This window comes from Pleurodeles waltl, chromosome 4_1 (genome assembly GCF_031143425.1).
Source record: "Pleurodeles waltl isolate 20211129_DDA chromosome 4_1, aPleWal1.hap1.20221129, whole genome shotgun sequence".
Taxonomy (NCBI): Eukaryota; Metazoa; Chordata; class Amphibia; order Caudata; family Salamandridae; genus Pleurodeles; species Pleurodeles waltl.
Genome location: NC_090442.1, coordinates 820400439 through 820472527, shown reverse-complemented (window position 1 = coordinate 820472527; position 72089 = coordinate 820400439).

Here is a 72089-nt window from a genome sequence, read left to right as displayed (position 1 = left end):
TGAATGCCTTTTGCTTTTCACCATGAGGCTGCCACCCTTCTGAAAGATCTATGCAGTATCCCCAAGGAAATTCACACATTTGCTAATTTATATACTTTAGAAATAGCCATCATCACTCAACGACTAATGGTAAATGTGGACGGTGCGGGATCACTATTTTCCAATCCAAATGTAACAAATAGGAAATATTAAGAATGGAAGGATTGGGTAGAAACTTAATCAATTAATAAGGCTCACTTCACTTCTAATGTGTGGCAGTTATCATCTTTTAGATAAGAGGTGTTTTGAAAAGATGAAGGAGAATTATTTCTTGATCTGCAGGAAAAACACACCTCAGGACCGAATCCCAGACAAGGCATTAAAGCTACCCTGTCTGGAAATGTTCAGAATCCTGATGCATGGTTTGTCAATAACATAACCAATGCACCAACTCTTTTAGAAATTGAGCTCATGTTATTACCAGTAAAAATGCAACCTTGGCGGAGAAAAATGGAAAAGTCACAGAGTCATAAGGCTCTAAATGGTGGGCATTTAGGCTTCAGAAGACCAATAGATGATCAAAGACAGGAACTGGAAAGTGTATAATTGGACTACACTGATGGAAATGTTGAAGGAGTCTTCCCACAAGCATTTCTACTTCTCCTAAACCAAATTTCCATCAAGTCTAACAGCTCTACTGCGCCATGAGGGTAGATACTAACAGCTCTTTTAAACACTTTCCCTCAGAAGCTGCTGAATCTTAAAAGAATAACAATACAGGACATTGAAGCCCCAGGAGGCACACCACTTAAAAAAACACATCCAACAACTGTTCGTTAGAGACTAAACTTAAGTTCTGTGGCTTTGCTGAGTATATTCTGATACCTCTTTTGAAAAACCCCAAAACTGTAGAGTTAACCACTCAATAGTCAAGTTATTAGACACAGGAGATCAGCACATGGAAGATCTGACCAGAAGGGTGGAAGCAGCAGAATCGAAGGTGAAGGGGAGGATCCATTGTCAACATGATTATCAGAGAAAATAAAAGTCTTTCTTTCCAAAAAATGACAATTAGAATTACTTGTGGCTTCTCTTGCTGAATATTCTTGGGCACCCTCAGGAGGAGAGGAATCAAAGGAAATATATATTTTTAACACTGGGTGAATATGGTATCAATCTCCCATGCCATTGGACATGTCGATCTGGTGGAACACTGGGGAATGAAAGAATCCAACCTGGATCTGAATATGTCGACCAATGGAACTCTCAGTTGGAAATTTTAGGCTACAGGGGTGAAAGTCCAGAGAGGAGGGGGACCCTATTCTTACCCTGTCTGCTGATGATTTCTCTGTTCTTGCTACTTAGCATACATGCAGAGTCATCAGCATTGATTCTGACTACAACCCGAGAGAGTGAGCTAACTTTACCAAGTTCAGACAGCATGACATCATTGCCAATTTATGTTTGCACAAGTTACTTGATTGTTTGCCCACAATAGCACTGTATCAGCTGGTAGTGAATAAGCTGATAGCTTGGAAGACTGCATATATGTCTCTGTTCTCAGAAGAATGATTTGTTTCCAACTTTGACCATGACCCTGTACCATAGACTGGTCCAGAGAGGATTGCACCCAATTTCAATTGTATCTGTGGTTACACGTTGAGAAGAGAAGGGTCCAGTGACATCCCCTTCATCAGGTTTGAGTCTCTCAGCCTCTCAGCCACCATGCTCATTCCCTTCAGGACTTCTCAAATCTCCAGATTCATGCAGAAGGGATCCAGAGAGATAGCAAAGGTTTGGGATGGAAACAGCTAATGCTGACATGAATTCCTGAAACTGGAGACATTCTCTAAGGCAAGTAGATTCAATAAAGGAGTCTGAAAAGTGGTCATCTGACATTTTCACAAGAAACATCCTCCTCCAAGTTATCAGGAATCTGGCCACTATGAATGGTCTGGCCAGTGCTGAACTGGGATTTCTTCCAATTCAGTGAGAATCTAAATTCCTGAAGGCTCTGGCATACTGCAGATATACCCCTTGTTAGAAATGGGGTTTTTGGTTGGCAGTCAGGTTACCCTCTGTCCAAGCAAGAACCCTCACTCTAGTCAGGGTAAGTCACACACAATCCAAATTATCCTGTGCCCACCCTCTGGTAGCTTGGCACGAGCAGTCAGGCTTAACTTAGAAGGCAATGTGTAAAGGGTTTGTGCAATAAATCATACAATAACACAATATAGCACTACAAAAATACGCCACACAGTGTTTAGAAAAATATATAATATTTATCTGGGTATTTGAAGGTCAAAACGATCAAAGATGCAATATGAATGTGCAAAGATATCACTGAAAAGTGATGTAAGTGTCTTAAGTCTTTAGAAAGTAAACAAAGTCTCTTTCAAGCACATAGTACCTGGTTTGGAGTGGAAAATCTCCGCAGAGGGCCCCAGAAGAGGAGATACGTGGAAAAATGGTGTGTGCATCGGTTACGCCCCTTCACACACAGACTTGCGTCGTTATTTTTCACGCGTCGTTCTATGGGAGGAAAAATGGTGTGTGTGTCAGTTGCGCACCTTCACACATGGACTTGCGTCGTTATTTTTCACTCGGGGAAGACATGCATCGGTTTCCGGCACGCAGACCGTCTCCTTCTATGGGTCGCGGGATTACCAGATGTCCCAGGGTCTGTGCATGGATTCTTCGGCTTGTTTTCTGGCTGCGCGTCGTTCCGGGAGGCTGTGCGTGGAATTTTCTTTCTCACGGCAGGCGTCGTGTAGATTTCGCCTCTGGAAGTCGGGCGGCGTTGTCCATGCAAGGCCATGCGTCGAAGTTCCGGTCGCCCCGTAGGCGTTGCGTTGAGCCGCGTCGGCGTGCGACGATTTTCTCGCTGCGGAGCAAGCTGTGTGTCAAAAGTTTTGGCGCAAGAAGAGTCCAAATGAAAAAGAGAAGTCTTTTTGGTCCTGAGACTTCAGGGAACAGGAGGCAAGCTCAATCCAAGCCCTTGGAGAGCACTTTTACAGCCAGACAAGAGTTCAGCAAAACAGCAGGCCAACAGCAAGGCAGCAGTCCTTTGTAGAAAGCAGACAGGTGAGTCCCTTGAGCAGCCAGGCAGTTCTTCTTGGCAGGATATAGTTTCTGGTTCAGGTTTCTTCTCCAGCAAGTGTCTGATGAGGTAGGGCAGAGGCCCTGTTTTATACTAAATTGTGCCTTTGAAGTGGAGGTGACTTCAAAGAGTGGCTAAGAAATGCACCAGGTCCCCTTTCAGTTCAATCCTGTCTGCCAGGGTCCAAGTAGGGGGTGTGGCAGTCCTTTGTGTGAGGGCAGGCCCTCCACCCTCCCAGCCCAGGAAGACCCATTCAAAATGCAGATGTATGCAAGTGAGGCTGAGTACCCTGTGTTTGGGGTGTGTCTGAGTGAATGCACAAGGAGCTGTCAACTAAACCTAGCCAGATGTGGATTGTAAGGCACAGAAAGATTTGAGTGCAAAGAAATGCTCACTTTCTAAAAGCGGCATTTCTAGAATATTAATATTAAATCCTGCTCCTTTCAGATCAGCAGCTGCCACTTCAACAATGTATGAGGGCAGCCCCAATGTTAGCCTATGAAGGGAGTAGGCCTCACAGTAGTGTAAAAACGGATTTAGGAGTTTTACACTACCAGGACATATAAACGACACAGGCACATGTCCTGCCTTTTACCCACACAGCACCCTGCTCTAGGGGTTACCTAGGGCACACATTAGGGGTGACTTATATGTAGAAAAAGGGGAGTTTTAGGCTTGGCAAGTTCTTTTAAATGCCAAGTCGAAGTGGCAGTGAAACTGCACACACAGGCCTTGCAATGGCAGGCCTGAGACAAGGTTAAGGGGCTACTGAAGTGGGTGGCACAACCAGTGCTGCAGGCCTACTAGTAGCATTTAATCTACAGGCCCTAGGCACATATAGTGCAGTCTACTAGGGTCTTACAAGTAAATTAAATAGCGAATCATGGATAAACCAATCAACAGTACAATTTACGCAGAGAGCATATGCACTTTAGCACTGGTTAGCAGTGGTAAAGTGCACAGAGTTCAAAAGCCAACAACAACAGGTCAGAACAAATAGGAGGAAGGAGGCAAAATGTTTGGGGATGACCCTGTCAAAAAGCCAGGTCCAACATGACCCCCCACCAGCCTAAAGCCAGGGGAGAACAATCACTATCCTGATGTACTTCCCTGTTTGAGGCGATAGAACAAGGACCCAGGCCCACAACAGCAGGGACATGCTCCAGTTCTTCGCCTTCCTGACTTCAATTGGATCCCTCTGTCCACACTCTCAGGGCCCACTAAGCCAACCCATGGGGAACCTTTCTCCTTACCTGCGGATACCATCTGTGCAGCACCTAACCTTACTTTGCTCATAGATGGATGCCAGGAGCAGGATAGTACCACCAGGACCAACACAGTGGTGTTGCCCACTCTACCCCCGGGTGTGACACTTGTCTCCTCCCCAGGGATAACTCTGTCCACCCGGACAGCAAGCCACAGTTGTTACTGACAGCTGTCAGGGAGGAGAGCCAGGCCCCAGGCCTCTCAAAGCTCTCCAACTACTGTGGCTGTGGAGAGTGGGGGGCGGTAGCCTCAGGTGCTGGGCACCCTTTTACCACTCTCCCGTCTACCAGGTCAGGGATGACAGCCTGAACCTGGTCCTCCCCTCTGAGGCTCTGTACCCTACCTCCTGGAGCGGTAACCCCAGAGTCCAACATGGCCAGGGTGCTTATAGAAGCCGACCTGTACCATTCCTCTACCAGTGCAGGGCTGTTAACCTGCAACTGGCCCTCCAACCTGGGGTCTGTACCTTCAGGTTGGACTAGGGCCTGGGGTGAGGCTTCCCTCACCCTGCCTTCCCTTCTGGGGTCCAGCACCCTCCAATTAGGAGTGGCCTCCTCAGAAGACAACATGGTAGGGGCACTGTTATCAGTAGCCCCTCCCTCCAGATCTGAAGGGAAACCCTGAACCTGGTCTTCCAGCCCAGGGTCTGTACCTTCAGACTGGATCACTGCCTGGCAAACCAGGGCTTTCTGGGGGGCACTCCTACCCCCCACCAGGTCAGAGTTTAACCCCTGAACCTGGTCATCCAAACCAGAGTCACCACCCTGAGGTTGAACCATTGCCTGGCATGCCAGGAATTCCTGGGGGGCACATTCACCCCCCACAAGGGACACACCATCCCCAAGGGCCACACAAGAGTCTGGTTGGAGCAGGTCTCCTGACCTCTGCCCATCTGGCAGAGTCTGGATCTCCCCCAAACCAGAAACAGTTTCACCTGGGTCATTCCTGGGGGGCTCTGCTCTCAGAGCTGACCCCTGACTCTCCAGGACCTCCACTGGGGTCCACAACCCCCTCTCAACCCTCTGTATGGACTTCTGCACCCCCTCACTAGGAGTGCTACTGCCAGACACCAGAACTGGTGGGATTCTGGCTACAGTCACCCCACCAAGTTCTTCTGACACTGCAGGGCCTCCCTCAACAGGTGGCCCTACAATACAGGATAGGCTTCCCTCCTGGCGTTCCCTCATGGAACCCTCTAGGACCTGGGACCTACCTGGGACACTACAATCCTCTCCCACCTCACTTGGTTGGGAAACACCTAGACCACTCCCTTCAGGATCACCCCCAAATGCCTCTTCAGACTCTCTGGTATTCAGCCAGAAGTCTGCCTCCATTGTAAGCTCCCTGGGGTCAGAGAACTCACACTCCACCTGGTGTTGTCGTAGCTCTGGCAGATAAGGACCAGACATATGCTCTCCCGCAATTACATCACTCTGCCCTTTACATGTATTAACCACAGTACCCTTCACCCAACCATCCAGTGACTCAGCCTTGAAAAAGCACTCTACATCACCCTCCTGAGACTGGTGAGACAGTATCTGACTGTCCCTGACACTCAACCCATACTCTTCTGGGATGTCTCCACACTCTATATCCAGGACATCCACCAGGGGGGAACCCTTTTCCCCGTCACTCTCTTCTAGAGCCAGTAAAGTGTCCCTCCCCCCAGTAGAAATATGACTCCCTGTGCCAGTTCCCCCAATCCTTCTCAGGGACCCTATGCATAACGGGAACTACCTCATACTCTTGAACCGCCTGGGGTGTGTCAACTCCCTTCTTCAAGTTGGGCACCACATCTCTGGGCTTGTGCCCTTCTTCAGCAGTACTTGATGCAAGATTTTTGCTGCCACCATCTGAACTGGACTCAGCCCTTCCGGCTTCCAGTTTCAGCTCTTCACAGCTCAGTTCCTGAGCTGCAATCCTTTCCTTTTCCATGGCTAAGGCTCTTGCTGCCTCAGCCCTTTCAATAAAGTCATCTAGCTCCTCTCTCCACCGCTCTGCCTCTAGGAGCTGTTCATTTTTCACTGGTTCTCTTTCCTCATCTGAGTTGTCTTCCTCCTCATCTGAGCAGTCCTCCTCCTCATCTGAGGAATCCTTAGTCATTTGTTTTTTTGCTGCTTCTTCTTCTGCCCACCTTTCTTCCCCTCAGGTTATGTAGGTATCTAGCAGTTCCATCTTAGTGTATCTCCTTGATAGAGGAAGTCCACATTTTCTGCAAAGCCTGCCTTAGGTCAGCCTTAGTGAGGGATTCAGTAGGCACAAAGAATGACACACGGTAGATATCCATTCTCAATCTGATAAGGTATCACAGACAAAAACCAAAATCCAAAGTCCAAAATATCAATAATATATCCAGGAGGACATCAGAGAACCAAAAGCAAAAAGATGAAAAATCAAGTTGACCTTCAACTGTGGTTAGGTAGTGAAATACTTAGCTACTGTATGTCACTGCACAAATACAAGTCCTATCCTCACCGCTGATCACCAATGTTAGAAATTGGGTTTTTGTCTGGCAGTCAGGTTACCCTCTGTCCAAGCAAGAACCCTTACTCTAGTCAGGGTAAGTCACACACAATCCAAATTATCCTGTGCCCACCCTCTGGTAGCTTGGCACGAGCAGACAGGCTTAACTTAGAAGGCAATGTGTAAAGCGGTTGTGCAATAAACCATACAATAACACAATATAGCACTACAAAAATACACCACACAGTGTTTAGAAAAATATATAATATTTATCTGGGTATTTGCAGGTCAAAATGATCAAAGATGCAATATGAATTTGTACAGATATCACTGAAAAGTGATATAAGTGTCTTAAGTCTTTAGAAAGTAAACAAAGTCTCTTTCAAGCACAAAGTACCTGGTTTGGAGTGGAAAATCTATGCAGAGGGCCGCAGAAGAGGAGATGCGTGGAAAAATGGTGTGTGCGTTGGTTACGCCCCATCACACGTGGACTTGCGTCATTATTTTTCACTCGGGGAGACGTGCGTCATTCTACGGAAGTTAAAATGGTGTGTGCGTCAGTTGCGCTCCTTCACACACGGACTTACGTCGTTATTTTTCACTCTGGGAAGACGTGCGTCGTTTTCCGGCACGCGGACCGTCTCCTTCTATGGGTCGCGGGATTACCAGATGTCCCAGGGTCTGTGTGTGGATTCTTCGGCTTGTTTTCCAGATGTGCGTGGAATTTTCTTTATCAAGGCAGGCGTCGTGTCGATTTCCCCTCTGGAAGTCGGGCGGCGTTGTCCATGCGAGGCCGTGCATCGAAGTTCCGGTCGCCCCATAGGCATCGCGTCGAGCAGCGTCGGCGTGCAGCGATTTTCTCACCGCGGAGCAAGCTGTGCGTCAAAATATTCAGCGCATGAAGAGTCCAAATGAAAAAGAGAAGTCTTTTTGGTCCTGAGGCTACAGGGAACAAGAGGCAAGCTCAATCCAAGCCCTTGGAGAGCACTTTTACAGCCAGACAAGAGTTCAGCAAGGCAGCAGGCCAACAGCAAGACAGCAGTCCTTTGTAGAATGCAGACAGGTGAGTCCTTTGAGCAGCCAGGCAGTTCTTCTTGGCAGGATGTAGTTTCTGGTTCAGGTTTCTTCTCCAGCAAGTGTCTGATGAGGTAGGGCAGAGGCCCTGTTTTATACTAAATTGTGCCTTTGAAGTGGGGGTGACTTCAAAGAGTGGCTAAGAAATGCACCAGGTCCCCTTTCAGTTCAATCCTGTCTGCCAGGGGGTGTGGCAGTCCTTTGTGTGAGGGCAGGCCCTCCACCCTCCCAGGAAGACCCATTCAAAATGCAGATGTATGCAAGTGAGGCTGATTACCCTGTGTTTGGGGTGTGTCTGAGTGAATGCAAAAGGAGCTGTCAACTAAACCTAGCCAGACGTGGATTGTAAGTAACAGAAAGATTTAAGTGCAAGAAATGCTCACTTTCTAAAAGTGGCATTTCTACAATAGTAATATTAAATCCGACTCCACCAGTCAGCAGGATTTTGCATTAGCATTCTGGCCATACTAAATATGACCTTCCTGCTCCTTTCAGATCAGCAGCTGCCACTTCAACAATGTATGAGGGCAGCCCCAATGTTAGCCTGTGAAGGGAGTAGGCCTCATAGTAGTGTAAACACGAATTTAGGAGTTTTACACTACCAGGATATATAAACGACACAGGTACATGTCCTGCCTTTTACCCACACAGCACCCTGCTCTAGGGGTTACCTAGGGCACACATTAGGGGTGACTTATATGTAGAAAAAGGGGAGTTTAAGGCTTGGCAAGTATTTTTAAATGCCAAGTTGAAGTGGTAGTGAAACTGCACACACAGGCCTTGCAATGGCAGGCCTGAGACAAGGTTAAGGGGCTACTGAAGTGGGTGGCACAACCAGTGATGCAGGCCCACTAGTAGCATTTAATCTACAGGCCCTAGGCACATATAGTGCACTCTACTAGGGTCTTACAAGTAAATTAAATAGCCAATTATGGATAAACCAATCAACAGTACAATTTACACAGAGAGCATATGCACTTTAGCACTGGTTAGCAGTGGTAAAGTGCCCAGAGTTCAAAAGCCAACAACAACAGGTCAGAAAAAATAGGAGGAAGGAGGCAAAATGTTTGGGGATGACCCTCTCAAAAAGCCAGGTCCAACACCCCTATATACCTAATAAAAATGCAGAACAGCCATTACCTAATCCTCCTCATGAAGGAACAACTGAATTCCTTATACCGAACAGAGAGCTACTACCTTTTGGTGTACTTTTAAAGAAGGACAACCTGAAAGGAAGGACATTCAATTGGTAATAATGATAGCCCATTGCAAATAAGGTAAAACTCTAGTTTGACTGATGAATTACTATACTTTTAGAGTTGGTATAAAATCCTCTGGACTGATAAGAGGGATGATTGCTTGCATGGATTTCATTTTTAACCTTACAGCTGCAATGAACTTGTTAGTCCTTTTTGGACCCATACTGGTCAACATCTGAAGAGATGGCTTAATTATAAAAACAAAAAAAAACACCCAGCTTATTCCTTCTCCCTGATATTGATGGGGTACTTTAACAATTCTTCCTTTTACTAAGTGAATTGACACACCCTTGAACCGAGCTCTGCTTTTCTCAATTTTTGAGGGAACGTTCATTGATTGGAATAAGGGTTCTAGAGGAACAGACAGGAATTTGATCTGATACCTGATTCTATCATCTGCACCGCCAAATGACCCTGATTATGTATTCTCCAGTAAGGTGAAGGCTTGGCATAGTCAAACTTTAGGAGGCTCGAGGTCAATGTTAGAAAAAGGCAGTTTGGTTCAACTGGCAAAGAGAACTCCTCTGGCCACAGGCTAGCCCATGAAAGGTTTATCCACTAAAGTCCCTTTGAAGACTCGAATGTTGCTGCTGCTGCTGCTGCCAAGGATGTAGGAAAGATTGATTACAGGAGGCAACACATCTGAAATACTGTAACAGCTTATTATCTGAAGCAGATTTCCAGAGGAACATGCTAAATTGTGAGCCAATAATTTGATGCCATAAAAACATGGCTTCTAAGCAATGAGCTTTTTCGGCATGGTCATTCCAGATGTTGCCCTATTTGCGTTTGGTTTGCTTTAGAACTCTTTGCTAATCAGTAGAGCGCAAGGGCTTCCCTTTAAACATGGTTACATTGGTTTATTCATAACTGGCATAATTATATTGCCTGTAATCTGTGCATATGGTATATAAAATGCACCAAGGACCTGGAAGTTAAATACCACTTGTGGACTGTAAATCGTATTGTGCTATCCACTAGGGCGGCAGTGCAAACATGACCTTTGGCCCACCCCATGTAGCCTGACTGGTGAAGTGTAAAACCTGTAGTGTGTTCCGTTAATATAACTCTTTTTGGGAGGTAAAAACCTCAAATATTAATATTAGTGAGTCACCCCTCTGTAGGTCGTATAGCCCACAAGGTAGGATGGCAAAGTCCTTAAAGCTGTTTCACTGTGGCAGGCCTAGCTGTCCTATATATCTGGAATACAACTTAAAACACTAATACTATATCTCAGGCATAGGACCAGCTATACAAATAATTAAACCACTATTTGTAATAGTTATTAATAACCAATTCAGTGGTGGAGTTGAATTTGCAATACAAACTGAGCAAAAGTAATATTTACAAAGTTACCCTTTATCTGTCTGGACTATCAGGAGGCTAATTAGCATAACCTTCTCCTAGCTCTCAGACTGTGCCCAACCTTGAATAGGTGTGACTGAGGTGTCAAATGTCTATCAGAAGCAAATAATAAACTGATCTGAATGTGCAGAGATGACTCCTTTGAACTATTATGGGTGGGGACTGTGGGGATCCTATGACACCACACTGTCCAATCCTGTTTGACAGGCCTGTTAAGCCACATATAACATTTGGTACACACTTGAAAGCAAGAGAAGAAGAGACCAAGACAATTCTTGCAGATTGACTCTCTGGTTGTTGAAAGATTCTGCTTTTGTCCTACAAGACATCCCCCTCTGGGTTTGTTGTGGGTACAGTACCTGCTTCAAACTGGATTTAGTTTTACATGTGGGAGGAGACTGGTAATTTACCCATGAAACTCCTACACACATCAATGAAAGCATCTCTATTCTGAAATAAGACAGTATGGCGCTAGCAAATATATAAGCCACCTCATTTTTTTAACAAAAAGAACACAATAAGCATAGCAATATCACATCTGTAATCCATGTAATAGATGTTTTTCAGTTCGAAAGAATATTCTTTTAAAATAATCCTCACAAATGTAACATGGTTCCATAATATCAGATGTTTAAATGTTTAAACAATCCATCCTTGTCACTAAATTACTGTTACTGATGGTAAGAGTAAAAAGGTGTCCGTGAAATGCATTTTGGGCCCATCTAGTCCTTCGTTAGGGGAACTGTACTGTGAATAGAGAAATACGTCACAGCCTTAACCTCATAGCATCAAGCAACTTCGCAATTCATGCACCAAAGTTCGAAAACCAAACTGCAACACATTTGGATTGTTAAAACAGTTCATAACTAACCAAACGCAAGCCTAGTGAAAATGAAATTATTAAAATTGATACTGAAAATCGGTCATCCTGAGTCACATTGATAAAGTGTGCATGTAGCAATGAGCCAAACCGTCATACCTGAAAAGCTTTTAACAATGAATGTCATACATATGCAGCACAGATAGCTGTGTTGAAAGCAAAATTGGAAGCAGCAAAAATTATTTAAATTGCCCTTAGCCCTCTTATTCACTGTGTTTTGTGTCAGGTAATTTATCTTGACAAAGTGAGGAAAATCACTATCAAATACATCCAAATGACAGCGCCAGTACAAAAATCTAGGCAATCCTGCCTTATCAATGTCCCTCAATTCAAATTCTTGAACGGATCTAGTGGCTTTGTGAAGTGGAATGAATCCGAAAGAGCCAGACCTACTTTACTAATTACATTAATTAACTTATTCACAGTCTCTGGTTTTTCAATGCCCAGTTTTATGCCTATGTGTAGGACTCCTCCTGAAACTGGGCCTCTAGAACCTTCTTTGTTCTGTGGGTTTCTGGTTCAGTCTAGTCTCCATTCTCCTTCCTGTTGCAAAGCAGAAGCAAGATTTCACCCACAATGTCCTGTAATTCACTAGGAGTAAGAGCTAGCATTCTTTGTGAATGATCAAGAGATGAAGGTAGGGAAGGAGGTTGAGAATGCCTCTAGTGCACTTTCTTGACTCATTTGATGAAAGACCCACAGAGCTTATTCTAGTCATTGAAACTTAAGCAGGGCCAGCTGCAGCTGTGATCTGCTTTTTTGCCTTTTTTAGGTTCCATTCACTCAATTCTCTCTTGTTGTTTTAGAGAATCGTTAAACAAGATCATGATAGAATATTGCATAGCTCCTTCTTGTTATCTTGCTTTACTGGCAAAGAGGAGCTGAGGATAGTGCTTAGCAGTGACATTTCTTTATTGGATAGTTTGCATTCCGGCATAGTAAGTACATCAAGAGTATATTTTCATTCCAGGGTGGTATACTGTTGGAAAATAGGAGTGAGGTCCACTATAATGATGGAGTCATCTTCTTAGATGGGGATTTCCCTTTGGTTGGGAAAGAGATATATTGTGGAAATCTTAAACATTTACTAGAATCAGTGAGGGAAATAGGGAGTGAGATTTCCCTGCTAGATAGAGGTAGGGTTGCACTCCATAGTAAGGATGAAATGAGAATATGGAGATTGTTAGTTGACACCCTTATTAGCAATTGTCCGGCCCAACAGTTAACACATGTGCTTAATAGTAGCTAATAATATCTTAAAAGTGGCTTTCTGGAATGTTGCAGTTCTGTTGAATAATCCTGATAAAATTGATTTCTTAAATAGTCTGAAAGCTGATGTGTTTTGCTTCTATGAAAGATTTTGAATTAGATATGCACTTTGACCTTAGTTGTAGTGTTTCACCCTCCAGGAGGGATTATGCAGTGGGTATCACACACTCACCTAGTCCCATCTGCAGAGATGTCACTGGGGGTGATGATTGGCCTCCTATCCCTCTCAGAATGATGCAAGATACAGCGACAGAACTACTAGATCCTGCACCATCCTGAGTGTAGGGGGGCTGGGTCAAAATAAGAAAAGAAAGACTTGTGGTACAGGGTCTGCTCAGCAAGGGTACAACACTGCTTAACAAGATGCATCTTTCCTGAGACCTTCTATGTTTGTGAAGTTGGACATTTACTGGACCAGAACCTCTGGATTCATGAAGACACAATACACTGGGAGCAACAAGAAGAGGCAATTATCCTCAATGTACTAGCAAGCCTCTACATACATTAGCATTCCATTACCTTCAATAACAAACACTTACAGATTTCTTCAAAATCACTGCATGGGAGCAGGGAGACGAAGATCTTGGATAATAAATCTCTCAGGCTCATGAGGAAGACCTTCAAATACTGATGGGAGCCTCTGGCACTCCCAGGTTAAACTCGAAACATGGATTGGAGTTACTGCCACTCCCTAGGCTATACTCAGAACATGGGTTGGGTTTAATGGTACTCCCAAGATTACTCTCGGAATATAGGTTGAAGTTACTGGCACTCCCACATGTCTTACGTGGAAGCATCCAATATTCCAATGAACCTGGGGAAAATTATGTTACTTATGGATATGAGGCCTTGCAGGTGGCAGGTACAAACAGTAATTGGAAACAATTAACAAATATAATGGAACCCCAAGTGCAGCTCAGTGGGTCACAGTGGAAACATAAATTATCCTAAAAAGACACATGATAATAAGGAGGTAAAAAACAGACTAAACTTGCTTAGCAAGAGAACAGGAGGGTCAATGGTTCAGGCTCCCTGGGAACGGAATCATGGAGTGCTTGAGACAGAAAGGTGCCACAGGGGAAGGATGACTTAGAGTGCCCAGGACAGGGAGGCGCTACAAAGGAAGGATGACATAAGCCCACAAGCAAAACCCCACCGCACTTAGCACATAGGGCACAAAATGGAGTTGTGACAGTTCCACCCCACAAGGAACAATCTCTCCGGCGCTGTTTGTCAAGGTGGTGGGCATAAAATGAACAAATAAGGTGTTAGAAATGGGGTTTCTGGTAGGCTAGGGTATGCACCTAAACAAGACAGAACCCACCCACTTTAGTCAGGGCGAGGGAGTTACACACCCAAGATAACCCCTGCTCCCCATTTTCGTAGCTTAGCACGAGCAGTCCGGCCTATCCCAGAGACAATGTGTGAAGCAATTGCACAACACACACAACACAGGTGACACAATAAGTCCACCACAAAGGAAACACAACTACAAGTTATATAAAATAAACTGCATTGCATAAAACATCATTAGACCAAAAACAACATGTGACAGTAATACCCTGCTACACAGCAGTTGTCAGGAAATCACACAGGTTACTAGTACTCTTGAAAAGACAGCAGTAGTCATATAAAACACATAGGTTACTGGTTATTGTGTAACACAAGCAGTAGTCAGGTTGTCATCATTATTACCATAAATGCACCAGTCAGAGAGAACATGTTGGCAGCAGGGCCAAGACACTATCATGCATATACATGCAATGAAACATTCCCTTCTGGCATGTGTCAGGCAGCAATATCATCATCAGCAGGGACAGTCAAATGAACATTACTAAATTAGGCACAACACATAAATAATGTCTTGTAAAAAAAAGGTCAGAGCATGTCTGCGCTTCCTTTTGAGAGTATGAGGCAGACAGTAACACACCCGTCCCGATCCTGGAACTCCTGTGCTCCTATTATAGAAAATGCAGTAATTCCTGAAAAGCACAAGGGGATTCGGAAGGAAGGGGACATCGGTCGAGGTCTCCTTCCCTTCCAGTGGGCCACTTCAATTACTCCACCAGACTGGCAAACTGCCACAGGTGGGGGCACAAGCGCTTCCCTCTCAGGCGGGGACACCCCTCTGGGCTCCTTGCATTGGGTAAAACTCTGGACAGATGCCTGCTTCCACACAGGAATGGCTGTCACCAGTGGCGGCTACCTCATTAACCGTGTCCATCAGAGGAGCACGTCCCTGCACCAGGGGCCCTTCAATATCTCCCAGCCCGCTTCTCCGCTCCGGCAGTCAGGTCGGACTGGCCTCGCGGGCAATGGGGCCCAGCTCTCTTTGTTCCGGGCCACAAATAGTGGATGTGCCTTGCCTCGGAAAATACAGTATGCTCCAGGCGGTATCTTCTCCTCTGGGGCAGATGTATTTTCCTGGCATTCTTGGGCCTGGTGGTGATGTGGTTACAGTGGGGGGCACCTAGCCCCAAGTAGGCAAGGGGCTCTCCGCTCACACACTATCTAGCTCAAAACAGTGCTTCTCACACGCTGTGTCAGATTTCCCCAAAAGTGATCACCTCGCACTGGGATAGAGCAGGGAGCCTCACACAGCGCTTGCCACACACTGGGCTCTCCAGAGGCACTCAGGGGGGACACAAAGACAGGTTGCCGCAGACAGGGAGACCAGCACCCCCTATTCAAGTGGGGGCAATCACCACCAACTGTCCTAGGTCTAAGCCTCCGGTGGCAGCTGATGAGTAGGGCAACAAGCGGAATAACAACCTGATGTGTCCTTTTTGCCACCTTGCATGAGCCAGGCAGCAGGGCAACAAACAGAAGGGCAGTCCAGATGAGTTCTTTGTGCAGTCCAGTAGCCTCTCTGGCAGAGGTTTAGTCCCAGTTCCCAAAATGTTCTAAAAATGTGGGGGAAGACCCCATGTGCTTATACTCATTTTGCACAGTCTCCAGAAAAGGGGGAGAAGGGGTTAAAACCAGTACTAACTGGTTCCAGGAATGTCCCCTTTCTTCTCCAGCACAGGCTCCAGACATCAGTGGGGGATACACAAACCCTTTTGTGAGGCCAGGGCACATTTATAAATGCAGCTGTGTCACACCTCTTTCTCTCCCAGCCTAGGAAGACCATTCAATATGCAGATGCACCTCTGTGACACCTCCACCCTCCCTTTATACAGGCTGTCTGAAAGGTATGCACGAGCCCAGCTATTACTCTGCCCCAGACGTGGATTGAAGTCAAGCTGCAAAAGACCAGAGTCATAACCATAGAGAAATGCTCACTTTCTAAAAAGGGCCTTTCTGTAAGGGTAATAAAAAATCCACCTACACCAGTAAGTAGAATTTCTCACTACCATTGCAACCATACCAAACATGCCTACGTTGCCCCTTATAAATTAGACAATACCACTTAGACATATGTTAGGGCATTTCCAATGCAATCCGATGAGAAAGGCAGCACCCACAGTAGTGAGGAACCAAAAAGGCTTTTTGTCACTACCAGGGCAGGCCACCCAAACAGGCACATGTCCTGCCTTTACCTACACAGCACCTTGCTCATAAGGCTAGCTAGGGCCTACCTTAGGGGTGACATAAGTAATAAAAGGGGAGTTTCAGGCCTGGCAAGTAAATGCCAGGTCCCTGTGGCAATAAACTGCGCACACAGGCAGTGCAGTAGCAGGCCTGAGGCGGCTTTAAGAGGCTACTTCTGTGGGTGGCACAAGCTGCGCTGCTGACCCACTAGTTACATTTAATTTACAGGCCCTGGGTGTAGGGATACTACTGCACAAGGGATTTATAGGTAAATTGAATGTACCAATCAGATGTAATCCAAATATAGTGGGTTTAGAAGGGAGAGCACATGTACATTGACACTGATCAGCAGTGGCAAAATGCCCAGACTCCTAATGTCAACATAAAGTGTCAGAAAAAATAGGAGGAGGAAGGCAAAAGGTTTGGGGATGACCCTGTAAAAAGGGCCAGGTCCAACACCTGACAAGGGGCATGAACATTGATAGGTGGTTCCCATGAGTTTTCCTTAGGACCAAACCCTTTCCATGCAACAAGGTAAAACAAACAACCCTGAACACACCATGAATCTAGAATTCTTTGGACTTCAAACTCTAGGTGGCCATCAAGGGTTACAGGTGTAGAAGGTATGATATGGTTTGAGGCTGTAAACATGGAACACATGGTGCACAGGCAAATCATCTAGCAGTCGGATGTGGACTTCTATATAGTTGATTACCTTTTCAATCGGAAAGGGACCAATAAATCAAAGTTGCAATTTGTGAGGACCATGTAGTCTTCTCTTGACAAGCCAAACCTGATCTCTGCTTTTGTACTCTGGTGGTTGTCAATGATGTTTATTAGCATTTCTCTCCATGCTCACTTTAACCTGCTGTAAGTCTTGTAACAACTCTTGTTGGTAGGCAGAGAGGTGATGTATAAAGTTTTATATTATGTTTATATTTTAGAAGTTCATTACAAGGTTTTTGGGTAACATACATGGATGTATGCCAGTGGCACAGCAGAAGGGGGAGACCCCAGTGGTTGAATGTGGTGTGTTATTGTAGGCAAACTCAGCAAATAGTATAAAAGACTCCTAACAATCATGAGTAGAGGACACAAGACAGTGCAGTGAATTCTGCAAAACCTGATTTACCAACTCCATCTGTCTATCAGCATGTGGGGGACAGGCAGACAGAAGTCAAGCTTCAGTGTCTATTGATGTGCAAAGACTGTGCAAAAATGGTGAAATAAACTGTGGGCCCCCATCAGACATAATGACCAAAGAGATCATGTGCAATCACATGATGTGTTGAACAAACAGCATGGTCAGAGTTTTGGCAGTAGGTATTTCTTTAAAGGCAATAAAATGTATCATCTTGGAGGAATGATCAATTACTATGTCATGAAAACGTGTTGGGCAAGGATGCGCACAATCACGCCCATCCTTAGACAATGTGACCCACCCAAACCAGATTTGACAATTTATTAAGATCTCTTGGATTCTTGGAATATCTGCTAATATAATGTCATGACAACAAACTAAAGCTTCTAGTCTTAGTTCATTTGGGGGGGGGGAGAAAAGGTGGTACCATGATAAGGGGCTGATTGTGAACATGATCATCTTTTTCAGTTACCCAATAGTTGACTTCTTCCGCACTCACTCTCTGCCTACCTCTACCCAAAGAGGATTTTAGATCGCAAAGTCTTTCAATGTGTTCTGAGTGGACTGCGTTCTGGAGAGTTGGTTCTTGAGTGTCATGCCTAATGTGACTCTGCTCCACTGGCAACATCCTCTTTAAAATTGGGGAAACTGGGGGCACGTATCCTGTCATACTCTTCGGTTTTATAGGAACCTTTCCCATAGCTATCTGCGAGGCACTCGCCTCCACAAGATAGGGCTGCGTGGGGGGTAAATATATAAATTATGGGGTCTTTTTTTTTTATCCGTGGGCACACCCTCGGGCAACAAGAGAAATTCCGGCAATTAAGCAGATTGGACATGAACAGTGCTTTTACCCAATTTGGCAAAACAGAAAGTTCTGTCTCAGACCCAAAAGGAGCATATGCTTGAATAAAGGAAAGTGTAGCACCCACTGTGAAGACTATGCGGTAACCAAATTGCTTATGAAGAGGTAGTTGTGTAAGTTGTTGTTCCTTAAAGGTATCTTGAAGTTTCATATTACACCCTGGGTCGAATGTAAGAGCCGCACAGGCCAAGAGAAACAGACCTCTCAGAGCATTATCATAAAAATGAGTTTGACAATGATAGGATTTAAAAGTTCCAAGATAGAGAGACCAGTCAATGGTAGGATTGTGCAGTTGGAGCCAAGGAATTTCTAAAATGGCACCAAAAGTAGGCATGTCAAAGGCCAAGGTTTCAGTGTGCTATTTCTTACATACTAAAAATAGCAGAGTAGTTTGATATGTAATCAACCCAGAAGAAAACTCTGGGCTATCTATGGTTCTACACTGCTCTGGTTCACTCATAGTAACCCGTGGGACGTGTAACATACTGGCCCATATCATTTAAGGTTGTGGAACTTTATGTGAGTTAGTAGCCAGTTAAGGGGGTTCGGTTCAAAAATCGTGAATGACTAACTGACCTCTATGTCACCTGGGCACTCAAGTCATTTTGGCACCTTGCCTGAATTCAAGGTGCTAACCTTCTGATTTCCCTTCAGTTTGGCAGTACACTCTTGTGTAGAATGCTCTGCCAAACTGCAAAATAGGCACAGTTTTAATTTCTTTCTATGTTCCATTATCCTATGGTCAAAACTGACAACTGAGTCAATGAACTCAGAACAGTCTGAGGGTACGTTTACAAGGTGTGTCAGGGAAATGTTTAAATCACCTCTCAACCCTTCATAAAGGGGTGGCATTCTTGTTTCCACTGGCCACTGGAGTTCCAAAACTAGTTTACTAATTTAGTAACTTAGTATCAATGATCTGAAAAAAGGTATGCATATCCAAGAGACAATGTGTTGCCTCTTTCATAGATCATTTAAAGCCGGGTCATCACTTTCAAGGGGTAGAATAGTCCAATTAAATTTGGCACCCCTGAGACAGAACATGATTAAGGTCAATTTCAGAAAAATGTAGGAACAAATCCTGGGGTTACAAAGAAACTGCAACTGACATTGACAATGATTCCAAAGTGCATCAACCCTGTGACAATCCCCAAAAAATAGTTTAGGCTGGTCCAATGGTATTAGAAGTGGGGTATTGACTGTGAAATGAACAGGATTAAAATTTTTGTTAGCAAAAGCGGTTACTTGATTTCTCAAATTGCCAGAGTGATCTACAGGTCCACTAAAGCCCTGGCTAGATCTAAAACATTTGGGATGTCCTTGGAAAGGCTCTGGGCCAGGTCTTGAACATATATCTGATCATCCATGTCGTCCGAGCATGGAAGCATGCAGGGCTTGGCTTTCTGTCCTGCACACACCTGGTCCCAACTGCAAAGGCAACTCTGGAGCCAATGCTGGACTGTCTATTCCTCTCAGGACAATGCAAGAACCAGGTACAGAACTCCTAGATCCTGTACTTCCTGGGGGGAAAAGGGGTTTAGGGCAAAATAAGAAAAGAGAGACTTGCGGTTCAGGATCTTCTAAGCAACAGTACAACACTGCTTAACAGGATGCTTCGCATCTGAGACCTGCTGTGTTTATGAAGCTGGGCATTTATGGGACCAGAACATCTAGTTATGTGAAGACACAATACACTGGGAACAATAATAAGCGACAATTATCTTCAATGTATTAGCAAGCCTCTACATACATTAGCAATGCATTTATTTCAGTAACAAACACATCTTTCTTCAAAATCCCAGCATGAGAGCAGGATAGCCAAGTTCTTGGATACACATCAATGAAGAACTTGAAATGCTGACTGGAGTATCTGAAACTCCCAGGGTAAACTAAAAACACAGATTGTAGTTACTGGCACTTCCAAAGTTACACTCGGAACAAAGTTTAAGGGTAGTGACATTTGTGGGAGGCTGGCCTGGTGTGTGGTGGGTACCTAAGGTACTTACACCTTATACCAGGCCCTGGTATCCCTTCTTAGTGTAGTGTAGTCAGGGTCTAGAAGATAGGCTCTCTAGAGGTAGCTGTGGATGAGCAGCCAAGGATTATCTAGGAGACTTGCAATACCACTGTAGTCACACACAGTACTTACACATATGAATGAAAACACTCAGTGTTACCAAAATAAAGGTAGTTTATTTTGGTGACACAAATACCAAAAATATCATAGAGGCTATACTCCCTTAAAAGGAAGTAATACACAAGTTATGTACACTGGTATGCAGAAATAGGCATAGAAATAGTTTTTAAAACAGTGCAATTACTGAAAATCACAATAGAGAATAAAGGCCTTAAGGGGAGCACAAACAATATACTAAAAAAGAAGAATGCGAGAGTCGATCCCCCACCTAGGTAAGTAGAGTGTGTAGACGGGAGCTTGGTGTACTACGAAAGCCCAAAGGTAAGTACCACAACACCTCCCAGCGATGATGAAAGCAGGAGTAAATCTCTGTAAATTCCCCAGAACACCCACTTGGAAGGAAATAAGAATAATGCAAAGCCCAGAAGAGACTGCAAGACATCAACAGTGGATTCCTGGACAAGAGGACCTGTGGAAGAATGGGACCAAGTCCAGCAAGCACAGCAGAGTCCAGGAAGGGCAGAAGCCCGTACCTACCAGACTGAAGGTGCAAGAGGTGAGTTGACGATGATGAAGGAGAGTCAGCACTGCACCCAAGAAGAAAGAGTCAAGTTCCTGGAGGATGCAAGTAATGTCCTATGCTGGAAGGAGGATTGCAGTCAGGTTTGTGTCTTCAGATTCCATCAACAAGCCTTGCACACGCAAAACTTGCAGTTGGCAGAAAGAGGAGCATCCGGGGACCAGGAAGGACCAGGTAGACTCTACCCAGGAGGGGGAGCCGGAGAGGGATCTCAGAGACACCATAGAGGAACAGGCAGCACCCACAGGAGTCCCACAGGACGGGGACACAAAAGTCGGAGAAGGAGCCCATGCAGCACTATGAAAAAGGGTCCCACACCGCCAGAGAACCACTCAGGGAGCTGTGCGTCACAGGATAAAGTGCTGGATGCTGGAACTTCAAGATGCATGAAGATACATTGGAAAAGATGCCAACAAGCCTTGCCAGATGCAAATGATGTGATGTATAGGGGTACTGTCCTACGTGGGCAGGCAAGGGCTTACCTTCACCCAAGTTGGACAGCTGAAAGAGAGGACCATCAGTACCAATTCAGTCTACCTCCTGTGTTGCAGGATCCATGCAGCTCAGCAGGAGAGGGGATCCACGCGGCCAGTCGTTGTTGCAGTTGGTGCCTGCAGATGCAGGGGAGTGACTCCTTCACTCCAAGGGAGATTCCTTCTTCTTTCTTGTGAAGGCTGAAGACAGGTTGTCCTCAGAGGATGCACGACTGGGTAAATGTTGCAGTTGCTGGAAGGAACTGTGGATACAATGTTGCAAGCAGAGTCTTGCTTCTTTGTTGCAGCTTGTCGGCTCCTGGAGCATCCAGATGAAGGTTCTTCGGTCAGAAGTCGAAGTGGAGGTTTCAGAGAAATCCTGTTGGAGTCTTGCAAGCCGGATCTGAGGAACTACCCAAGAGAGAGGCCCTAAATAGCCCTGAAAGGGGGATTTGTCACCCAGCTGGGTGACCACCTATCAGGAGGGGACTCTGACATCACCTGCCTGCACTGGGCACTCAGATGCTCCCAGAGTTCCCTGCCAACCTTGAATCCAAGATAGCAAAACCCAGGGACCCTCTGGAGGAGCTCTGAGCACCACACCTGGACGATGGACAGGGGAGTGTCCAGTTTCCTGCCAGACCATGGACTGGGGTCCCTGAACCATTGTGGACTAGTTTATGCAAGAAGGGCACCAAATGTGCCCTTCAAAGCATTGCCAGTGGCTTCGGGAGGCTATCCTTCCCAAACATGTAACACCTATTTTGTAAGGAAGAGGGTGTAATACCCCTCTTCCAAAGGAAAGCCTTTGTTTTCGATCTACTCAAGCAACAGGAGGGCAGAAACCTGTCTGTGAGGTGACAGCAGCTTGGGCTGCCTGGAAAACTTCAGTGCATGCAATCATACAACCAATTCTTGCAAAAGAATTGGGGTATGATTCCAACATGTTTGGTACCAAACATGCCTATGTTCGGAGTTACCATTATGTAGCTTGACATAGGTATTGACCTATTTACAGTATACGCGTAAAATGGCATCCCCACACTCACAAAGTCTGGGAACATGGGCCTGAAGTTCGCGGGTGCACCTCTGCTAATGCAGGGGTGCTCTCACACACAGGTACTTTGCACCCAGCCCTCTGGCCTAGAAGGCCTGCCATGGGGTGACTTCTGATTGATCTAGTGCAGTGGCAGTAAAAGGGTGCTTGCACCTTTTCACATAGGCTGCAGTGGCAGCCCTGCAGAACCCTTTGCTTGGGCTCCCTATGGGTGGCAAAATATAGGCTGCAGCCCATAGGGATCCCCTGGAACCCCAATGCCCTGGGTACCTAGGTACCATATACTAGGGACTTACAGTGGGGCACCAGTGTGACAACTGTGGGATGAAATACAGAGTTTTGGGGAAGAGAGCATATTCACTGGAGTCCTAGTTAGCAGGATCCTAGTGAACACAGTTAAAACACACTTACATCAGGCAGAAAAAGGGGGTAACCATACCAAGAAAGAGGATACTTTCCTACAACTCTCCAAAAGTTATACTCAGAACATGGGTTGAAGTTACTGGCACTCCCAAGGTTACCCTTGAGCATAGGTTTGAGTTACTGGCACTCCCAAGGTTACAGTCTGAACTAAGATTGGAGTTACTCTGAACAGAACAATGTTGTCAATGGTTCAGGTTTACTGAGAGGGGAATCATTGAGTGTTTGAGAAAGGAAGGTGCCACAAGGGAAGGATGACTTGTAGTGCTTGTGATTGGGAGGCACCACAAGGGAAGGGTGACATGAACCAAGTGAGAAAAACTTTCAGCACACAGGGATGGAGTTGTGACAGCGGGAGGTATAGCCATTCTTTTAAGTAATAATTTCAGCTGGAAGTAGTTTCTCAGAGGCCTCTAAAGTTTTCAAGCTGTAAAAATAACTCTGATGCAGGACAAGATCCTGGGAGATTCAATTTTATTATTAAATGCATACAGTCCACACAATCCTTCTTATAATAGGTTACTTTCTGTTTTCTTTTATATATTCTTTTTTTTTATTTTTATAAATAATATTATAGATCAGGAGGTTGTAAGCAGGTTATATTAGTTGATGCCCTGAACTGTAAAGTATCTAATTGTTAGAAATGGGGTCTCTAGTTGGCAGTGGCTTTCACCCTGTCCAACTAGGGACCCTCACTCTAGTCATGGTAAGAGAGTCACACAGGTAAGATGACCCCCGCTCAACCACTTGGTAGCTTGGCACGAGCAGTCCAGCTTATCTCAGAGTCAATGTATAAAGTATTTGTACAAACACACACAATAACACAGTGAAAACACTACAAAGGATTCCACGTTAGAAAAATAGCCAGTATTTACCTGAGTAAAACAAGACCAAAATGACAAAAAATCCAACATACATAGATACACATTTTCAAAGATTAAGGGGGTCATTCCAACCCTGACGTTCAGTGATAAAGCGGCGGCCAACCCGCCAACAGGCGGGACACACAAGCAGCGCGGCGGTCACCGCCAACAGGCAGGCGGCAGACAATGTACCGCCCACAGTATCACAACTCACCAATCTGCCAACTTTTCCGGGGCGGGAGCCCCGCCGATAAAAACACGGCGGAAACAGAATACGAACGGGAAAACGCTCACCTCTATACACTCCACGAGGAATCTGGACAGCATGGAACCCGAATTAAACATCCTACCAGCTCTTGTCTACCTGCTCATCTACCACGAGTAGGAACTCCGGCGCAGAAGACAACGGTGAGTACTGCACCTATGACACAGGGGAGGGGGGAGGACGAAAGGTTACGGGCACACACATACACCCCCCCCCCAACTATCAACATACCAATGCAGAGCAACAACTGAGTGACACCCCCCAAAACACCCCTGAAAAATGCACAGACATAATAAAAATGTTAATTTAAATTTATGTATAAATTAGGTTCATTGAAGTCATGGAAAATTATCGTCATGAAATATCAAAGCAAAAATAATGAACAGTGCGAAAGCTATATACATAGTCAATAAGTCCTGCTCAGTGTGTCAAATATCCACAGTCCGTGGGCCAATGTCTACCAAACACATGGGCACAGCCCACACAGGAGACCTGAGTCCGTTGGAGAGAACACTGCTGGGGCATCAGATGACAAAAATACAGGCACCTCAGGGGGAAGGGAAGGGGGGGCACCTCAGCCACAGGAGTCCACGACGCCAGATCCACGAAGGGGCCACCATGCCCACTGTGCCATCCTGGGGAGTGCAAAGCCACAGTCTCTCAAATCTCTACAGTGGGTGGATTGCCCACTGTGCCATCCTGGGGAGTGCAAAGCCACAGTCTCTCAAGTCTCTACAGTGGGTGGATTGCCCACTGTGCCATCCTGGGGAGTGCAAAACCACAGTCTCTCAAGTCTCTACAGTGGGTGGATTGCCCACTGTTCCATCCTGGGGAGTGCAAAGCCACAGTCCATCAAGTGGATTACAGACTCCACTGGTCATGGAGGAGGCAGGGTGCCCAGAGTGCAGCGTGAACACTAGCTCGACACAGAACCGGCACTGTCAATGGTCCAGCGGAGCTTGACAGGAAGGACCCAGCGGAGCGGTGCTTGAGACGGCGGGGCCCAGCGGAGCGGTGCTTGACAGGAAGGGCCCAGCGGAGCGGTGCTTGACACGGCGGGGCCCAGCGGAGCGGTGCTTGACAGGAAGGGCCCAGTGGAGCGGTGCTTGACACGGCGGGGCCCAGCGGAGCGGTGCTTGAGACGGCGGGGCCCAGCGGAGCGGTGCTTGAGACGGCGGGGCCCAGCGGAGCGCTGCTTGACACGGCGGGGCCCAGCGGAGCGGTGCTTGACAGGAAGGGCCCAGCGGAGCGGTGCTTGACACGGCGGGGCCCAGCGGAACGGTGCTTGAGACGGCGGGGCCCAGCGGAGCGGTGCTTGACAGGAAGGGCCCAGCGGAGCGGTGCTTGACACGGCAGGGCCCAGCGGAGCGGTGCTTGACAGGAAGGGCCCAGCAGAGCGGTGCTTGAGACAGCGGTGCCCAGCGGAGCGGTGCTTGACAGGAAGGGCCCAGCGGAGCGCTGCTTGACACGGCGGGGCCCAGCGGAGCGGTGCTTGACAGGAAGGGCCCAGCGGAGCGGTGCTTGACACGGCGGGGCCCAGCGGAGCGGTGCTTGACAGGAAGGGCCCAGCGGAGCGGTGCTTGACACGGCGGGGCCCAGCGGAGCGGTGCTTGACAGGAAGGGCCCAGCGGAGCGGTGCTTGACACGGCGGGGCCCAGCTGAGCGGTGCTTGACACGGCGGGGCCAAGCGGAGCAGTGCTTGACAGGAAGGGCCCAGCGGAGCGGTGCTTGACACGGCGGGCCCAGCGGAGCGGTGCTTGACAGGAAGGGCCCAGCGGAGCGGTGCTTGACACGGCGGGGCCCAGCGGAGCGGTGCTTGACACGGCGGGACCCTGTTCAGCGGTGCCTGTCTTCATGGCGGGGCCCTGTTCAGCGGTGCCTGTCTTCACGGCGGGGCCCTGTTCAGCGGTGCCTGTCTTCACGGCGGGGCCCTGTTCAGCGGTGCCTTTCTTCACGGCGGGGCCCTGTTCAGCGGTGCCTTTCTTCACGGCGGGGCCCTGTTCAGCGGTGCCTTTCTTCACGGCGGGGCCCTGTTCAGCGGTGCCTTTCTTCACGGCCTGGCCCTGTTCAGCGGTGCCTGTCTTCACGGCGGGGCCCTGTTCAGCGGTGTCTGTCTTCTCTATCAAGGGAGCCAGACCTGGCCAGGACTGCCTGCTTAGTCGCCCTCCGACCGTGCAGTTGCTGGACCCTCCTGTGACGGAGTCCTGGGCCCGTGGGTGTCCTCCATCACACCCGGGATGGGGCTTGTGGGGCCCTCCTGGTCCGCGCCCCTGCTGGCTGACTTCTCCGCCCTGCTGCCCTTGCCCTCCTTCGATGAGGCTCTCTGGCCCTTGCCTCCCCTTGATGTTGTGGAAGGTGACGGGCCACGACTTTGCTCCTTGGGGGCAGCCGTGTCAGCCTTCTCACGGCGGGCCGTGGTCTTACGGGTTCTCTTTCTAGGGGGGGGGCTGGCTGTCCCCTTGCTGCTGGCCGATGTATCGGTGCTGGGAAAGGGTGGACTCCAAAACCCGTGCACAATGGTCAGACTTGATGCTGGGCTGGTGGTGGCTGAGGAGCTCTTCGGACTCTTACCGGATGGAGGGGGTGGTTCAGGTGGTGCAAAGAGGTCAAGTTTGGAGAGGAAAAGTTTTTTAGGAGCAATGGGAAGGGTAGGTGCAGTGGGTATGGGAGTGGAGGGAGAGGATGTGGTTGTAGGAGAGTCATGTGTGCTGTCTATAGGTGCAGGTGCTTGTGACGTAGGCTGTCGTGTGGTGGTTGGCTGTTGTGTGGGTGGCTGCCTGCGTTTGTGTGTTTTGGAAAAGGGTGTGACAGACACAGTGGGAGAGGACACAGGGGACGTGTAAATGGCAGTGGGGGTGGTGACTGCACGTGTGCGGACTGTACTGGAGGGTGTGCTGGTGATGGAAGTACTGGCTGATGGTGGTGTGCATGCAGGTGTGAGTGGAGACGTCACAGGGAGGGAGGAGGGAGACGAGGAGGAGGGGGACACAGAGGTGGTAGTGACTGTTGCCATGTCTGCATCTGGATGTTGTTTGTGTGAATGCTTGTGGGATCTGTGGTGCTTATTTCTGGATGAGCTGCCCTTGGGTGTTGAGGTGTGTGCAGGCTGGTCTGATGGTGTGGATGGGATAGGCTGAGGAACAGGAGACTGGGAGACGGTGGAGGCAGTTAGAAGAGGGAGGCTGGAAACATGGACAATGGCTGCCGTCAGTGCTGAGGCCAGAGCATTGAACGATCGTTGATGGGCAGCCTGACCCGAATGAATGCCCTCCAGGTATGCATTGCTCTGATGCACCTCCCTCTCTACCCCCTGGATGGCATTCTAAAGGGTAGACTGCCTAACAATGATGGTCTGGAGGAGGTCAATGACCTCCTCACTGAGAGCAGCAGGGGCAACTGGGGCAGGGCCTGAGGTGCCTGGGGCGAAGGAGATGCCCTCCTTCTTGGGCGAGCGGGCACGGAGCGAAGGCTGAGGGGCTGCTGGGAGGGCAGAGCTGGTGCGCTGGGTGGCGGCTGTACCTGTTGTGGCGGGGGGCACGGATGTTGCCACCACCGCTAGGGAGCTCCCTGCCGAGGACGTGTCAGTGTCGCTGGTGTCACCACGGGTCCCCGTTGTGGAGCTCCCCTCGCCCTCCGTATCCCTGGTGACCTCGGTGTCTGTAGCATGGCCCACCGGGGCCTTGTGAGTTGCAGCTCCCTCGTGCTCCGATGCCAATTCTCCTCCACCTGATGATGCTAATGCACACATGCACAAGAAGATAAAGAAAAAGGGTGGGGGGAGAAATAAAGACAGGTTGAGTGCATGCATTGCCAACACCGTTGTCGGAGAGGACAGACACAGGAGCCTACTGCACTACGCCGCGCAATCGGGGTACAATACTCAGTACTTGTGACTAGGCCTACAGGTCTATGGACAACAAATGCACACATGGGTGATGCTGGACCATGGATTGCTGTACTTGGCACCCTACAGAGGTGGGGGGCGGGGGCACAGGGCCATGCCTAAAGGAGGGGACTACACTACAGAAAGCGCCCTGGCCTAATGTCACCCACAGCCCTCTTCCCCCACCCAGACACCTCCACTGCGCGTAAATATAGCAGAATGTGCTGGTACTCACCCCCTTGTGTCTGCTGTGATGTCCTCACGCGCCCATCCAAATCGGGGTAGGCCACCGCCAGGATCCGGGACATCAGGGGGTCAATGTACGACTGGCACCCCTCCTACGTTGGGAGGCCATCCCCAGCAGTGACTCAGCAGTCTTCCTGGTCCCGCGGCGGATGTCCTCCCACCTCTTTCAGCAGTGGGTGCCCCGTCTGTTGTGGACCCCCAGGGCCCGGACTTCCTTGGCGATGGCACGCCAAATGTCGACTTTCTGATGGGCGCTGACCTATTTGACATGTAAAGGGTGGGAAAGGAAAAATCAACATTTTTCTGCATGTTAGATGTGATTGCCCCCCCCTCCCCAACCTTGCCATGTGGCACATGCTCTCATCTGTCGTGCCTTGCACTCCTCATTCGCTCCCCACCCCACCATCTTACATCCCCCATACACAACCCAGGCATAGCCCATTCAACGTGGACCCAGTGTACTTACCTGTTGGTCTGGAGGACCATAGAGTAGCGCATACTGGGGCAGGACCCCATCCACAAGTTTCTCCAACTCTTCTGAAGTGAAGGCAGGGGCCCTTTCCCCAGTCGCAGCAGCCATTGTCTCTTCCAGACCGAGGTCACAGCAGCACTTGCAGTATAGGTCCTCTCCTGTGGATGATCAGGTCTGGAGTGATTAAGCAGATAGAAAATGACGGTCGCGACCGCCGGCGCACATCGTCATTGGCTCCTGAGACCCATAGGGTTCAATGTTAACCAATGCGCCTTCGTCCTGCGGTCTTCCACCGCCTACCGCCACGGTGTGCCACGGCAGCGCGTTGACCTCACATCCCACTGTCACACTTCTCAGGTCAGGCAGCCGTCATTACAAGGGCCCACATGGCTTAATTACTACTGCGTCACACAGGCCTAGGCCTTGCATTGCCACTCATACAAGCCTTTCAATGCATAGCAATTCGTGTACTGTGCAAGCTGTGTGAACATACCTGTGGGTTGCTTGACTCTGTACTCCATGTTGTCCTTCCTAGGCACCGTCCGCTGGGACTTGCAAGGAGAAGGATGAATCCTCCTGTGTACCGACCGCTGGTGGACCTGTCGACAATGGAAGAACGACATATTATTCTTCGATACCGACTTGACCGAGCCACTATACATGAACTGTGTGCCCATCTGGAGCCAGACCTGATGTCCCCCATCCGCCAACCCACAGGAATTCCCCCTCTGGTGCAGGTTCTGTCAGTACTCCATTTTTTGGCAAGTGGGTCTTTTCAGACAACAGTGGCCATGTCATCAGGGATGTCTCAGCCTATGTTTGCAAAGGTTTTGTCCGGAGTGTTGTCTGCCCTGATGAAATACATGCGGAGCTACATTGTTTTCCCTGAGGAGGGTGATTTGGCCACTGTGAAGGGTGATTTCTATGCCCTTGGACATATCCCCAACATCATTGGTGCCATTGATGGGACCCATGTGGCTTTAGTACCCCCAAAAGACAATGAGCAGGTGTACAGAAATAGAAAAAATTACCATTCTATGAATGTCCAGGTGGTCTGTTTGGCTGACCAGTACATCTCCCATCTAAATGCCAAGTTCCCTGGGTCAGTGCATGACGCATATGTCATGCGAAATAGCAGCATCCCTTATTTGATGGAACAGCTACAGAGACACCGTGTGTGGCTAATAGGTGACTCTGGTTACCCTAACCTGCCTTGGCTATTGACCCCAGTGAGGAATCCCAGGACAAGGGCAGAGGAACGGTACAATGAGGCCCATGGGCGAACTAGGAGGATTATAGAACGGACCTTCGGGCTCCTGAAGGCCAGGTTTAGGTGCCTGCATATGACAGGTGGATCCCTAATGTACTCACCAAAGAAGGTGTGTCATATCATCGTGGCCTGCTGCATGCTTCACAATCTTGCATTGCGACGCCAGGTGCCTTTCCTGCAGGAGGATGGTCCAGATGGTGGTGTTGTAGCAGCTGTAGAGCCTGTGGAGAGTGAAGAGGAGGAAGACGACGGGGACGACAAGGACAACAGGGATACAGTTATACAACAGTATTTTCAGTAGCACACAGGTAAGAATCACCCACGCCATTTTACATTTACTTACAGTCCCTGCTTCTCTACTGTCTGTGTTTCCCCCCAGTTCCTTTTAACTGATTTTTGACTTTCCCTTCCCTTTTCAGAGCTGTATGACCCACAGCGTGACTTCTGCCCATGGACTAATGCTTATTGACATTGGTATGTTGTCATCACAATGTAACTGAACATTATTGCACCGTTATGTGTAATACATTTGTTAAGAATACAAGCAGACTCCTGATTTTTGTAGTGCAATTGGTGATTTATTTTAAGTGCTGCATATAGGTCCATGATAGTTAAACGGTGATGGGTGGGGGTGGAGTAATGTCCATGGCAGAGTCCAGTTCTCAGTCTCACAGGTGCATTGTCCAAATGCCTGTGGAAGGATGGAGCAGGGGCTGTTTAAGGTTTGACAGGGTGACAATGTGGGACAGTGGGATGACATCAGGGGGTATCTCATGCTGGCGGTGGTCTTGGCATCCTAGTCTGTCTTCTTGTGTGATCTCAGGTTCCGCTTGCGGGGTGGTTGATCTTCAGCAGGAGGTGGGGTTCTGGTGGCCTGTCGTTGTGTGGGGGCCTCCTGTCCACTAGCGCCGGCGGAAGTGGTAGGCTGTCCGTGGTCCGGGCTAGTGACAGGGGCCCTTTGGGGTGCCACATGGTCCCGCAATGTGGTGACTATCTGGTTGAGGGCCAGGACGATGGTCCCCATTGCGGTACCGATGTTCCTGAGTTCGTCTCTGAACCCCATGTACCGTTCCTCCTGCTGTGCCTGGATTTCCTGGAACCTGGCCAGTACTGTCGCCATCGTCTCCTGGGAGTGGTGGTCTGCTCCCATGATGGTGGTGAGGGCCTCTTGGAGAGTGGGTTCCCTGGGCCGGTCCCCCTCTCTCGCACCGCAGCCCTCCCAGTTCCCCTATTTCCCCGGGCCTCTGTCCCCTGGACGGTGTGCCCACTACTACTGCCCCCAGGTCCCTGTTGTTGTTGGGGTTGTGGGTCAGCCTGGGTGCCCTGTAGTGGCGGACACACCGCTGATTGACGCGTCCTGGAGACAGAGGCATGGGCCCGCTGCGTGGGAGCTATGCTGGTATTCCCAGAGGGGGTTGGGTCTGCTGTGGCCTGTGTCTGGGGAACCGACTGTCCAGAGGTCCCCGATGGTCCGGGCTGGTCATCAGGTTCTAGGTCGACAGAGCTGCTGTCATCACTGGGGGCCTGTTCTGGGGGTGGGATGGACAAATCTGGACCCTCCTGGCCGGTGTGTTGGCGTTCGGGCCCTGCAGGGGTAAAAGAGTATGGTTATTGCGTCTGTGTGTGCCATGGCGTGCGATTTGTGGGTGCCCTTGTCCCCCAGTGCTGGCATTCCCTTGTGGGAGGAGTTATGAGGGTGGTTTGTGGGGGGGGATGGGTATGTGCAGTGGTCATGCTTAGGTGATGGGTGTCCATGGTTTGTGTTGGCATTCAGGGATTGTTGTTGTGTTGGGTGGGTTGTGCTGGTGAGACATTGGCAGGGAGGATGTGTGCTGGGGGGTTGGGGGTGAGGGTGGGGGTGTGGGTAGGCATGCTGGTGGGTGGGTGGGGGTGAAGTAGTTGAGATTAGACTTACCAGAGTCCATTCCTCCGCCTACTCCAGCGAGGCCCTCAGGATGCAGGATGTTCAAGACCTCTTGCTCCCATGCTGTGAATTCGGGTGGAGTGGGTGGGGGTCCGCCGCCAGTCTTCTGCACAGCGATGTTGTGTCTTGACACCATCGACCGCACCTTCCCCCGTAGGTCGTTCCAGCGCTTTCGGATGTCTTCTCGATTTCTGGGATGCTGTCCCACAGCGTTGACCCTGTCGATGATCCTTGCCATAGCTCCGCCTTCCTGGCTATTGTGGTGTGCTGCACCTGTGTGCCGAAGAGCTGGGGCTCTACCCTAATTATTTCCTCCACCATGACCCTGAGTTCTTGGTCCGAGAACCTGGGGTGTCTTTGGGGTGCCATGGGGTGGTGTGGATGAGGTGTGGGGTGGTGTTTGTGGTGATGTGAGTGGTGGTGTGTGGTGATGTGTGCGTAGATGTGGTGTGGGTGATGATGTTGGGTTCCTGTGTGTGTTGTGGTTTGCGTTCCCTGTGCTCTCTCTCTGTGTATTGCGCCTTGTCTCTGAATTTCGATTTGGGGGGGTTTGTGGGTGATGTGGGTGTGTGTTTTATATGGTGATGGGTGTGTGGGAGTGTTGTGTGTATGTGTATCAGGTGTTTGTATTTTGAATTGTCCAATGTGGCTGTGTTTTGTATGGGTGTGTGTATTTTGAGCGCGGCGGTGTGTACCGCCAATGGAATACCGCGGTTGAAAGACCGCCGCGTGGATTCGTGGGTCGTAATGGCATGGGCGTGTTTGTGTTGGCGTGACGGTGGAGGTTTGGTCATCTCCAGTTTATCGCTGACCGCTGATGAGGCGGCCTTCCGTGGATGTCGGGTTTCCGGCGGTTTGGCAGTTGTGGGTCAGAATGACCATGGCGGTTTGCCGCTGCGGTAGAATGGCGGTCTTCTGACCGGAGGTAAGAGCCTTTTTCCACCGAGGTCAGAATGACCCCCTAAATGTAGTATAGTGCTTAGAAACACAATAGCTATAACAGCTTTATGGAGTCGCTTCCAACAGTCCGGTCCTAACAGAGAGGGAGCGCAAGATGGCTTCGGAGTCATAGATACCTCAGTTACAGCACCTTAGAAAACTATGAGGAGACAAAGACTTGGCTCGGTGACGGGGAGGTGAGGTGTCGCTAGAGTTGGTGCAGCATCAGTTCCTTACTGCCATGGGGAGTTGAGGAATGAGTTCCTTACGATTGCAGGAGGGGTGATGTGGCACTGGGTGAGAGACATTGGTCCCTTCCAACAAGGCAGGGTCTATGAATCCAGTGGGTCAAAATGTAAGACATCAACTTTGCAGTGTGGCAATTAGGTGGGGCTGCACAGTGGTGGTGTGCCGCGCTGGAGCTGCACCGGACACGAAGAGGAGCGGCGCGTATTCTCCTTCGGGGGAACAGCGGCAGCGGCAGCACTTGCGAGGCCGCTTGGGTGAAGCAGGAGAGGCTAGGAGCTCCGATTCGGAGCGTGTCTGGAGCGGAAGGGGGGACGGAGGCCAGGGCAGCTTGAAGAATGGTAAGACAGAGCGGGGGGAACTGTGACACCCCCTCTCCCCCCTCAGGTACTACGAGTGTGGAAGGGGATGGTCAGCTGTTGGCTGACAAAGCTAATTTTGTAGTGGAAGGTAAGGGGGGCTCAGGCAGGGAGAAGAATGTAGCAAGAATATTCAAGGGAAGAAGGAGTTGCTTGAGGAAAGAAGGGTAAATAAGCTTAAAGGGAGAAGTAAGCTTACTCCTTCCCAGAGATCGTATTTTAAGGTTAGGCCGGAGGTTGTTAAGCTTACGCCCGGTCAGGCCAAAGCGGTGATGGAGGCTTCTGACTTACAGATTATTGACTCCTCTGGGGAGGGCAGGGGGTTGGTCGATAACAATACGGTGTTGCCCTCCCAAGCTAATGGAGGGAACAAGGAGGGATATGTGTGGGGGAAGATAATTCCCCCTGCGCAGCCTGGTAAGTAACAGCTTAATTCCCTTCAAGTTCGGAGTTTAACTCAGGCGGTCTCACAGTTACAAGACCGTTTGCTACAGTTGGTAGTGGAAGCTCCTCTAGTTTCTGCAACCCCCCCACCCCCCTTCTCGCTTGAGGCTTTGATCCTTTCTATCTCTGAGGACATAAAGAGAGGCATTGCAAATTCAGAAACAAATCAAGGGGAGATGAGAGACGTTTGCGGAGTGTTGGAGAGAAAGATCGATGGCCTGATGGAGAGAACCCAGGCCCTCGAAGAGGCTGTGGGCGGTATAAAGGAGGAACTGAGCCGACATAAGGATGAGATTTATGCATTGAAAGGAAATGAGCAGGTGCTACAAAATAGGATAGAGCAATTGGAGAATTATTCAAGAAGAAATAACTTAAGGCTCTTGAAAGTTCCAGAAGGCGTGGAAGGTAATGATCTGAAAGCCTTTGTGGTCTCCCTTATTAAATCTGCAGTGGGCCTGGAGGAGAGCAATGAGGAAATTGGGAAAGACATTCAGAGAGTCCATCGGGACCCTTTTAGGATGCGGATGAACAGTAGTAAACCTCAGAGAATTTTGATACATTTGTTGACGTATGAAATGAAAGAAAAGATTCTGTCTAGGGCGCTAAAATAAAAATCTCTAACAGTAAATGATGTTGTATTTGAGATTAGGTCTGATCTGTCTAGATCTACCATGGATAGGCAGTGGGAATTGGGAAATCGCCTGGAGGTATTCAAGAGTTTAGGGGTTTCGGCTCTGTTGAAATTCCCAGCCTTTCTCCGGGTTATGTACAATAACAAAATGTACGATATCAGGGACATAACTGAAGCGGATGAATTATTGGCAGTAGTTAAGAGTGGGCAGACCATAAATTAGTGGAGTCTGATGTGTTTTAAGCTAAATTCACCCAGGAATGCAGGGGCGTTCTAAAAACGGGACCAACAATGGTCTCTATATGGGGTGGGTTCTCCACGGGTAGGGTAGGTAGGGGGTGGGAGGTGGGGGGATGGATAGTATGGGGGAGGGAGGGGAAAAAGCATAAAAAAGAGCCTTGTTCACCCCGGTTATTTTTTCTGCAACATTTGATAGATAGCTAGTAGGGGGAGAGGCCAGGGGGCAAGGGGTACAGCAAATTCTCTCTTGGAATGTTAATGGTCTGAGAACAAGAGGAAGAAGGGATAGAATATTGCAGTATTTGCGTGATTCAACTGCACAAATTTTGGTTTTGCAAGAAACCCACTTAGCAAAAGCTGAGTTTATGAGCCTAATGAAAAAGCTGAGGTGGGTTCAAGCGTTTGTATGCACAGAGCACAACTATCATACAAAGGGTGTGCCGATTTTGTTTAAACGGCTTCAACAGGTAAATTTAGTAATATTGGAGGTAAGATCAGATACAGCAGGGCGTTGGGTTGTAGTTAAAGTACAACTTAATGGTCGAATCTTGGTTTTAGTGCTGTACTACGGCCCCAATTGCGACGACACTGAACCTTTAAGACAGCTTTTCTCTCAGCTTCTCAAATTCTCGGACCCGGTTATTATGATGGGTGATTTTAATGTTGTGCTAGACAATGAGCTAGATAGGGATAACTGTAAGTTGTTAGGTACTCCCAAATCGCAACAATATTTAAGGAGGATGATGAAAGAATTTGGGTTGACAGAGAGTGGGAACCAACAGGGATTTTTCCTTTTTTAGTAAGAAATATAGAGATGCCTCCAGAATGGATTATTTTTTGCTAGATATACGTTTGAGAGAGGTTGTGGAGAAGGTAGTATATCTGCCCTCTCACTTATCTGACCATTCTGCGGTCGTCTTAGACATGACTTTCCTACAGAGGACAATCAGTAATAGATGGACCATTGATCGCTTTTTATTGTTGGATCAAGAAGTAGTAATGCAATTACGCAAGGAATCAGAGTTTTTCTTTAGTGTAAATGTAGGGTCTGCTCCATTGTCGGTGGTATGGGACACTTTCAAGGCTGTTATAAAGGGGGAGATAACGAATATTTCACATTATAAGCATAAGTTGTTCAGAAATTAAATTAACTTGTTAGAACAAGAAATGTAGAGGTATAAGGCTGAGTCGATGGAATCAGGTGAGACAGAGGTTTTGAGGGCTAGTTTTGATGGGATGAGAAAACAGTTGTAGAATGTATTACAAGGCAGAATTTTAAAGAGAAGGGAGGCAAGTAAATTGGCTCATTTTGAGTATGGGGAAAACGCTGGGAAGCTTTTAGCTTGGAAATGCAAAGCAGATCGAGTGAGGAATTATATTAAGGAGATTGAAGTGGAGCATTCAGGGGAAAAAGTAAGGGAAAATAACGCTATTGAATCTGCTTTTCAAATTTTTGTTGCACAGTTGTACATGGAGGAGTTGGAGTTAGGAGAGGATACGGTGACGGATTGGCTGGGGTCTGATATATCTCCATGTATATCACTGCAGGAAAAGGAAGTATTGAATGCCCCAATAACTTCAGAAGAAATTAGGGGAGTCCTGAATAGAATGGACAGTAAGAATGGGACAGCCCAGGCCCAGATGGTATTCCAGTGGAAGTATACAAGGCATTAGGGGATTCGATTATCCCAGCTCTGACAGAATTGTTCAGGGGGATTTTCGAGAATGGTTGTAGCATACCTCTTTCGTGGAATGAGGCTATTATTTCAGTGATTTTGAAACCGGATAAAAACATGGCAAATTGTGCTTCATATAGGCCTATATTGCTGTTGAATAGTGATTATAAATTATTAGCTAAAATTGTAGTGGACAGATTGAGTAAGGTAGTCAACAATTTGGTTCACCCAGATCAGAAAGGCTTTTCTAAAGGTAGATATTTGCATGAGTTGACTTTTGAATTGATCGGGCGATAGATTTGGTTACATTCTGTGGGTCACCTCTGGCAAATATTATTTTAGATGCAATGAAAGCATTCAATCAGGTAAACTGGAACTATTTAAAATCAATTTTAAGGCGGGCCAACTTAGGGGCTATGTTCTGTGGGGTTATTGATCAGATATATACTGCTCCTATAGCTAAGGTTCTGGTAAATGGGAATCTTACAGGGCCTATTACAATCTCTAGAGGTACTAGGCAGGGCTGTCCATTGTCTCCTGTTTTGTTTAACCTGTATACTGAACCATTTGCCAGAAAGATTAGGCAAAATAGACTCATCCCCCCTTTTTGCTGTAATGGTTGGGAAAAAAAAATATATCCTTATATGCAGATGATCTTCTGATATATACTAATAATAATTTATCATTGGCTTTCGATACAGTCATAGAATTGGCTGAACAATTTGGAAGCATATCCGGATATCGGGTTAACGTGGGAAAAACCAAAACTATGCTATGGAACATGGAGGTAGGTTTGAGACGGGGCAAGCAGGAAGTACGGTACTTAGGTATTCTAGTGACTCACGACCTTAAGGATTTAGTTGAAAGGAATTTACTAAAACTGTTAGCAGAGTGCAAAGGTATATTGCAGAAATGGGCACATCTCCCTTTGACGATGCTTGGGAGAGTTAACTTGATTAAAATGTTTATTTTGCCTAAATGGAATTTTGTGTTCTCATTTATCCCTCTTATAATGCATAAAGGGTATCTGGATAAAATGCAGCAGGCGATAAATAGCTTTATCTGGAGTTCAAAGGGGTCAAGGATATCTTGGAAGAAATTATGTAGAAGAAGGGAAAAGGAAGGGTTGGTGTTGCCAGATTTGGCATATTATGCTTGGGCCTTTTTAAGAATTCAAGGATGTTGTTCTCATGTCCAGATGCTTCAGCAGTGGGTGTGAAGTACAAGGCGATGGTTTCAACTGTTAAAGGGGCTTCAAGGAATTTCCTTTTTAAATTTGGCGATCCTAAGTTCTTCAAAAAGATCAAACTGAAAGTTCTGCAAGGACTGGCGAAGAGTTAGTATCAGCTGAGACGATGAGTCGGAATCTCCTATTATAGCTACCATGCGCCTATTTTGGACTCCCTGGGTACCCCAGAGTGCTTTAAAGACGTCTTAGCGCTACCACTAAAAAAGGCAGGGGTAGAAATCTGGGGTGACCTATCTCGGGATGGAATTTTGCTCTCATGGGAGGAGTTAGTAGGGATAACGGGCGGATCCTTGTCTAGGCTGAAGTTTTTGCAGATGAAAGAGTGGGAAAGAGGAATTAAGGGGGGTCTGGGGGCAGTAAATTCATTGGAGGATTCTTTTCTAGAGTTCTCCGTCTCTTCAAAGAAATTGGTGGTTTGGTATTGGGAAATGGTAGAAATATTAGATGGGAATTTTATACTGCCTATTGATCTTTGGGGTAATTTTATGCCCAGGGACAAGGTCTGTGGATGGTGGAAGAAGTCTGTGTCTGTTCTTTATGAAGTAGTGAAGCCAGCCTCATTGAGGAAGAATCATCTTTACACTCTACATAGAGCCCATATTGCGGCGCATAAGCTTTCTAAGATTAAGAAAGGAGAAGGTATTAAATGTTTAAAATGTGGTTGTGTTGTAGCAACAGATGTTCATATGTTTTGGGATTGCCCTAGTATTAGTTTATTTTGGGAGGAAGTATGTGATACAGCATCAGTTATTTTGGGTTGGGAAATTTCTGCATCTTTACCATTGATAATATTTGGACAGTTACAGGAGGAGGGGGCATAAGGAGCAGCATGAGTAATAATAAATGTAAAAAAAATATGTAATTTTTTTGGGTAGAAATGAAATTTGTAAAAACTGGATGAAAGACTCCCCTCCAGTGTATATGGATTGGCTCAACGTGGCTTTTCGCGTGTCTAATTTGGACTTGAACACGCGGAGCACTAGGACAAATGTGGAATTGTGGACACCCCTATTAAATTGGGGGGGGGGCTATCTGAAATATGTTGTTTAATGATGGTCCAATGATTATTTACCACTCTCCAAGCGCTCTTGTCTGATAGAGCTGACCGGGAGTTAAAATTGGGCCTCCTGGGTTGGGCCTCTCTCTTATCGAGATGGTGAGAAGGGTGTACGGATAAAGAGGTAGCTCAGAATGCGGGGATGACTGAGGACAAAAAAAAAAAGAGAGAGCCCAGGTGCTGGGTCTGAGACTTCTAAACAGAGGGCAAGCTCAGTTCAAGCCCTTGGCGAACCTTTGGAAGCAAGATGCAGAAAGCAAGTCCAGTCCTTTCATTTCCAGGACAGAAGCAGTGGGCAAGCACAGCAAAGCAACAAGCAGAGTGGCAGTCCCTCCTACAGCATCAAGCTCTTTTTCCTGTAGAATGTCCTCAGTCCAGAAGGATTCTAACTTTGTGGGGTCGGAGGTCCAGTCCTTATACCAAGTTCTTTCTTTGAAGTAGACAAACTTCAAGGAAAAGTCTTTGTAGTGCACAAGACCCTGCCTTTCCTGCCCTGTCCTCAGACACACTCCAGGGAGTTGGTGATTGCCTTGTGTAGGGATAGGCACAGCCCTATTCAGGTGCAAGTGTCAGCTCCTCATACCACTCTAGCTCAGAAAGACCCATCAAGATGTGAAGGGCACACCTCAGTTCCCATTGTGTGACTGTATAGAGCAAATTCACAAACAGCCCAACTGTCATCCCGACCTAGACGTGTAATCCACAGCACGGCAGAGGCACAGAATGGTTAAGCAAGAAAATGCCCACATTCTAAAAGTGTCATTTTCAAACTTACGATTTGAAAATCAACTTCACCAAAATATATATTTTCGAATTGTGAGTTGAGAGACCCCAAACTCCCAAAGGGTAACTTGGGGATTGCCCTGAAATATCTTTCAAGTGTAATTTCCCATTGAGAACAGATAGCGTTTATAAATATGCACAGTATATTATTACATCATTCATGACAACTTTTATAATGTCAATAAAAATACCAATAAAACAGTAAAAGACAAGTTATTGAAGAAAAACTGTGCATGACAGGGGTGCAAGTTATGGTTACTGTAGGCTGAGAGCTATAGTTACATGAAATAACAATAGCTATAACTGTTGAATTTCCCTGGCTTTGTGTGAGTAAGTTTAGAACCTAACTATAATGACACTGTAATCTTTGTTGTGAATATATATATATATATCCAGTATGTTTCCATTGAAAAAGTGTTTTTTGTCCTGCCTAAATCTTTGGCACAGTTTGATGAATCTTCATGAAACTTTCCAAAAATAAATGCCCTGGTGATTTTTTTCGCACTCCGAAGGTTTGGGGGCGATCCATCAAGCGGAGGCTGAGAAAAAGGAGGAGTCAAAAAAGTTGCATTTCCTATGTTATTACCCACAGGGCCTTTCAACATGACTGCAGCCTGCACCACTGGATGGAATTAAACTAAATTTGGCAGAAAGGTAGCTTTTGAAACACAGATTACGCTTTCTCCTATTTGATTAATCAGATCCGTAGTTTTTGAGAAATTTAAGGAAATCTATATTTGTATATTTCTGGTCGAGACAACTTCGCAAATAATGATGAGCTTGTACAGGGAAATGCACAGCTCTAATTGGCTGCCAAAACTTCAATGAGGAAGTGCTGGCAGCCATCTTAGGTCTCAGCTCCAGCTGAGTCCCTCAAAAAAATTAGTGTAAAAAAAAGAAATGGGGCTAGGGTAGGGATACCCTGACCCTTACCTCTGGTCCAAGAGGGACCACACGAGGGCAAAAAATTCATTTTTTAAAACAAATGTTGCTACAAATTAATGAAATTCATGAATTTACTGCATAAAATTTAAAAAACAAGCATGGGCTCCCTCGCTTGCTTTTTTGACTGCCCTGTGGAGGGCCAGGTCCTGGGAGCAAAGTAAAAAATAAGGAGGAGGCACACAGGGCCCCCTCCTGGACTTTCAGTGTCCCTGGGATCACCACCTCCCTGGGGCTTATTTTTCATTTAATGCTGGGGGCAGTAGCACCAGGGACTGCTACCTCCCTGGGGCTTGATTGTATTTCAATGTGGGGGGCACACGCCCCCCCCCACAGCCCTAGGTACCACCAGTTCCCCATGGTTTCCTCCACCTTCAATATAGGGGGCTGCGAGATCCCCCACAGCCACGGGGCTTGATTGAATTTAAATGCAGGGGGGGGGGCAAGCGGCCCCACTGCTCCCAGGGTTTCCATCTATTTCAATGAGCTGTGCAACCCCCCTGCAGCCCAAGAGACCACCACCTCCTTGGGGCAAACATTAAAAAAAGAAAGAGGGTCTGTTTCGGACCCCTGCACCCCCCAGGGACCATCACCTCCTTGGGCTAAATCCACAGTTGGGGGGGCACGCAGTCCCACTCCAGGAGCCAATGATGGCCATGTGGACCACCACCCTCCAGGGCCAGCTCCTGCTATGTCACGATTTGCTCACCCTGGGAACTCAGCCTTTTGCTTTTGCTTTTGCTTGGTGAGAGCTGGCAGCAAAAGCAACCAAAGTCCACTGTCAAACAGCTTTCACTTGCAGAAAGCAGAGTTTTCATCTGTTTCCCTGCACACGAATATGTGTGCAGGGAAACAGATGAAAACAGTGCTCTCATAAGCAGGGAGCTGCTATTTAAAGCAACTCCCTGCTTGTTGGAGCAATACCGTCTCCCGCAGGATATGGGGAGACCGCAAGGACCACGGGGGCCTTCAGGCTACCCCCCCCCTCATGGCCCTTTCACACTCTCTCTCTTCCGTCACATAATGGGAAGGAAGAGCGAGATAGATTGTCATTTCAATGGGCTTTACATACAATAACTTCAAAAAGTAAGACTAACAAGATGCTTGGTACGAATGTTATAGTTACGTTTGGATGCAGAGCGGAACAGAGTCACTTTTGGCCTAATGTTCAAGGTCTTGTGCTGTTACTCAGGAGGCTGAAGGTTCAAATCTTAGTATTGCTTGGCAGGGAGCTTGTTTATTTACTGGTGTTTACTGGTGGTCTGACTGTTAAACCTTCCTAGTGATGGAACATTCACATTTCTTTCCAATCACATGCATGGGTTTGACTGTCACAGTTATGTCTGAAAGCATCAGACCTAAAGGTTAAAGTCACAAACCCTTGCACTGAAAGTTGAGTGTTCTTCTCCAGGTATGCATGTGGTCCTTTATCTTTTTTAATTCCTTTTAAACTTCAAAAGTTTAAGGTTCATACTGAAAGGTGATCTCACCTTTTAAATTGTCAAATACATTTTTCTTTTCAATTTGTCCAGAAATATTTCGTTCTAATTATATCATCCACCCAAGCCTAAAAAACTCTATCTCTCTCCCTCTCACTCTCTTTTTCTTTCCCTCTCTCACTTTCTCTTTCAATTTCTTTCTCCCACTCACAGCCCCTCACATACTAACACACATACTCACAGACCCACTCAGACTATAACACACTCACTCACAGACCAATTGAAACCATTAAGCAGCCACTCACAGACCTGCACAGACACTGGTGCACCCACTAAGACATTGATGCACACACTCTCACACCCAGACAGAGACTCTCACAGCCACTCCCACCCCCAGATACACCCACTCACACCTATTCTGACACTCAGAGAGAAAGGCTGTGGCTAACTCCCACCACGCAAGGCCAAAGGGCAAAACGCAGTGTCGGGTTAGGTGGTTAGTGGGGTTGGCCGCAGGGTCTGGCTGCAAGGGCTGTTAACGGCACAAGGTTGGGTGCTTGTAGGCAGTATGTTTCTGTGACCAACAGCACCCACACACGGCCAAAGGCCATGCCGGTGGTGGATGAATTAACATAAGGTAATCAAAAGCATAGACATTCACTTAAAAAAAAACAAAGGTTACAGGGACATTATAGTTCGACTCACATTTTAAAAGTACCAAAATATAGAAATTAAACAGTTAGAGTTAGAGTTATCTCAAGAAATTATAACTCATCACCTAAGATACCTATAACTTTTGCCCTCGCATTGCACTGCTAATTAACCCCACAAATTGCAACACCAATGACAGCTTTGATTATGTCATTGATAATATCAATGTAACATTTGCAGTAACATTTTTGAAGAAAAAACTGTGTGGCGGGGGTGCGAGTTATAGTTACCTTAGGGCATGAGTTACAGTTACTTGAGATAACTCTAACTATGACAGTTGAACTTCTATGGTTTTGTATGTTTAAAATGTGAGCCTAACTATAAGGTGCCCTTAACCTTTGGTTTTGTAAGTGAATTTCTATGTTTTATTTAATTCTATTTCTTAACTATAAAATCCCTGTAACGTTCAGTTTTTTAAGTGACACATATATATATATATCATATATTCACTTAAAAATAAACAAAGGTTACAGGAATATTATAGTTAGGCTCGCATTTTACACGTACAATACTGTGGGCCATTGAGCCCCCCCTGTTTAAACAGTATATTTAACGTTCCCACTGCCAAATAGGTCTGTCATTACTTTCTGCAGTACAGAACAACTAGAGAGCATCTCAGTATTCTTTAACCATGTCACATTTGTAAAACAATTTTCGAACTTAAACTGTTGTGGTGAAGTCTGTCCTCAATTTGGCAAGACCCAGTAAAAGACTACACCATCACTGTCAAGTACATGAATCATGAGACAAAAAGAGGAACTTTTTTCCTAACAAAGTGACAGTTTCACAATGGCACACAATTTTTATTGTTCCTTCAATTAGTGTAATCATTGTGGTACAGAAATACTCCTGATTCCTTATTTTGCTCCCCGGATTCACAGAACATGTTTAACATAAATATAAAGTGGTAAATACTTTGCTTCTGTTTTTTTGCTTTAGTTTTTGCTTCAGTTTATCACTGGGCAATTCCAATTCAATCAAAAGATTATAAGATTAGGAGTTCCATATTTATAGGTAACACTATTAAAATGGACAGTTGGATAGCTGCTCTAGGGAGTGCTGATTACAAATACCTCAAGGGATTATTTTCAACTATCCACGTCCAGTTCTCGTATAACTCACCACAGTGCTGGTATTAGTTTCTTAATGAAGAGGAAATGGAGACAGTAGAAGTACAGTACAAGGTGATCCTGTTAGGCTTGAAATGTTACATATTGGTAGAGTTTCTCCTACCTAATCAATTCCTCAAAGTTATTTCCTCAAGATCAGGGGCATAAGTTCAAAAAAGTTTATTCAGGGTATTTCACGACTTGAGTGCTTCTTACTGCTATAATCAGCCGGTCTCTGGACACCACTTAGTTTCTTGCTTGTTCTGGATTGACCAAGGTAAGGGTGACCCTTTCCAGTAGCCACGGTTCTGCTGATAATATAACACCAAGCAGGCTGTAACTTACAGGAGAAGTCCCAGAGGAGAAAAATCCAATGTGGGAAAAACCTCGGAATCAAGGACTCCTGAAAAAGAAGAACAAAAGCACAAAAAAGAACTGAAACAAACTGCAGGTGGAAAAAGAACAGGAGAAGTTCAAACTCACAGGATTTAGGAGCGAGGAGCACAACCACAAAGGAAGTGTTTGCAACACGAGGAACACAGAACCAACTGTGCTTACATACTGAAAAACAGGAAGTGACATGCAGGAAATTATGAAGACAACATCTTCGATTGGGGAGGACCACATTCAGGTGAATAGAAAAATAGTCATAGTATAGAATGGTAGTCACCAAAGCATGTAGCGAAAAGAACACAGACTCTTGGGAAAAAGAAACATGGCCAAGACAAGAAAAAAGGAAGAAAAAAGAAGAAAAGTGGAAAACAGCAAGAATAGGTAAGCAACTAAAGAGGGCAAAGAGCGGGGGCAGCAAAAAACAGTGCCCAAGGGGAGAGTTTAGCCAAGATGAGACGTGGACCGCCGATCTGACCGCAGCCCGTAAATGAGGCACCGCCAGTCTCCCCGGTGTCACATGGTATAGGACTTGTCAGTAAAATAGTACTCATAAAATTCATGAGGTTCATTTTAGTCCCCAAAAAGGTTCCTATACATTGTTGATAAATTATATTGTAAAAGTCTCAATGTGTCATTGAGACATACCTGATATGATTCTTAGATGGTAAAAAAGCATAATTCTGAAAATAAAGTGCATAGTGGGTTAAGTATATGTGGTTACGTGTATGCACTAATTTGATCACATCTTTCCTAGCATGAAAGACCCTGATCAGCATCTCCCTCCTATGCATTATAAAGTTTTAGGTTACAAGGGCAATCAATTCCATTAAATAAGATATGATCAGTTTACATAACAACTATTTTGTGTTAATATGCACAACAGGTCCTAGTGCAGTGAAAAAGGGAACTGTGAGATGGTTCACTATATTTGTTCTCCTTTATCAGAGGTGTACATGTAGTTCTGCACCGCTATTTTGTCCCATCAGGCTTTCTGTTCCTAAGAAGATGATGATTCTTGATTCCAGTCTGCGTAGTGTGAGTTCACGGTTACCATCTTTTTCATTTGGTAATATATTTTATACCACAGTACAAATCCTTGATGTCACTTTCATGATATCCCCCAAAACTCTTAGATATTGCATACAAGAAGTCCAAATTTACTATAGCTCTTGGGTGTTGTGGGATCTTTAGTTTAAGTTTATTTATTATACATTCTACATATACTTTATAGCAAGGCATTCCAAAATGAAGATCACAGACTTGCTTGTACGTCTGATATGTTCCTTTGTTTTTATACATTATACAGTTGATAAGTGGTTTTGTTTGTACCATTGAGGCATGCTTTCCATCTTGTACATTTCCAGAAACCTTCATGGTTAAGCCAGTTAGTTTTCTTTATAGATGCTTCCTCAGAAGGGAGGTGGTTTTGTGTAAGCTGGTCTCTTCAGAATGCCTCTTTCCTATAGGTAATACTGGAATGTTCTGTCAGAGCAGTTCCTAAGGTGTCATCTAATTTCTGAAGTTTCCAAATTCTTTGCAATATTTCTCTCAAGTTTAAGTCCATGGTCTTCCAAATTCTGGTATCCTTCGTGCCATAAGTAATTATGCTCTTGATTGACAATTGACTCTTTTAAGTGCATCTGTGACAACTTTCATTAGGTAGCCTTTTTGTAAGAAGCTTTCCTTTGTTTTTTTTATTTGGTCCTCTAGATCCTCAGGTTCAGAGCAGTTTTGCTTTGCCCGTAGCATTTCTCCAAAGAGAACACTCCATGTAAGCGCTTTAGGGTGGCTGCTATTACCATGAAGAGTGCTATTGCAGTAGGTTGCTTTTCAATTAATTTTGGTGCAAATCCTTTCTTGAATTATAGTGATGTCTGTAACCAAGAAAGCGATATTGTTAGGACTCTTAGGATTATTAGCTGCTTTATAGGTCCCACTGTCAAAAAGCAGAGTGTTTGCTGTTATGGCAAACAGCTATGTCCTGTGGGTGGGCACCCTGGGACATAGCAAGGGCTTTCCCTGGGGGGGGGTGGCAGGCCCCAGGGCCACTAATGACTCCTCAAGGGGGGCAACCCTTCCAGCTTACAAGAATCCCCAGGGAGATGGTGGTCCCCAGAGCTAATGGGGTTTTGAAACAAACCCCCTTTAGATTATTTTGTATTTGCCTCAGGGAGGTGGTGATCCCTTGGGCTGCGGGGCCCTCACACCCTTTTGCTTAACTGCTGTGGGGAGGTGGTGGTCCCTAGGGCTGTGGGGGAGCCAGAGTGGCCCTTCTGCACCTAATTTCTTAAATGCCCTTGGGGGATTTGGTCCCCGGGGAGCAGGGGCGTGCGTGCCCCTCCACTCAAACTTCAATATTTGCCCGGTGGGGTGGTCCCCGGGACTGTGGGGGGTGCGTGCCTTCCGCTCATAGAAGCTCTGAAACTTTAAAAAAGCATTTTATCCAGGAGGTGATGGTCCCCAAGACACAGGGGGCTGTGTGCCCTCCGCTCATGTGTCTATATTTGTCCTAAGAAATTGGTGGTCCCTGGGGCTGTGGGGGAGGCCATAGGGCCTCCCCCCCTTTAAAAAAGCATTTTACCCTTGGGGTGATGGTCCCTGGACTACTGGATCAGCCCTGGTGAGGGGTTGATACCCAGGACTTATTAAAGCCTAAGGAGGGGGGCCCCGTTCGCCCCCTCCTTTATTAAGCCCCAAATGCCCCCAGGACCTGGCCCACCTGAGGGCAACGAAAATAAAAAGAGCGAGCAACCTCATTTTTTTTTTTATCTTAGAAAAATTTGTGGATCCATCTGTGGATTTTCCCCATGATTTAAAAAAAAAAATGTTTTGACTCTACCATGGCCCCATTTCTTTTTTTTTTGCTTTTTTTTCTAGGACTAGGCATGCCCCCCTGCCAACCGCCAACTTCCAGGGCCAAATACAATCTGTATGTATGGGGCCACACAGCCCCTCCTGCAGGTCCGGGCAGATTGCTACCTGCCCAGGGCTGGGGTTTCCTCGAGTTTCCCTGCCTGCAGATATACAGGCAGGGAAACAGAGGGAACAACTGCTCTCACAGAGAGGGAGCTGCTTCTTTTTATCAGCTCCCTCTCTATGACCGCAATGCTGGCTCTAGCAGGAGGCGGGAGGCAGCTGGGACCACAGGGTCCTTGAGGCTCCCTCTGAAGTTCCCAACCATTTTGTGACAAGTCTGGTCCCTGGCAAATGGGGTCCCCGGGTCTGAGATTGGCCTGGAAGGGGGGTTGCATGGTCGCCCTCCTCCCAAAAAAATTTAATGTTTAGGTCGGGCCCAAAGGGATGGGGTCCCTGTGGCTGAAATCGGCCTGGGAAGGAGGGCCATATGGCCTCCTCTCCCCCAAAAATAAAATGTTTAGGCCAAGAGACAGTTACACACAGACATCCAAAGTTTTAGTGCTAAAACTGAGCTTTCACTCCAAAACCATGTATTTCCACATATTAAAGCCTGCCAAAATGTTAGCCTGTTTATGTGGGGGCATTTCCATTTTTATAATGTGCCTATGAGTGACATTTTAATTTTTTAAGTGTAACACCCTGAGTGACACTTTATCATAAAATGTATTGACCCAAAGCAGAGAAACAACCACAATGACAAAAAGTATTACCTTCAGTAGAATATATGTTCAATCATTATGTTTGTTCCATTCAGTTTCCATCCATCCCAACTGACCTGATTCTATTTATTAATATTGGAGTGATCAATGTCGATGCACACAAAGGTACTTTCATATACACCAACAAAGTTGCATCATCAATATTAGATTTTCAGTCATAAACTCACTGTCAACCATAGATCTTATGTATGTGGTTAGACAGGCTCCGAGACCTTGGCCTGAGTTTCCTGAAAGGTCACAGATGGGGGGACACATAGCTGACAGGCAAAGACACATACAAGAAACATAAATCAGATCCCACAGATAGGCAATGCAACACCACAATGTTTCCAGGATTTTTGCACCTATAAAACACACATTTTTAGAGGGGCGCGTACATTACCTGAAACACCATAAAGTTAGATGCTCTCAGGAATCCTCAAGATGCCTCCTGTGTTATCTGTCAGCATCCCCAGGGATTAGCGTTAAATCATATCTCTGTTCTTGGTTAAATCTTCATGTTTCTAAGTCAACATAATGTGCTGTGTTACACAGTTGGTTTTATCAATGCTTGTTTTACCAATGCTTGTTTGCTAATGTGAGTAGGTGTAGACATGTGCTTCGGATTGGGTGTGGTGACTCATCCACATGTGGAAACTCAACTGCTTTCCTGATTGGCTGTAAGTAGCAGAGTGAAGCATACCTCCCTGCTTGGCTTTGTTTTGCTTCCTGATCTCAGCCTCTCACTTGGCAGTCCAGCCCCTGCTGTCCTCCTTGTATTCAGGACTTTTGAGGCAATTCTTTTCTTCATTCCTGTACCAGGCATTCCTCCAGCACTCCGGAAAAGACTGCAGCTAAGTGGCTAGTATTCTCCAGGGAGTTTGTTCTTTGAGCGCTGCGCTTTCCTAGAACAGCTGGTGTATTTCAGACCTCATATTTTGGCAGAGTGCTTATCTTGAAAAGACATATGCGTTTCTGAACATTCTACATTATTATTGTAGTTACTTGCCTAAATGTGCTTCAGGAAACTACAAAAAGTGACAGTGCGATTTTAAAAGAGCATTTACGTGACTTTTCTTTCTCTAATAGCATTATTCTTAGATTTAAATTGTGTCATTCATGCCTGTGTTTCAGGTTTGGGGAATTTGCCTTTGAAGGGTTTTTCACACACATAGTGAAACCAAATCGAACTGTGCCACTCTAACTGTTTAAACCCAGAGTGGACATTTGTATTTCTTGTATTGTTTTTGTTCCTTTTAGCTTACCCCTATGCATGCAGGAAAGTTATACATGATATAATTAATGCCCTTGTTTGTCTTTCTTGTGCATGATAAGTGCAACCACAGTTCTAATTGTAGTGTGCAACAGTGAATCTCTGTGAAGCCAGCCCTAGTGTTGAGTACTTATTGTTATGGTATTCAGTTTGGGTTTTTGGTAATGCAGTGTTAGTAACTGTGGCAACAATTATTATTATCCAAGAAAAGTGCTGGAGCATTCTGGTGTTCTTCTAACGCTCCTGTGCCCATATCAGAATGAGAGATTCAGTTTCAAGGAAGTTGAATGCACTAACTCTACAATCACTGTGTCAACAATGACCTGCCCCCTAAAAATACAGTGTGCCTAGCTGGACCGGCAAGACGTGGCGGTATTTTGTCTCTTTCTCTTCCACTACCCCTTTCCTTTTGGGACAACTGCCGGGGTTTCTGTGTCCACCAGGAAGTGCCAAGAAGTGTTCCAGGAGGTCGGGGGCATACCATTGCTCCTGCAGACATCCTGCTTTTTAGGTGAGTGGCCCCATCTCAACAGATGCCGCCTATCGTTAGGAACACTTAGCTAGTCAAAACACAGCACACATAGCACACACAGCAACCATGTGTCCCTCATGCTGGATATCTGGAAAGATATTCACAGACCACATTGTGTTCACACACAGTCGAGACCTACCTGAACTTGCAATATGGAACTGTATTTGTGACTCCATGACCACTGTTTTCAGTTTTAACCAAGAAAGGAATGTTTTTTATTGTTTTAGAGCAGTCAGCAAAAATGTATAAAAACCTATTGCAAACTGGTGTATATCGAGAGACAGTCCTCAGACCACAACTCCGTAACTGCTCTGCCAGACATAATGTTTAATTAAACAAACTTTTCCTGTTTTGCCATGCGCCTCGTCTTTTGTTTTTTAAGGTAAATTGTCATTTAAGCAACATTTTGGTGAGCCAGACAGGAACTGATTAGTTCCTCAGACCTGACTGTGACCAAAGGAAGGGGACCCCAACCAGTCGGATTCACATTTGTGCAACAAGAAAGGTGAGCAGACGTCATAATTAGTTGAAAGTTCTCCTGTCTCTATGGAGCAGAGGTCCATCCTGAAGCCGCAGTAAGAAAGGTAAGAGACTCCATGAGAGACTTAGGCTCATATTTATACTTTTTGACGCAAACCAGCACCGCCACTGGTTTGCGTCAAAAAATGTACTGCCGGCTAACGCCATTTCTACGCGCCATGTGGGCTCCTTATTTAAGGATTGATGTTAGCCGATGCTGTGGACTGGTCAGAGCAAAAAAAAAAAAAAGACTCAAAACAGGCAGCGCCGGCTTAGGGGAAAATGGGGGTTGAGCGTCAAAAAATGGTGCAAGTCAGGTTTGAGTAAAAAATCATGGCTCATACCAGACTTGTGCCATTTTTTGACGCACAACCCCCATTGAAATGACTCCTGTCTTAGCAAAGACAGGAGTCATGCCCCCTTGCCCAATGGCCATTCCCAGGAGACTAATGTCTTCTGGGCATGGCCATTGGACACAGTGGCATGTAGGGGGGACAAATTAGGCCCCTCATGCCACTTTAAAAAATAATAAATAAATACTTACCACAACTTACCTGTACTTACCTGCGATGGGTCCCCCCATCCGTGGGTGTCCTCCTGGGGTGGTAGAGGGTGGCAGGGGGTGTCTCTGGGGGCAGGGAAAGGCACCTCTGGACTGCTTCCATGGTCAGAGACCATGGAAGTGAGCCCACAGGTCCCTTATTGCCTGTCCTCACCCAGGCGTTAAAAAACAGTGCACATCAGGCTGTGTGATGTTTTTTAAGGCCCGCCCCCTCCTGTGCGTCAAAATGTCGCAGGAGTATAAATAAGGCGCACAGGCCTTAAAGTCATTTTTTGGACGGGAACGCCTACCTTGCATGTCAATAACGCAAGGCGGTTTCCTGCATCCAAAAAATTATGCACACGGAGGTTTTTTGATGTCCGCGGGGTCGGGTGTCATAGTTTAAATATGGGGCAATGTTTGCGCCGAATGTGCATCAAAATATTTGACGCACATTTGGCACAAACAGAGTATAAATATGCCCCTTAGTTCTAGCATTTAGCTTGTGAAAAATTAGGAAAAAGCATAACTGCATAACTCACAAAAGTCACCTTCTGTTGCACATCAGTGTCAGGAAAGGGGAACATTGTTTTTTGTTTTTTTGGGGTTGCTGATTCCTTGGACCACTGGGCATAACACAGATAGCTTGCATAGGTATGACACAGATGGTACGCATAGGCTCTGGGTGTGATATAGGGCCCATACTTCAATCTTGCTAAGCTAAAGAGATTTTCTTAGCGCTACTGGTTTCTTAACACTGATAGTATCTGAAAGAAGTGAGAGGTGTGTTCGCTTGAATCACTGGGCGTGACACAGATGGTACACAGGACCCCTGGGTATGACAAAGGGTTTAATTTGGATGTTATGGCACTAGAACAATTGGGATCCTAGAGATTAGGCATAGCTTGTGTTTGGCCAAGAAGGGCGCATGGAAGTAATTCCTTTCTATCTCTGCATTAATTGCTGTTATCTTTACCTCAGAACTGATATTGACAGAATTATCAGGTTTACTTAGTCCTGGGCACTAAGCAGCGCTTCCCCTGGTCACAGGATAACATGCACTTGGATCAGGCTAAGGTATTCCTGAAAGGCTGCTCCCTTTATCTTTTGTGCCTGTTGATGACTCAATGGGCTGCACAGGTAAATTTCTATAATTATGTTTTGTCTTGATTGTTGTGTTTTGTCAATGATTTAATGTGTTATGTGGACATTGCTGGATCTTACAAAATTGCTATTTGATACTAAAGTAAGGCTTGTGATTTTGATGCCAAATTTAGTGCTGCTTTGAATTAACAATTGCACTTTTCCTAGGTTGTGGTTCTTCATTTGCACTGATGTTTCTGCTTGCATTTATTCTGATGCATGTGTAAATAACATTGAGCTCGTAGTACTAGTAAACCCCATGTATATATTTTCCACTACTAGGGTAGAGCTGGTAGTTCCCATGTGCATATTTCCACATAACCAGAATAAAACTTTAAAATCCTTTAAAAACAGGAAAGTTAAAACAGTGCATAGCTCAGAGCGAAGGAGGCAATCTAGATGGGGGTCAGAGGAAATGTGTAAAGTGGGAAAGAGAGAAAGAGAGCTCACACCCTAGAGGCCCAAAGAGAGACAAGAGCAGCATACCCTCCATCAAGGGAGAGCAGGGGGAGATACAGAGCCCCAGTTGTGGAAGAATCAGAGGGTAGTCTTTTGACCAGAGCGCCAAGGAAGGAGAGGGTCTGACCATGAAATTAGGGACCAAGGTAGCCTTGTGCAAACACAGCTTAGTCATAGAAGAACCAAGATTGCACCTTTGCATGCACACGAAGAGAGCAATGATAATGATGTCCACTGCTCCTCCCAAATGTGCAGTACAACTAAACTAATCCCCAGGGATATAGTAGCTCAGGAGGAAGGTGAGATCTTTGCATGACCATCCTGCTAGCCCGCTGGATGGAAGGAAGTGATCAGTATGATAGACCCTAGCCAGATGAGGGATCCATCGAACCAGAGGACATAGCTGTTGTGGAAGACTGCATCCATCACTGAGTGGGAGACCCCAAACAACCCCGAACAACTCTTGGACCATCTCCTGTTCATGAAAATCGAAACAACAAATCATGCATTTGTTTAGGGAGGTGCCCAAAGACCAATTAAAAGAAGCCCAAAGTAAGCCCAAAGAAACCCTCTCGAAAATGGCATAGCCAAGACACCTGGTGCCACTTGGGAGGGTCATGGTGCACGCCACAAGCCGGGACTAGAGGGGCACACACGTGGCCTCAGGGTACCTTGTGATAATTGACCAACGATAAGTGCAGCATGACTCCTCTTTATACATCTCCCATGCATGTGTAGGTAAAAAACACAGTCCAAACAGATTGCACCCCACACACACACTAGGGTACTGGAGGGCTGGTAGCACCGACAGATCACCACTTAAAAATATAATTGACCAACATACATGTGAATGACCCCATAAAGCATACCCTCAGACATACACTTAGTCAGGCACAGAGAGGGGAGAGCCAACAACACACAAAAATCAATATGTGCCTAAACAATCACCCATTTTTTTCCAAACTAAGTATTCTGATTGGGGACACCTTCTGGTGCCTTACTAAATCATGGAAGATGCAGAAATTCCTAAGAAATAATTGGGAACATGCAAGGATGCGATGTGTTTTTCTTTTATAACAACTAAAGATAGCTCTCATTCAACAGGTCTGCAGTCGAGCCGCTAAGTGCACCAGTTCTACAGGGGGGTCATCACCTTCTCAGTGGGTGCACTAGTACCCCAAAAGGATTGAGAGCTACCAACCGTTCCAAGAACTTTCATATCCAACATGATCAAGAGCTACAACCTGCTCCAGGAACTTTCCACATCAATATCCACCTTGACCCCGAACCACACCTTGCGCCAAATACTTTTTTGGGACTATTTGCACTGAAGAAACTCCCATCACCGAAGACCACATACATCTCCTCTGGAATCATCCCAAGGCCTAAAATGTTTTATAAGCTATGTGTTTTTATGCAGCTATACACTCTGTGTTTACTAGGGGTGCTACCACATCCATGCATTTCCAAAAAGGTGCCTTGTCTAATGGAGTCTATTCAGAAATCACCACAGTGCTTGCGTAGGAACTTCTCCCATGTCACCTATAATTACACCATACCCAACACTAATATTCCACACACACCTCACAGGGCCCTTTTACACATGTGGTATTAGCAAATAACCTCTGTGGGATCCAAAACATCAGCTGGATCATGTTACATCTGTGTACTGATACCATATGCAGTATGTCCACATAGGCTTTACTTACCTCAAGAGATAGCCCATGAAAAAGCAAACTGCCTTCTCCATCTATTCTAGGGATGGGTGGTGAGCTCTGATCTGCTAGCGGAGTTTGCAGAGTTTTTCCCACTCCACGCTCTGTTTAGAGCACGGAGTTCTGAAAGACTCTGCATAGCAGAGTTTTTTCCTCACTTGCGCTTGCGAACATTAAGTTAAGTTAAGCGGGAAAATCCAGCTCCCAGCAAGATTTCTCAAATTGGGTGTTCACAGATGGTGGCTACCGCCCATGTTGAGAAATCTTCAGTTTTCAATGAGGAACCTCCTGCTAGAGTAGAAAATCCCCTCGATAAGCAGAAAAGAAGCAGTGCCCACTTGCACTGCGCATGGTGCCGTTCACGCTGATTTTTCAGTGCGGGTCAAACACCCGGCACTAAAAATCAGTGTTAACCGCATGACCTAACACACTCTGCCACTTGCAGAACTCCGTGTATCACAGCAGAGATTTTTGGTCACTTTGCAGAGTTGTACATAGCAGAACTCTGTGAACTCTGCCCAGGCCTAGTGCCAAAATGCAACCTAATAGAGTAAAGCCCCATAGGGTAGTAGCAACTCTGACCCACTACGAGACCAACCACACAGCACTGTGCCCTCTCACGAGCCTAGCAATACCCACACTGAGCTAGACAGGATGCACAGAAAGGGAGCTATAGGGGAGGATACTGATTGGCCCTGATATTTTCCAGAGAAGAGATTCTTGGAGATAACTAAACCAACTAACCACTGCTCAAGCATGTTCGCTCCTGCTTCCATTTGTGATCCCAGGGTGGCCCTTAACTTGTCTTGGACTGTCTTCATTAACAACATGGAGTTTCAATGCAGGGCTATCCACCTCGATGATATGAAGGTAAAGGGGTTTCGTAGGGGAGCGTTAAATAACAGCATAGATACCCCATGTCAGGAGATCTGGGACACGGAGAAAGATAGCTAAACATGGATAGAAGGGAAGGGGCAACCCCTAATTGTATGGCAACTCACTTTGTATTTCTTATATTTCAGAGGCAAAGAAACCATTCCACTGGGCACGAATGACAACTATGGACATTCAACGGGGCATCTCCAAGCTGATGGACACCGACTGTCAATGCAGCAAGTTTGCCTACACTTAGCTCATCCCCAGATGGTGTGGCCTCTGCTCCCTCGTCACAATACATACCCCTACCCTGGTCATCCCAGGAGAAGTTCTGTCAGAACTGTACCAACAACTGCTAAGGAAGAAGATAACGCTGTCGCATCAGGCTCAAGAGAAAAGGAGTGCCAATTATTTTGGTTGGGCTCATTACAAGGACATTCCAGAGGAATTTAGACTGTTAAATGATGCCCAAGTGTCAGCAGAAGGGTCTATACCCTTCTTTACCTTGCAGACAAAAGCAAATACCCACTGGTTGCAAATAACCAGGTGGGAAATGCTCACAATCATGAGTAGTACTGAGCTGGGCCTTAATGCAACCATGGTAGAACTGAGAGCCATCTGCCTAATGGTGATACAACATTGGAACGTGTTGTACTTGATGATAGCAATGGAGGGTGGGGTATACAACAAGATCAGTGCATCTTGCTGTACTTTCATACCTGGCAATGACATAGACAATGAAACTCTGACTCTTACCATTCCAGCATTGTGTCAACTACAGAAAGAGCAGGAACAGTACACACACTGGTTCTCCTGGCTACCCCAGTGGCTGACTAGTCTGTGCACATCATGTTTTCCCATTTTCATCTTGCTACTGTTTTTGTGTGGTTTCCTGCAAATGGGGGTTTTCTGCTGTGAAAATACAGTCTTCAAACTGGGTAGGATACAATTAGCTGGGGAAGTGGGACAAGAAGTTCTCGACAATGTGTCTGTCATGAAGCATGGGTTTGATGGTGTAGCTAAAATTTCAACTACAGGGGGGAGTGTTAATATTGAAGTATTAGATGTTGATGCACACAGCAATACATTCATATACACAAACTCCCATCAGCATTATTATTTTCCCCCATCATTAACTCTCTATCAACCCTGTCTCGTAGGTATGTGGCCAGGCAGGCTCTGAGACCTCAGCCTGAAGTTAATGATGACAGGTCACAGGTGGGGTGACACATAGCTGACAGGCAAACGCACAAACAGGAAACCTAGATCAACTCCCACAGATAGGTTCAGTGACACCACAATGTTTCCAGGAGATTGGCCCCGATAAAACACACATGGCCAGAGAGGTGCATGCATAACCAAAACACTATAAAATTAGACGCCGCATATAGTTAGGAACACTTAGCCAATCAGAGCACAGCACATACACAGCAGACACGTGTCCCTCAGGTCGGACATGTGGGCAAGTATTCAATGGCCCACACTGTGTCCATGAAAGGTTGAGTCTTCCCTCCATTCACTATCTGGAACTGTATTTATGACTCCAGAACAACTGTTTGCATTTTCAACCGAGAAAGGAATGTATTTTTGCTTTATGGCACTCAGAGAAATGTATACAAAAACTACTGCAAACTGATGTACAACAAGAGGCAGTCCTCAGGGTCTTGTTCTGTAACTGCTGTCCCCATCATAATGTTTAATTAAACAAACAGTTTAACACTTATTTCACAGGTAGTTATGTGAGGCACTCTTTTGACTGTGTTCAGTCCCTGTACATAACACATATGCATGCACTGTAAGAATGTCAGATGTGTTAGTCTGTCCCAGTATTTACATAAATAACAATTTAAATGCTTCTATTTTGTTTTATTTCCATTATAGCACTATAGCACTAATCATCCGAATGCCAGGTGTCAGAGAACTTTACATCACAGGTGATTTACCGGGCACACACAGATCTCTGCAACAGGTGCCTTAACCCCTTAAGATCTTTGAAAATGCAGACTTTGCAACCAATTAAGCAGACCATATTATTGGCACATGTCTCCTTGTTGCCAAACTCCTTGTGGCAGCATTTAAAAAAATACATTTGCAAGATGAGGTCCAGATTTTGCATCTGGGTTGCATCACTGTTTTGGCACATCCCAATGCAAAGTCTAATTTGTTGAAATATTGTAATGCGGTCAAATGTACTCATGATAGAAATGCTAATCAGAGGTGTGAGGTCTTAAGATCTGATGTCACTTCTTGTGATGGCACTTCCTGTGAGGTCAAGGGCTGTGATGCAACTTCCTGTGATGATGTGTGTGATGTCATGCGTCAGGATGTCACATGCTGTGATGTCATGCACCGTGATGTCACACTACATGATGTCACTTGCATACTTCCTACCGTGGTTAGTCCCCCCCACTTCTTTTTTGAGGACTTGCGCACTAGATAAAGCCAATTATTTTTTTTCAGTATGTTTGTTCCCCAATCTCTGAAATGCCATCTTGCGACACCAGGCCGCTGCAGCCGTGTGTGAATTTAGATTACAACTGAATTGCGTTCTTTCTAAAATCTTAAAGCGTGGGCATACTTAAAAGGTCACGTGTGACGCCACAGTGTTAAGTATTATGCAGCTGTGTGCATTTTTAAAGATTCATTATGGACAATCACGAATTACCTCTGCCATAACATCCACTAGGACTAATATTTTTATTTCTGCTATACTCTCGTTGTAAAAGATGAAATGGCAAAAAATGCATCCAGGCTATTGTTGCAGAGCCCGGAACAGGTCTATTTATTTTATGCACGTTTACAGCTGACTAGTGCAGCTTATCTCAACTTGGCTGATAGTGCGTTTTTGTTCTCATTCCATCCAGAGAAGAAACTGAATGAAAACACTCATTCATTCCTTAGGCAAAATGGTAATAGAAATAAAACTAGAATGATAAAATACAGACACTGCAGAAAATGGTTCCAAGCCAGAAGTGTACAAAAGCCTCGTGACATAATTACACAGACAACATTTATTGTGATTGCTATTTTTTTTCTTAAGACTCTAAAACTATTTCCAATCGATTTACTTCAGGAAAAGCCATATGAATTGTAATTTGGAGGGAATATAATTTGACAACTCCAAATCTCGCTATGATAGACATTAAATTCAGATCTTGAGTGCATTAGATTAAAACCTGAGCTACTGATAAATTATGGTCTTATAACATCTACGTGCCCTCTTTATTTGTAAAATCGGCCTCGTGTCGATCAAAACAACACTACGGCAGCCAGTTCAATTCTGACATTAAAATATTGACCATGGTTGTGACAACCCACATTTCCAAAGCTCAGACCTCTTGGATAATTATATACCATTGGAAGCATTACCTCCTCATCCGCGTTTCTTACTCTGAGGCTGGGTCTCTCCCTAGAGACAGGCACCTTTGCTTCCCGAAAAGAACACCCCACCTCTTCCTCTTCCAATTTTGTTTGTCTGCATCTTGAGTCAGATTCCTTCTTTCCCTGTGTTTCTAGGTGGGTGGGTTTCTAGGTTCACAATTTAGTTAGCTTCATTCGGCTAGCGTGTTACATGCTGAGAGAGCGTAACTTATATAATCAAGATTAACATGAAATGTTTATGTACTAATGTGTGATAATGCCGCATAGAAAATGTATTAATGTATTTTGCTGAAACGTGCGCTTGAAATGTGCCCACGGGGAGTGGCTGCCAATATATATATGGACTAATGAAACTGACTAATAATGTTGAATGCTATATTATGATATGCTTTTGCATTAATAATAATAGATATATGCTAAAGTTTTTGCTAATAAATCACTTGCTGAAGGATATGAACTCTTGTTTTTTTCTCTAAACTAGAACCTGAATGTAACTGTAGTAGATCCGTTCTCATGAAATTCGTCTTGCTTGTAGAAACATTTTAGCTGAATGCAACACCGCCGGCCCCGGCGGTGCGACCGCGGCGCTACCGCCGCAGTCGTAATAAGGGCCTCCGTACCGCCAGCCTGTTGGCGGTACGGACGCCACATTACCCCTGGCGGTCTCTGACCGCCAGGGTCGTAATGACCACCTAAGTCACTTTGCTTAGTGACTTGCTAATTTTACTGAGAATCATCTTTGCCCTTAGATTGCCCGTTTACACTTTACCTCCTTATGAGGGAAGTGCCCCTTTTACCGGAGCTGAATTCCTGATGGCGAATCAACTGATGTCCTGAGGACGAAGACCGAACCTGAGTGCTGACCCAAACGGAGGGTAACTATTTGACAGAGACTATAGTTAGATGTTTTTCCAAATTGGTGTTACTAAATTGTTTTGCATGAAGCTCAACATGCCAATGCTAATTAGTGGTTAGTTGAGAGGGGTTCACTAAACTGACGCAAATAGACAAACGACTGAATCTATGCTTTGTTGAATAACGTGATAATGACATTCTGCTGAGGATAGCCTATGCTGACGCCGTATTGTATTCTAATGTTTGTGATTCTTGCTTTGATGAAATCTTATCAGAGTTGCCATATTGTGACTATGCTAATGTGTTTCTTGGTTTTGAGACTAATAAACTTGCTAGTAGAATTGTAATCAATAGGGAATAAACTTCACAAAATCATATTATTCTGGTGTGATTATTCATGACTGAAAGGTCATGGTGTTTCCTGAGTTTCATTAAATGTCATTGACTAAGGTAAATTGCATTGTTTTAATAAATATTGATGATGTTATTGACATATTGATTGACATGTTGATTAGCTATCTCGTCCTAAGGTGTCTTCAATCAGGGTCAAAATATTCATTGGCCTAAAACGAGTCCCAAAGTGAGTAAATTAGTAATTAAGGGACGCGTTAACAGTTCTGGTAGCCGAGCGACGGTTTAGGCCCTTTGGGGCCCTAGGACAGAGGACTTTTGTTTAAATTGTTTTTCGAGATAATACAAATTGGAGGTATGATGTATTTCTAAATTCCCCATGACTTTCCCGAAATCTCGGAGCCTGCCTAAGTGAGTTGGGTATGTTCTCGGCGTTATAGTGTGTGTGGTGTAGAATTTGCGCTTGCTCAGCTTATGCACATTGCAGGTGTTTTGTGAAGTTTGTGTGGATTTAGGTCAGGTTATGTTGTTTTAGTAGGATTGGGCGTACTCCCCAGTATGAGAGTAGGGAAGTCGGCGAACTTCATATGAGTGTGGCGCTTTGTGCTGAAAAATTATCCACTTGGTTGTTGTTGGTGATGTATGGATCCGTTGTGGTCTAAGACTCCGGAGTATATTGACAAGTGTAGGAGACACTTGGGTTTATGTTGTAATTTGTGCGGTTTAATAGGTCAATCGGGCGTGGTTGACAAGTCAAGTTTGAGTCAAATTGAGTGAGTGAAACCTTCGATGGAGATTTGGCAAGTTCTCAAGTGCACTAGAACAAACCATTGACAAGTCGAGAGTAGGATTTGCGGGTCGAATTCTGCTTGCGTATGCGGGAGCTGAGAAGGAGAGAGTAGTGGCTGAGGCTTCAAGTGAAATCTCTGTAAAGTTCTGAAGCAATTGTGTTACCCTTGCTGTAGTAAACTGGCAAATTTGGGTTTTGTTGTTAAAGGTGCTCTCAATACATCACATTAGTTTTGTGTGAGGAGGACAAGCCGCAAGGCTTTGTCAGCTGCAGTGTGTGCGAGTGTGATGTCAGTGGTGCCACGCTGGGATAGGTCAGTTACCGAGAGGGGTCGCGCACAGATTGGCAACCGTCCATGAGAGGCAATAGGTTGAGAAAGGCGAGTGAAGAGTGTTCTGGGATTTAAAGTAACTTTCTGATCAGATTCTAAGCAAATTAAAAGACGCAAAAATGAAGTTTTTCAAGGCTTCAAAGAGTATACATATATTAGGGCGAGTGAAGGGGAGCCTACACCGCCTGAGGGTACTCCAGCTTATATTGTAATGGAGGAAAAGGGAGTCACGCCATGTCTTTGGATGAAGCAGTGGCGCAAATTAACAGAGAAGAAGGGATGTTTAACGTTTCCGGACCATGGAACGTTCAATACAAGAATTTTAGAGAACTTGAGGTGAATGGTAAGTGTACAGAAACCGCCTCCGACACCAGCTCAGTATGAGGCATTAGCAGTCTGGGATTTGATGGCCATACGACAAAGACAGCAAAAACATGAAAGGAGAATAAAAAGAGCAGAGAAAACTTTAGCTGAGGCTAGATGGGACAATGAGAGCAGAATGTGGAGAAGGGGAATAGTTGACGGACTTAAATTGTTTCCGGCAATAACCCAGGAAGATGAGACGCAGGGAAAGAAAGCCACCTGTAAGACAGACAAGGGCTCTAGCAAGTCAAAGGAGACTCAGGGTTCTTGGGTAAATGAAGATGATTCAGACTACGAAGAATTTCTTAATCAGTTGTTGCATGATCGCCCGCCACCATATGCTATAAATGACACTGCTCCGAGCACTAGTGCGGGTCCTGAGGATCCTGCACAGAGTAAGGGAATTACAAGTACAATGCAGACAGGCAATACAGTTTTGATACAAAATGGTGTCAGTGTACCCACTGCACCAGACACGCAGATACAGTTGCAACCTCTGCCACAGATTCAAAGGATCTATCCAGATGTCCCAGTACTAGAGACAAATACGAGTCTGATGGTGCCGCCTGATCCAATATATACGAGATCAAAGCTAGTGCAGATTGAGCCAACTCCCCAATTGCTGCCCTAGCTGCAGCAACAGCTGATTCCGAGTTACAATCCAGTTGCAAAACCGCTGTCAATACCTACACCACCCACCCATGATGGGTCAAGCTATGGGAGTTAATGCTCCACGGGGTTTGGGACCTGGTCAGACACCAGCTGACATATCATTACCCATTACTGTTGATCCACCAGTACCGCTGTATGCGCAGGGTAAGCCTGGTGTGTGTGATCAGGGAGTGATGACCCAAGAGGCAATAAGAGAAGGGTTCACAGGAACTCCTGAAGTAATGACACCAAGAGAACAAGCAGCAGAAGGATTCAGGTCTTTGTTAGACCTCAGTCCGATTGGGGCTCCTTTAGAGACAATGAGGCAAGCAGGGCTAAGTGTGCTAGCCCCACAGGAACTGAGTACAAATACGTCACAGTCACCATTGATGCAGTCAGGAAACATTTTGTTGCAAGGCTTTTCCTTGCAACAGTTGAATGAGTGATTAGAAAAGATCAACGCTTCACCAACTACTGCAGTGACCGCAGAGAGGTCAGAAAGAGATGAATACCTGAATTTTGTGAGATTGGGTGTAGAAGCTGCAGAACTAGTAGAAGGAACAAAGGGAGTGAATAGATTAGAGTCATACACAGAAGCAGAATTGAGGTATCTGTGCCCCAAAATCACTAAAAAAGTGAGCAAGGTGCATCAGAGGTTGGCAAACCTGGCAGACAAATACAACATTGATATTGAGAATACTAAACATTTGAAAAGAAGCTGCAGATTAGACTTCGATTCTAAAGATTTTGATCACATGAGGTCTACCGGAATGAAAGCGCGTCTTAAAGAAATACTGCAAAGTGCGCAGATTTGGGGAGCTTTAGAGAAATGGGAAGGCAGATGGGCAAAGAAAAGAGATAAAGAGAAAAGTGATGATCTGGAACCAAAGCAGGCTAAAGCCGCACCGGACAAGGGGACAATAGAAATGTTACCAATGAGAGAAACAGCAGGAGGGGTTGTAGTCCATGTACCATGGTCTAGGGGAGACATCCTGTCATTCACAAATGATTATCCCAGGTTGAGGGAGAAGCCAATAGAATGGTACAAACAGACGGAGAGGTTTGTGAAGTTGGCAAAATGTCTCTGGGGGGACTTGAATACCCTGTTTGAGATTATGGTTCCACCCGACTTATGGCTTGAGTGCAAGAGAGGTGTGGATTGGCCGACACAGGAACTGGCAAGGGATAAGGTGACTGGAGCATCATCTGAGGAGGTGATGAAGTATTATCATAAAGTGATTGAATTTTTGAAGCAGAAAGTGTCGCCGAAAGTGACTGATCGGCAGTAAATCGATCGAACGTCACAGGAGGTCAAAGAGTCGATTCCTGCTTATTATGAGAGATTGTTGAAAGCATTCAAACAGTACAGTGGCACTGAAGTCATTGAGCCGAAAGACATGAATCATCTTGTGTTCAGGTTTGTTGAAGGGCTGAGACCAGAGATTAGCCAGATGATTAAAAATCATTTGATCTGTTGGCAAGCAAAGCCGATTGATGAGGTGTTGCAGTATGCGAAATACTGTAGTGACGAGATTGAGTTGAAACAAAGAAAATTTAAAGAGAAGGTGATGGTGATGCAGATTAAGGCAGCACAAGCAGGGATGCAGGGGAACGAAGTACAGCAGGTGATACAACAGCAACTGCAAGGGAATGGCGTGTTTCAAGCACAACCAAGAGGTCCAGACTTGAATATCGCTGTGGTTCAAAACGATGTGCAGGGGATGAAAAGGTGTCACCATGTCACGCGTGCAGGGGCGTGGGGCATTGGAAGCGGGAATGCCTAATGGTGGTGCAGGATGGTGTTGTTCAACAAAGCAATGATGTTGGTACTTTCCAAAATGTGAGGGGTCCAAAAATGAAGGGGCAAAATCAGAACTTCCAGAATAACATGGTTCAGATGCAGGGGTTACAGCCCATGCAGCAAATACAAATGCCGCGTGTTCAACCAGCACAAATGCAGCAGGTACAACAGCAGGTTCCCATGGTACCTAGGCAGCAAATGCAATTACCATTAGCTCCATTGGGACAGCAACAGGTGATGCTTCCTCAACAGGTCACAGGCCAAACGATGAGTCAAAATAACACAGTACAACAGTTCCCATTGCGTGGTGAGGATGGAATAAACGATCAATGGTCGGATGATTGTTCAGACAGTGAGGAGTGCAGGCTTGCAGCGTCCCTAGAGGTAGATCAGAGGGGACCCTATGTAGAGGGAAAGGTGATGGGTCATAAGGTTTCATTCCTAGTTGATACAGGAGCTACACGCTCTACAGTCAGAAGTGCAGAGGTTCCGAAATTACCACTTTCGGGGTGTACCATAAGGGTGGTAGGAGTAGCAAATCAGTTCATGACAAATCCGATTACAGACCCGGTCCAAGTTGAAATTGGCAACTTTCAGGGATTACATACATTTGTAGTCTGTGATTCGAGTCCCGTATCCCTATTGGGAAGAGACTTAGGCCCTCATTCTGACCTTGGCGGGCGGCCGAGGCCGCCCACAAAGTCCCGCCGTCAGATTACCGTTCCGCGGTCGAAAGACCGCGGCGGTCATTCTGACTTTCCCGCTGGGCTGGCGGGCGGTCGCCTTCAGACCGCCCGCCAGCCCAGCGGGAAAGAGGCTTCCACGATGAAGCCGGCTCGGAATCGAGCCGGCGGAGTGGAAGCTGTGCGACGGGTGCAGTTGCACCCGTCGCGTATTTCACTGTCTGCGCAGCAGACAGTGAAATACATGTAGGGGCCCTCTTACGGGGGCCCCTGCAATGCCCATGCCAGTGGCATGGGCACTGCAGGGGCCCCCAGGGGCCCCGCGACCCCCCCTACCGCCATCCGGATCCCGGCGGTCCGACCGCCGGGATCTGGATGGCGGTAGGGGGGGTCGGAATCCCCGCGGCGGTGCAGCAAGCTGCGCCGCCGTGGAGGATTCAATGGGGCGGCGGTACACTGGCGGGAGCCCGCCAGTGGTGCCGGTCCGACCGCGGCTTTACCGCCGCGGTCGGAATCCCCATTGGAGCACCGCCGGCCTGTCGGCGGTGCTCCCGCGGTCCTCCGCCCTGGCGGTCAAAGACCGCCAGGGTCAGAATGACCACCTTATTGTGCAAAACGAGGTGTTCGATTACCTGTTCAAATGAAGGGATTGAAGTGCAAACAAACAGTGATGATGAAGGGGACGATGGCCAGTTTTCAGAGTCAGAGACAGAGACAGCAAATGAAGAATACCCTCTGATAACCTTATTCCCGGTGCTTACAGTACTTGACTTGCCACCCGAGTTGCAGGGAACAGTAACAGAGAAAGTGTGGGACCTGACAGGAAATGAAGTGGGACTGATAAAAGGAGTAGAACCGGTCAAAGTACAGTTAAAGCTGAATGCAGTGTTTCCACAGGTACCGCAGTATCACATGACACAGGATGTCCTCATTCAGGTAGCACAGATAATTGCGGACTTTGTGAAGCAAGGGGATCTGAAAGAAGTACTGAGCAGCCCGTGTAACTCACCAATAAAGGGTCTGAAAAAGCCTTGTGGGAAAGTTTGAATTGTGCAAGACTTGAGGAAAATAAACAAGATTGTGGTATAATGCTGCCCCATAGTGCCAAATACAGCAGTAATCATGTTTCAGGTTCCGTGTGATGCAGAGTGGTTCACAGTTGTGGACCTGTCTCAAGCATTCTTTTCGGTGCCTCTTCATGAGGACAGCCAATTTCTTTTCAGTTTCAAATTCCTGGGTAAGGTGTACAGTTGGTGTAGAATTCCTCAAGGGTTTTCTGAGTCACCTTCCATCTTCAATCAGATATTAAAGAAGGACTTCGAGTCATTAGAACAGCCTTTCAGATTGACTCTAGTACAGTACGTTGATGATTTGTTAATTGCGTCCAGAACAAAAGACGACTGCAGGTATGACACAATTGCCTTATTGAACCATTTGGGAAAGAATGGACATAAAGTTTCCCCAAAGAAGCTGCAATACTGTCAGAGAGAGGTGAAGTACTTAGGTCACCTGATTGAGAAAGGGTCGAGAAAAATATCCAAAGAGAGAGTGACAGCTATATTGCAGATAAATCCCCCGACAACCAAAAGAGATGTCAGAATGTTTCTGGGAATGGTGGGCTACTGCGGTCAGTGGATTCCCAACTTCTCGATTATCTCTAAACCATTGATAAAACTGACAGGCAAGGAAGTTCAGGATGACCCGGGTAACAAAATCTTGTCCGAGAAAGAGATGAAGGCATTCATGGAATTGAGAGAATGTATGTGGAGGGCACCAGCCTTAGTTATGCCTGATTACACGAAGCCTTTTTTACTGTTTTGTCATGAACGTGATATATGTTCTTTGTCTGTTTTAACACAGGTCCATGGAGGTGCAACCCGCCCAGTAGCATATTTTTCAGCTACTTTGGACCCAGATGCAGCATCCTTACCGGTTTGTTTGCGTGCAGTTGCAGCAGTTGGTCAAAGCCTCACACAGTGTGAAGGCATAGTGATGGGACATCCCTTAACAGTAATGGTTCCTCATTCAGTTGAAATGTTGCTAACCCGAACCAAAACACAGCATATGACAAATGCTAGGTTAACTAGAAACAAGACCGTTATACTGGGGTCTCCGAATGTTTCCCTCAAGAGATATACTGTATTGAACCCGGAAACTTTACTTCCTATTGATAATGCAGACATTAATGATGCTGAGGAAGTGGAACATGACTGTCTCGAGGTAACAGAATTATGCACCAAACCAAGACCTGACATCAAAGATACCCAGTTAGAAGAAAATGATTATATCATGTTTGTTGATGGTTCATGCTTGAGAGACTCAGTGGAAGTACTGAGAGCTGGGTATGCCGTGTGTACACTCACTGGTATTCTAGAAGCTTCCTGGCTCGAAAGAGTGTACTCTGCACAAGTGGCTGAATTAATTGCCCTTACTAAGGAATGCCACGCAGCTGAAAACCTAAAAGTCACTATCTATACTGACAGCAGATACGGATTCGGAATTGTACATGATTTTGGCCAACTATGGTCACAGAGGGGTTTCATGACCTCTTCTGGTTCACCCGTGAAAAATGGCGAAAAGATTAAGGATTTGTTGCATGCGATTCAGTTACCTCTTGAAATTGCCGTGGTGAAATGCAATGCTCATGTTAAGTCACAGTACTTTGTGTCAATGGGAAACGGCTATGCAGCTCAAGTCGCAAGGTTTTGCGCATTGAACTGTATATCGTTCTGAGATCAGTGGGAATAGTTACCTGAAACTGAGAATGAAACATGTTTGAATTTTGCATTAAGGGTGGTTGACACACTAGATGAGCTACAATTACTGCAGGGACGTGCTGGCAAAGAAGAGAAATGCTCCTGGCAGAGAATGCATTGTATACAAAGAGCTGATGACTTATGGGTCTCAGAGGAGGGGAAAATGGTTTTGCCAAACAGTCTTCTGTCACAGTTTGCGAGGTTCTATCATGGCCAAGCCCATATAGGGAGAGACGCAATGATCAGGTTGTTCAAAATCGATTGGTTCAATCCAAAATTCAGACAAGCTGCAGAGGTTATCTGTCACAGGTGCATCATCTGACTACAGATGAAAGCAGGAAAAGGGACGGTGGTAAATATGAGCCACGTTGGGAGAGCTGGCGGTCCATTTAGCAGGATGCAGATGGACTTCATTGAGATGCCTATGTGTGGAGGACTGAGATATGTGTTGGTGATTGTGTGTGTTTTCAGTCACTGGATTGAAGCTTACCCTTCACGTAGGAATGACAGTCTCACAGTAGCAAAGCTGTTGCTTAGGGAGTTAATAGCACGTTTTGGATTCCCGATCTCTTTAGAATCAGATAAGGGCAGACACTTCGAAAATGAGGTGATTAAACTCTTGTGTGCCGCATTGAACATTGAGCATAAGCTGCATTGTAGCTATCGCCCTGAAGCATCAGGACTAGTGGAACAGATGAATGGTTCCTTGAAGTCGAGAATGGCAAAAATGTGCGTAGCTACCAATCTGAAATGGCCAGATGCATTGCCCTTAGTAATGATGTTGATGAGAAATACACCTCACAAGAAAACAGGACTATCTCCTCATGAGATTCTGATGGGTCGAGCTATGCGATTGCCCCCAGTACCTGCAAATGCTCTTGTGAATATCACTGATGATATGGTTTTGGACTACTGCAAGGGTCTGGCTGATGTGGTCGGCTCAATTTTCTCACCAGGTGGAGGTTAATACATTGCCACCGATCAGTGATCCAGCTCACACCCTGAAAGCTGGTGACTGGGTTGTTGTCAAGAAACATGTGAGGAAGTCCTGTTTGGAGCCGCGTTGGTAGGGGCCATATCAAGTAATACTGACAACCACTCGCTGTGAAATGTGCAGGCGTTCCAAATTGGATAAATACCAGTCACACAAAGAGAGTAACGTGTCCGACTGATGAGGAACTTGAAGTATCCAAAACAACAGCTGCAGAAAAGGAAGTCTCAGGGCCGGAGAGTGTTCAAAGGGGAACTGAGACTGAAGGAGAGCCCGCTGAGAATGGTTTAGTCACTCAAAGTGAGTACCAGAGGGGTGACAGTGAGCCTATCTCAGTTGAGGTAACAGGGGACCCAACGCAAAGAGAGGTTCTCCCAGAAGCAGACGGATACGGATTTGAAGTTGAGCCCATAACAGACCCTGAATGTGAGGGAGACGAAGCAGAAGGGGGTCAAAGTGAACTAACTCCTCCTGAGCCGATTGCAGGTCCATCAAGAGAAAACACCATAGCACAAGAGGAGGGCGCTGTTCAACATTCTGAAGGGCCAAGCAAAACGAAAACTCATAAAGGAGATAACTGGTCGAAGCCACAAGCTGCAGGAGAGAAAGTGGTCCCTTGTGATACAATAGGGGAAGAAGTTGACACAACCAGAAAAGAAGATCTCAGTGAAGGAGAGTTGCAAAGTGAACGACAACTGAAAAGAAATAGTCGCAAACAGAAGGTACGCAGGTCCTGAATGGACATATGCAACGACAGCTGAATGGCAACAAGAATTCTTGGCATTCTGTTTTGATCGAGAGGTACCAGGTCAATACTACAGCACCTGAATTCAACTCTAGAAAGAGACTGTGTTAAAATATTAAAATTGAAACTGAAAACTAAGAAGCTGAGAAAAAAAACTGATAAATTACCGGATGTGACACTGTTAACCTGAATTGACTCTGAAAACCAATTATGACAAGCTGCTAAACCTGATCTGACAAAAGGGTCCTGGAGTGAGTAAAACGCTGTAAATACTCCCAGAGAGAGAGAGAGACGTTTGCACTAAAAGAAAAACAAAACAAAAAAAGAGCTTTTATATTGTCCTCAAGGTTGATTGTTTGCTTTGTATTATTCTGGTTTCTGATTCTTACAGATCATGAGTTACAGAAAAAGTAAGAGCAAAAAGGGTAGGATGTGTGGTTGGTTGAGTGCCATTCTAGGTAATGTATGTGCAATAATAATTATAGGTGTGATTGTGGGAATGCCATGGGTGGATAAGAAAGTGACTAACAATGCTTCAAAACCTGAGACTGCTACACTAACAGCGTGGGAGACGTTTGAGCTGGATGCAAAATACTTACATGAGGGAACTAACTCAAAGGGGGAACTATCCACTAATGTTTTCTATCGCTTGTTGGATGAGTATGTTGACACAATGGATGCAAAGAATTGTTATGTGTGCACAAAGATTCCTTCGTCAGTACAAGAAGGGGTTACTTATCATAGCTTGCTGTTAACTTATGGGATAGGCTGTAGTTTGTTATTAACAAGATTCTATGATCAAGAGCATGTGCAATACTTCTACTCTAAGTTGGATGTAGTATTTTCTTTTGTGCCTGTGATTGAGTTATCAAACAAATTAGCTAAAGAAGTTAGCATAAAGTTAGGTAGGGGTTTCTTTGAGCCGACACTGACATTTGGAACATCTTAGGCGCACCGCAATAATCTAACCTGCTTACTTACGCCTGTAGAGAAGCGCTTCTTAGATCACACTGATGATAGATGAAAGGCATTAAAGGAAAGGTTAGAAAAAGGATTAGAAAAACGCATGCTTGCAAATGATTATGCTTACACTGCAGTAAAAACACAGGTCAAGTTAGCTATAGATGCATTACATGTAGGTAGTCTTTTAATATATAGGCCGAAATCTGGGCATGACACTTTATTTGTGGGAACGAGTGAATGCAGGCATGTGTTTTTGTTTCAGAGTAAATGGACATTCATGTTAAATGGACAGGATCCAGCAATCCCTGGGATCTATTATATATGTGGACTTAATGCTTATTACCGTCTTCCAAAGAGATGGTATGGGACATGTTATTTGGGAATAGTTTTCCCAAAGATTTACCAGATTGATGACTTAAAGCACATTCCTAAAATGTCTGAATTACAACACACTAGACAAAAGAGAGAGACAGCGGCTGCTGTCGTTGGTGACATATTTGGAGCCATAATTCCTTCAGTCGGGGTTATCCTAAACTCCATAAAGATTCAAAAGTGGATAACATGCTGACAATGGTCTACTATGGTGGATAACATGCTGACAAACTTCACAGGGGCTATTCTCCCGATGGATACTGAACTTGCTGCAGGGAGGGCTATGACTCTTCAAAACCGGCTTGCTTTAGACATTCTTTTAGCAAAGAGTGGCGGAGTCTGTAATATGCTTAATGAGCGCCATTGTTGTGCGTTCATACTAGAAAAGAGCAAAAAAGATTAGAGGTATGCTTACTAAACTAACAAGAGATAGTGTAGATTTGAAGGAGCTGAAGGAACCTGGAGTTTGGGAGAAGGTTGGGAAAGGAATTACCAGAGTAGGGAATTGGTTTAGTAATATTTGGAATGGGGTTCTTGCAAAAATATTAGGGAGTCTATTAATTGTCCTAATTTGCTTATTGGGATTATGGTTATCATGCAAAATTAATGAAAGAATAAAAAGAAATTTGTCAAAACGAAACAAAAGAAATGAAGAAAATGAAAGGAAGAAAATGTTTAATGAAATTTGGGAAGGCTCACACAAAGGACAGGATGTTGAAATGTGCATTATGTGGAAAGTGAAAGGTTAAGAAGGGAAAGGTTTGTGTGATGACAAGTGTCATCAGAGGAGGGACTGAGAGAGCGTAACTTATATAATCTATATTAACATGAAATGTTCATGTACTAATGTGTGATAATGCCGCATAGAAAATGTATTAATGTATTTTGCTGAAACGCGTACTTGAAATGTGCCCACGGGGAGTGGCCTCCAATATATATATGGACTAATGAAACTGACTAATAATGTTGAAATGCTGTATTATGATATGATTTTGCATTAATAATAATAGGTATATGCTAAAGTTTTGCTAATAAATCATTACGCTTTAGTTGGCATGAGTCGAGGCTTAGCTGCCTGGCTCTCATATTAAATGTATTTTTCTGATGTGCAGTGTGCTGACTTGCTGAAGGACATGAACTCTTGTTTTTTTCTCTAAACTAGAAGCTGAATGTAACTGTAGTAGATCCGTTCTCATGAAATTCGTCTTGCTTGTAGAAACATTTTAGCTGAATGCAACACTGTAGACTACTCTTAGGTACAAGGTCGCCTGAACCGGTACAGACAATGGAGCCATTGACCGAAGATGTGCAAAGGACCACAAGACTGTGAAATCATACCGGACATTCCACCCACTAAAGACGTCAATCATAAGGACCAATAAAATACGTGTGAACTGTTATGGGGTGACAAATTCAATGAGCTAATGTGAAGATAATTGGTTAAAAATCATGGGGTGTAACCCATCATACAACCAAAGTTTAGGGGAATATACAATGAAAAGGGGATAAAAACCCTTGACACCAGGAAGTAAATTAGAACTAGGGAGAACAGGAGGGATAGGAGAGAGTTAGGGGAGACGCTGATGGAATTTGCTATGATCCAGACACTTTGGCGGTCATTCTGACCCTGGCGGTCAAAGACCGCCAGGGCGGAGGACCGCGGGAGCACCGCCGACAGGCCGGCGGTGCTCCAATGGGGATTCCGACTGCGGCGGTAAAGCCGCGGTCGGACCGGCAACACTGGCGGGCTCCCGCCAGTGTACCGCCGCCCCATTGAATCCTCCAAGGCGGCGCAGCTTGCTGCGCCGCCGAGGGGATTCCGACCCCCCCTACCGCCATCCAGATCCCGGCGGTCCGACCGCTGGATCCGAATGGCGGTAGGGGGGGTCGCGGGGCCCCCGTAAGAGGGCCCCTAAATGTATTTCACTGTCTGCTGCGCAGACAGTGAAATACGCGACGGGTGCAACTGCACCCGTCGCACAGCTTCCACTCCGCCGGCTCGATTCCGAGCCGGCTTCATCGTGGAAGCCTCTTTCCCGCTGGGCTGGCGGGCGGCCTGAAGGCGACCGCCCGCCAGCCCAGCGGGAAAGTCAGAATTACCGCCGCGGTCTTTCGACCGCGGAACGGTAACCTGACGGCGGGACTTTGGCGGGCGGCCTCCGCCGCCCGCCAAGGTCAGAATGAGGGCCTTTGTCACTTTGCTTAGTGACTTGCTAATTTTACTTAGAATCATCCTTGCCCTTAGATTGCCCATTTACACTTTACCTCCTTATAAGGGAAGTGCCCCTTTTACTGGAGCTGAATTCCTGATGGCGAATCAACTGAGGACGAAGACCGAACCTGAGTGCTGACCCAAACGGAGGATAACCATATGACAATGA